This window comes from Phaseolus vulgaris, chromosome 1, assembly GCF_051622355.1.
Source record: "Phaseolus vulgaris cultivar YP4 chromosome 1, ASM5162235v1, whole genome shotgun sequence".
NCBI lineage: Eukaryota > Viridiplantae > Streptophyta > Magnoliopsida > Fabales > Fabaceae > Phaseolus > Phaseolus vulgaris.
The window spans coordinates 47403198-47475286 of record NC_143498.1 but is presented as its reverse complement, the minus strand read 5'-3'; the positions used below and the strand labels follow the sequence as shown (position 1 = coordinate 47475286).

The 72089-nt window shown below is 34.2% G+C and overlaps 2 protein-coding genes, 1 long non-coding RNA gene and 1 other non-coding gene across 4 annotated transcripts; 3 read left to right on the top strand and 1 right to left on the bottom strand.

Moving 5' to 3' along the window:
* Positions 1-27326: 27326 nt before the first annotated feature.
* On the top strand, positions 27327-28677 carry LOC137816205 (uncharacterized). The gene is made up of 2 exons (XR_011081783.2): positions 27327-27681; positions 28313-28677. It is a non-coding gene; the product is annotated as an uncharacterized LOC137816205 (long non-coding RNA).
* A 17529-nt stretch (positions 28678-46206) lies between these two features.
* Positions 46207-46831, top strand: LOC137816073 (auxin-responsive protein SAUR71). Its single transcript, XM_068619170.2, has one exon. The coding sequence runs from the start codon at positions 46327-46329 to the stop codon at positions 46699-46701; it is 375 nt and encodes a 124-aa protein (XP_068475271.1). The 5' UTR covers positions 46207-46326; the 3' UTR covers positions 46702-46831.
* Positions 46832-52678: 5847 nt separating this feature from the next.
* On the bottom strand, positions 52679-55742 carry LOC137814468 (membrane magnesium transporter). The gene is made up of 4 exons (XM_068617237.1): positions 55504-55742; positions 55354-55406; positions 55180-55280; positions 52679-52994 (listed from the first exon to the last, which is right to left on the bottom strand). Exons 1-4 carry the CDS (start codon positions 55574-55576, stop codon positions 52901-52903), a joined length of 321 nt encoding a protein of 106 aa, XP_068473338.1. The 5' UTR covers positions 55577-55742; the 3' UTR covers positions 52679-52900.
* A 4518-nt stretch (positions 55743-60260) lies between these two features.
* TRNAI-AAU (transfer RNA isoleucine (anticodon AAU)) lies at positions 60261-60334 on the top strand. Its single transcript has one exon. It is a non-coding gene; the product is annotated as a tRNA-Ile (tRNA).
* Positions 60335-72089: the final 11755 nt, after the last annotated feature.

Sequence of the window (72089 nt, the reverse complement as noted above, 5' to 3'; positions counted from 1 at the left end):
ACAAGAAGAGATGTAAATATATGAAAATAGAAAATAAATAATTCAAGAAAAATATATAAGAAATTATACCGAATATTTAATTGTTTGAGAGTATAGAATTAAATAAGGATAAAATACTTTAAAATCATGTAATTTTATAAAATTAATAGAACATTGTTTAGAGATAGATATATAAATAAAAGTAGATAGAAATATAGCCTACCATTGTTTTATTTTTTTTCTTTATCAATTATTTTCCGCTCTACATTTATTTACCACTATAATCAAAACTTTTTATCATCTTGTAATGGAAAATGTTTTTTAAATAATTGTTTAAGATTTTAATAGTGTAATCGCCTCAATACTTCGTTAAAAGATCATATAGTTTTAGATTGACTTTTATGATAATTTTAGAAGTCAAATCCTAAACTATTCAATTAAGATAAAATCATAACCATAAGCAAAATATTAAGATTTGTTCCATATATACTAGCTGATCCTGCCTGTTGACCGGAGCGCTGGAGAATGCCTCGTCAGAGGATCGACGTGCGCGCCGCTTCTCACTTCCGTTCCTCCTCTGGATCTATCTCAAGAACCTGCAAAGAAACGATACGGCGCCGCTGCGGCCGATCGCACTCCGACGCTCAAGTCAGTGACGGTATCACCAAATACTAAGAACTGGAACCGTGCAAATCTCTCTCACAAACAGCTCTGTCACTCGCAAGCGTAAAGTATGAACTGAACGTGCGTACCTTAGGAAATCTGTTAGGAACTCTTATATACCTGGTGATTTTCTCTCTCCTGGCAGTTACTGACTTGGACACGTGGCTCGTATCCAACCGTACACGTGCCATCATCTGGAGGCTCCCTGACTTGGCGCTACTTCTACTCTTATTTTGGCTAAGTTACCTATGCATGGTGCTGCCCAGTGCATAGCTAACTCAGGAGTGCGATCTCTACTGAAACTGGCGAGGTAGGGCCTTCATACACCTTCCCTGTGGTCTCGCCGGCCGCCTTCATAATCTGCTTCTCTTTTGACTTCGGCGATGTGCTTGTTCTGGCGATCTCCGACTGCCTGGTCACCTGAGTCTGCATCTGGCGACTTCGTCCTCAACCTGGCGATCGCCTATTCTAGTAAGCTGGAGATCGGAACACGCCAACTTAACTATCGGCGACTACACGTGCCTCCCGACTTCCTTCCCAACTGTCAACCTGGCGCCTTGTCAACACGCCTACACTGTAACAGGATGCCACGTCATCGCATCCGACCATCAGGGCGGTACACAAGCCCCCCAGTCTTAAGCGAAGACTTGTCTAGCGAAAAGACTGAAAAAGCCTTCGTTAACACCGGTCTACGTGGCATGGGCGCAGAATTCCAAGCGGTAGTACTTTCTGCTGCTCTGACGCTCCACCAAACTCTTCGCGCATCGTTCGACACGCGGCTCTCATCAACGGCTCTCTCCGTCTGTCGTTAGCGCTTCCAAACTTATTTCGAAAACCCTTAAACCCCTTACGCTCCTGCTGTTCCATCACCTTTCTCACACTTGCGTACGCTCTTATTTCCTTCTGCGAAAACTCTCGACATTCCTCGACGCTCCAGATCACCACCTCCTTTCAACGTTCTCCTGATCATCGAAAGGTAACTACTTTCTTTCATCTGCTGGGTTTTCTTGCATTTTCACCGATTCGCATCATCCTGTAACTGTCTGGTGCATACGCTGTGGGCTGTTTTTCCATTTCTCCTTCTGCGTGACTTAGGGCTTTGCCGATTGTCGCAATGAACTCGCATTCGTTCGTCTTTCACCTTCCTTTCATGATCGAGTCAGCCTTTGTAACCCTCCTGATTATTTTTCCTTCCTCCTTCGTTTGCAGTTGCTACCATGACTCGCACGAAGATCACCCCAAACCCCCCTCCATCAGCGCGAAACCCTCCTACACAAGCACACGACCCCACGCAAGTTCGTGGCGTTCCCTCTTCGCAGGCTGTGAGACCTGCGCCTTCTCAAACCGCTCTGGCCCAGGCGACTCCACCAAACGCTGGAGGAGCCCCCATCCCTCTGCCAGACTTCAAGGTTTTATACTCATGGGCTAGCTCAACCCTCTTAAAGGAAACGTCGTCGGTGAACACCGCGGGAGCGGTTCTGCGATTGACCAATGGGGACGAGGTCCACCAATCATTCCACAAGGAGCACGATGAGAGAATGATGGTGCTTCCTTGCCCCGCCACTCTGCCAGTGTGCGCCGATGATAAAGTGAGCGCCGACGGGCCCTTCTGCTTCGTCTACACCACTTTCTTCAAGAAGGTCAAACTCAGGTTCCCTCTCACTCGATTTGAGAGGGAACTCTTAACCGAGCTCAATATCGCCGCCGCCCAGCTTCACCCCAACAGCTGGGCGTTTGTCCGAGCCTTCGAGATAACATGTGCCCACCTGGGGCTGCCTGCGTCAGTGGACGTATTTTTATTTCTGTTTGAGGCCAAACACCCAGGAGATCGCCTGTGGGTCAGCCTGAACGCCATTGCTGGGAGATCCATCTTCACCATCTTCCAGCAGTCGTACAAGGATTGGAAGGGGAAATTCATCCAGGTTCGCGCAAACGACAAAGACCCTTCCCTTCTCGACGGTTTCCCCTTGTACTGGGTGGACAAGGGGAAAAAGGAGTCCAAGAGCTGCTTCAGGAGGCCCAGAAGTCCTGATAGCATGGGAGCTTTGGACAGAGACCTTTGTCTCTTCTGGAAGAGGGTGGCAGATGCCCACATAACATTCTTGACCCCCACCCTGATTTCCTTCGAGTTCTTTGAGGACCAGTTGGAATTTCAAATAGGTTGGGACGCAACATCTTTGTCTTAACATTGCTTCTGATATTGTTTCTGTGCGTCTTGTGCGATACACACAAGACTTTGGTTTTATCTTTTCTGCATATGCCTGCTTTTGCTGCTTCATTGCCTTGTACACTTACTCCATTCTCCTTTGAGCTAACTTATGCACTTTCATTTTACGCAGACACCATGTTGGGTAAGAATATGCTCGCCGATTTAAAGGCGCTCGCCCGCAACCACGGGTTGGCGAGCGGTTCCCAAACCGTTCCCAACTCAGCGGTCGAGAAGGCCATCATCCAGGGGCGATCACCGCCTAAGGCGCCTACCCAACGAAAGAAACTGGTCCTTAAGAGGCCAAAGCGGAAGGCCCCCCAAGTTGTCCAAGAGGATGAGGAAGAGGACGACGAGGTCACCGAGGATGGCCTCGTTACAAAGAGGACAAGGGTGGCACCACCTTCTCCACCTGCCCCACCCCCTCTTCCAGCTTCAACACCACCGTCAACACCTGCCCCTCCTCCCTCATCGCCAACGCCACGAGCTCCTTCACCACCAGTCCAAGCGGTTCCATTGGCCACTGCGCCACCTGCAACTGAGGCCTCGGAGCCAAACTTCTTAGAGGACCCCCCAAGCGCCTCTACACCACATATATCAGCAGGAGGGGGTCCTCCTTCCAACACTTCAGCTGCAGGAATCACTCCAATCGGGGATGAGGTCGCTCACACCTCTCCAATCCTAATCACCGAGTCCCCGATTGCGTCGCCGCGCCAAGAAGCAACCACCGAAAATATTGTGAAGGAAGGCGGTGACGAGGACCCTCAACAAGCCCCCCTGGCGCCTCTCCAAGCTGCAAATCTTTCCCTCGAGGTCACGAGGATGTGGGAACCTCTGACTGCTAAACTCAAAACCATTGCAGAGGATATCCCATCAATCATAACAAGAGCTGTGGAGAGCTCCACCAGGCGGCTACAGGATGACATCTACAACCTCAAGACTGAGAACAGCACAATGAAGGTCGAGGTGGAGAAGGTGTCATTCAGCCTAACGCTCGCGGAAATGGAACATTCTCGAGTGGAGGATGCCTTAAACACCGAGCTTAGGCTTGCGCGCAAGGAAGCTGTTGACCTTCGCCGCAAAGTTCATGAACTTGCCCAAGAAAAAGTTGAACTTGAAAGCAGAATCGTGCCTCTACGTACCAAGGCGAGCGACCTAGAGGCTCAAATTCAAGCCAATGCTGACAAGGTACAGAGGCTGGAGCAAAGGTCGATCGACCGCGAGAAACTACTTGGGCAAGTAGAGAAAGCAAGAGACGACGCCATAGCTGATCTCTCTGAGGCAAACAAAGAGAAGGTGAAGATGGCCACCGAGCTGGCCCAAGCTCAAACAGAATCCAAGAAGGTGGCTGACGACCTTCTTCAAGCTCAAGAGACCAACAAACAACTCCGAAAACAGGTCGAAGAGCTGGAGCAGCAGAACAAGGAGCTTAAGCAGCAGGTTGAAGGATTTCAAAAGCAAATTGAAGAACTTAAGCTAAGCTCTGCTCAGATTCTGGTTGCCGGGTTTGATGCCGCTCGAGAACAGTTCGCATGCCTATTCCCTGATCTCGACCTTAGCATGGTGTCATTAAACAATGAAGTAGTAGATGGAAAGGTCGTTCCCGCCGAAGGCTCAACCAATTCTACCCCATCTGCTTCTTTATGAATTCACCTATATTTGCCTTGTAAAAAACTCTTGCACACGTATTTTGAACAGCTTCTTATTTCAATAGCGAAACTCGGACATTTCTTCTGACTCCTTTTGAGCGCTTTACTTTCTTTGTATGTTTAATTCTGCTGCGTTTAACTTAGCGATTTTGCAAACATGACGTTTGACGTAACTGCTCCGAGCCGATTCAAACTTGAGCAATAATCGCTTTAAACAACTTGTACCTCTGAGGCACTAACCTGGTCGTAAGAAAAGTTCCAAGCAACGAATTGTGATCCAAACATCGGTTCAAACAACGTCCCACTCGACCCGCTTTATCAAACAAGTCTCTCAACCTTCTCGCCGTGTTTGCACTTTTCGCGATCGCCTAGACCTCTTGGTAACACCAGCTTTCCTTAGCCTCAGGCTTTGGCAGCCATTTCTTTATCTGAGGCAGAAATGCCCTTCGGGATCTTCCTTTACCTCCCTGAACCCCAGAGCTAGTGACTGGCTGGCTAGGCGTTCTCTTCGAACCTACCTTAGCCAGCCTTCCAAGCTTCTTCCACCCTCTTCGTCGTACCTGAACTCGTTCAAGACGAGAAGGATTTTATCTTGCCTATACTCGCGCACAAGCGAGAAGGTCTTTTAACTCGCCTGAACTCGCTCATCGGCGAGAAGGACTTTACTCGCCTGAACTCGCTCGACGGCGAGAAGGACTTTAAACGGCCTTAACTCGCTCGACGGCGAGAAGGACTTTGTCAGGTGCCTCAACTTGCCCAGGGTGTACATCTCCTCCCCCCTGGATGCACTGAGGACCTTTTCTTTCTCACGCCCGCACTCGCTCGACGGCGAGGAGGTCTTTGATGGGCCTTAGTTCGCACAACGGCGATAAGGACTTTATCCGGTGCCTCAACTTGCCCAGGGCGTACATCTCCTCCCCCCTGGATGCACTGAGGACCTTTCTCGCCTGCGCCCGCACAACGGCGAGGAGGTCTTTAACTTGCCTCTACGTTGTCCCGGGAGTTACATCTTCTCGCTCCCAGAAACACGGAGGACTTTTTCTCTTTCTCGCCTGCACTCGCTCAACGGCGAGGAGGTCTTTTAACTTGCCTCAAAACGCGCGAGGGCGTTGAGGTCTTCCATCTGGTGCCTCCGATCGCCGAAAAACGATGAGGACTTTAAAAACTTAACTGGTGCCTCAAATCGCCGAAAAACGATGAGGACTTTAAAACTTTAGAAAACACGCGGCATATCTTTTCGTGCCTTAAATCATGTACGAATGACAAGGTCTTTCTTCGAAACTTTTGGAAATAACACATATGCAATCTGAGAACACCTTATACTTCGAAAACTCTTCTTTTATTGGGTGGCCTCATTAAAAACCCTCCTTAGAGAAAAAAGAGTGCCCCCTTAAAACTGTTTTAACAGAGACATTGCGATGTAATATTTGTGTTTGTCTTTACTTACAAAGCTCTTAGCTATAGTACAACTTCAGGTGTGTGGCGTTCCAGGTACGAGGGATCGCCCCCCCTTCCAACGTCTCCAAGCGATAGGCTCCGTTTCCGAGTGTCTCGGTTATTCTGAACGGTCCAGTCCACTTGGGTGATAGCTTATTCTCCATCTCGTACTGGTGGGCCTTTCTCATCACCAGATTGCCTTCTCTAAACTGCCTTGGCATCACCTTTGAGTTGTACCTTCGCTCGACCCTTCTCTTCACCGCCTCAGCCTTCAGCCTTGCCTCCTCCCTGACTTCGTCCAGCAGATCCAGGTTCAGTCTTCTCTTTTCATTCGAGTCTTCCTCTACAAAGTTCTGGAATCTCGGCGAGCTCTCCTGAATCTCGACTGGAATCATGGCATCACACCCATAGACCAAGCTAAACGGGGTCTCATGGGTTCCTGACTTCTCGGTGGTGTGGTACGCCCAAACTATTCGGGGTACCTCCTCAGCCCAACTTCCCTTGGCTTTCTCAAGCCTTCTCTTCAAACCTCTCAGCAACACCCGGTTAGCTGATTCCACCTGGCCATTAGTCTGAGGGTGCTCGACGGATGCAAACACTTGCTGAATTCCGACCCCTTCGCAAAGCTTCTTCAACAGGTGGCTCGCAAACTGAGTCCCATTATCTGATACCAGGCGCTTAGGCACTCCAAACCGGCACACAATATTCTTCCATACAAAGCCTTCGATCTTGTGCGCGGTGATCTGGGCCACTGGTTCTGCTTCAATCCACTTGGTGAAATACTCAATCGCCACCACCAAGTATTTCATCTGCCTGATCGCCAGTGGAAAAGGTCCCAGGATGTCGATTCCCCAAGTATGAAACGGCCAAGGGCTATAGATCGACTTCAACTCCTCGGGAGGTGCCTTGTGCCAATCGGCGTGCTGCTGGCATTGTTTGCAGCACTGGGCGTACTTCTTGCAATCTTCTCTCATGGATGGCCAATAGTAGCCTGCACGGAGAGTCCTCGCGGCCAGAGCTCGACCCCCGACGTGACTTCCACATATTCCCTCGTGGAGCTCTGCCATGATCCTCGTGCACTTCTCGCCGTGTATACATTCCAGGAGTGGGTGAGTGAATCCAAACCTGTACAGCTCGCCATCAATCAATGTATACTTGCTGGAATTTTTCTTTACCTTCCTAGCTTCTGTTGGATCTAGCGGGAGGAGGCCATCCGCCAGGCACCGTTTGTACTGTGTTATCCAAGTGTCTGGCTCGTGGGTGGCACAGACATGCATCACGTCCACTTTCTCTCCTCGACATGCTCTAATTCTCGGCGATCTCAGAGTTTCTTGCGTCAAAGACTTATGGCTTCTCGCTGCTCTCTCTGTCGACCTGCTTATCTGAAGGACCAGGTGATCTGCCACAAATGCCCTCGGCGTCTTCAAAGTTTCTTGAATCACTGTCCTCTGCCTACCCCCCTTGCCTGAGCTGGCGAGCTTAGCAAGCAAGTCAGCTCGGGCATTCTGTTCTCGGGGCACATGCACCACTTCAAAAGAGGCAAAGGAACTCTTCAATTCCTGCACATACGCCAAGTAAGCCGCCATTTGTGGATCCTTAGCCTGGAACTCGCCTGTTACTTGCCCTGTGACTAGCAGCGAGTCACTCTTAGCCATCAGCACTCTGGCTCCCATTTCCTTAGCCAGCAGAATCCCGGCGATCAGCGCCTCATACTCTGCTTGATTGTTGCTGGCTTTGAAGGCGAATCTCAACGATTGTTCGATCAGCACGCCGTTGGGTCCTTCCAATATGACCCCAGCACCGCTACCCTGCTGGTTTGACGATCCATCCACCGAGAGAACCCAACGGAAATCATCTCCTTCAACCCGCGTCGCCTCTGAAGAGAGCTCGACTACAAAATCTGCGAAGATTTGCCCTTTGATCGGGCCTCGAGGCTTATATTTAATGTCAAACTCTGACAACTCCACTGCCCACTTCACCATTCTTCCTGCAACGTCAGGCTTCTTCAAGACCTTCTGGATGGGCAGGTCAGTCATCACCAGTATTGTGAAGCTGTGGAAGTAGTGGCGCAACCTCCTCGCCGAAAACACCACAGCCAAAGCAGCCTTCTCCAGGGCCTGATACCTCGTTTCTGGGCCCTGCAACACCTTACTCACGAAATAAATAGGCTTCTGAGCTTGATCCTGGTCCTGGGCGAGCACCGCACTCACCGCCCTCTCAGTCACAGCGAAATACAACCTGAGAGGGATTCCCGCCAGTGGTTTGCACAGAACCGGCGGGCTCGCCAAATATTCCTTCAGCTTGACGAAGGCTTCCTCGCACTCTTTCGTCCAAGCGAACTTGTTATTGCGCCGCAGACACTGGAAATAGGGATGTCCCTTTTCTCCGCTCGCTGACACGAAGCGGGATAGGGCCGCCATCCGACCCGTCAGCTGCTGCACCTCTTTCACTGTAGTCGGGCTTCTCATCGCCAAGATGGCGGCACACTTGTCCGGGTTGGCCTCTATTCCTCTTTCAGTCAAGAGAAAACCCAAAAATTTTCCAGCCTCCACGCCGAAAATGCATTTCTCCGGGTTGAGCTTCAACTTGAACTTGGCGATCGTCATGAACAATTCTTCCAAGTCTGCCACGTGCTTGCTTTTCTCCTGCGAGGTCACGACCATGTCATCGACGTAAGCTTGCACGTTCCTTCCCAGCATTGGTGCAAGTACTCGGTCCATCAGCCTCTGGTACGTGGCCCCCGCATTCTTCAGCCCAAACGGCATCACCTTATAGCAGTAGCACGACCTCTCCGTCATGAAGGCTGTTTTTTCTTCATCCATGGGATGCATCTTGATCTGATTATAGCCCGAGAAGGCGTCCAGGAAACTCAGCAGCTTGCACCCTGCAGCACTATCAACCAGGGCATCAATGCTTGGTAAAGGATATGAATCCTTTGGGCAAGCCTTATTCAGGTCGGTGAAATCGACGCACATGCGCCATTTCCCGTTGCTCTTCTTCACCAGCACGACATTCGCCAACCACTCAGGGTACTGGACTTCCCTGATGTGGCCTGCAGCGAGGAGTTTCTGGGTTTCGTCCCTAATCGCCTGCCTCCTCTCTTCGTTAAATTTCCTCCTTCTTTGCCGCACCGGTCTCACCATGTTGTCCATCGCCAGATGATGGCACAAGAAGTCGGGATCGATCCCGGGCATGTCCGAAGCGGACCAGGCAAACGCGTCCAGATGCCGTTCAATCACCTTGGCGATCTGGTCCTGGAGATCGACCTCCAGAGATCTTCCGAGCTTAAAAACTTTCCCCCCGATCTCCTTCTCGAGCCACTGCTCGACGGGCTTGGGCCTTGATTCTCTGGCGATCACCGCCTTGGCGATTCCGAGTTCCCTTGCTCCCTCCGGGCGATTCCGCGCCTCTTCCTCCTCCAGGGTAGCATTCCTCTCCCCCAGCTCAGCATCTACCATCTCTACGTCCCTTCCGGCAGCCTCCTCCATCATCGGCGGTCTGGGCTTCACACCGGGTGGTGGGGTGGTTGTGACATAGCTCACTGATCTTTTATTTTTCAGGCTATTCTCATAGCACTTTTTCGCTTCCTTCTGATCAGACTTTATCGTGATTACCACCCCTTCCATGGACGGCAGCTTCACCTTCATGTGCCGAGTCGATGGAATTGCGCCTATCCTGTTAAGGGTGGACCTTCCCAGCAGGATGTTGTATGCTGAAGGGGCGTTTACGATGAGGTACTTGATTTTCTCCGTCCTCGACCCAGCCTCATCGGTAAACGTGGTTCTCAGCTCAATGTACCCCCTGACTTCCACCTGGTCGCCAGCGAACCCATACAAGCACCCTCCATAGGGCCTTAGCTGGTCAAGGGGCAATTCTAGCTGCGTGAAAGTCGGCCAGAACATCACGTCTGCCGAACTTCCTTGGTCCACCAGAACTCGGTGAACCTTCCTCCCCGCCGTGATCAACGAAATAACAATGGGATCGTTGTCGTGAGGCACAACGTCCCGAAGATCCTGCTTGGTGAACGTAATGTCCACTTCGGGCGAGTGATCTTCAAACATGTCCACCGACATCACCGATCGCGCGTACTTTTTCCTCTGCGATGCGGTGCATCCACCACCTGAGAAACCCCCTGCAATGGTGTGGATCTCCCCATGGATAGGCATCTCGTGTTGCTGGGCTTCTCCCCCCGCCGGCTGGGAACTCGACGCTCCTCCGGTCCTTCTGTCCAGCAGATAGTCGTTTAGGAACCCGCTCTTAACCAGATCGTCGAGCTGGTACCCTAAAGACAAACACGAGTCCAGGTTGTGGCCAAAGCACTGGTGGAACTCGCACCAGACGTCCGGCTTCGACCCCAGCACCTTGTCGCCCACCTTCTCGGGCGCCTTCAATCTAGCAGATATGTTAGGGATAGCGATCAGGTCCGCTAGTCCCATGACGAATTTGTGCTTAGGCGGGCGATTGTATTCCCGGCGTGCTGGTTGTTGGCGTGCCGGCGGTTGGCGCGCTTGGCTTCTTCCCTTGTTTCTCCTATCGTAAGGATAGCGAGTCCTTTGATCCTTTCTGGCCGCCGCTGCCGCTTCCAGCACCCTCTGTGGCTGGATCCTGGTCTGGGCGCGTGGCCTGACGGGAACCACACTGCCTCTCTTCTCGGCGACCTCACTCTCGTCGGCGATGTGAGCCATCGCAAGTCGCCTGACCTCAGCGAACGTCGCTGGATGAGCCCTGATCAAGGCTTCGCAGAATGGCCCTGGCTGCACGCCCTTCTTGAAGGCATAAACCAGCATTTCTTCATCCTTGGCCGGCGATCTGACCATCTGTGCTCCGAAGCGATTGAGGTAGTCTCTGAGGGACTCCCCATGGTACTGCCTTATATCAAACAGATCATAGGACACTCTGGGCGGTGCCTTGTTCACAATATACTGCTCGACAAAGATTTTCGAGAACTGCTGAAAATTAGTTATGTGGCCATTAGGCAGGCTCACAAACCACTCCATCGCCGTTCCCTGGAGCGTGCTCACGAACATCTTACAATAGACAGCATCCGACCCCCCTGACAGCATCATCTGTGTGTGGAACGTGGTCAGATGAGCCTCTGGATCTTCCACGCCAGTAAAAACAGCTTTAACCGGGACCACGCTCGTGGGAATTGGCGTGTCGGTAATCGCCTGAATGAAAGGCATTGGGAAAACACGAGGCGGCGTCGACGGTGCCACCTCTTCAGCGGAAGAACGAACCTACTGCTCCTGAAGAGCTCGACGTAGCTCCTCAGCTACCTTGCTGAGCTCCTCGTTTCTGGCGCGAGAGGCGACCAGGTCTTCATGTATCCTTGCCTGCTCGACGCGCGAGGCTTCTACGGTGGCCTGCAATGAGCGCATCATTTCTGCCATCTGCGCCATGGTCATGGCGGCGTCGCCTTCAGCTGCGACGGGAGCCACGGGACTGCAATGATTGCTCCTCATCTTTCTCATCAACTTCAGCGAACCACAGAAATACAGCAAATGACACTCCAACCACGAACGAACCAGCTACAAATCGGGGAAAACTCAAGAAACTGCGCAAGAAACCAAAAACACCGCAAACCTTCGCAGAAAACCACCAAAGAACTCGAACCTCCACCAGACAGATTGCGCGCAAGCAACAAAAGACCTCACTCCATCACTCCACCGATTGAAAGACAAACAAACGGCACAAACACAAACTCACCGAACGAAACTCAAAGAAACTGCCAACGACGGTTGCACCGGCACACAACCGCGCAGAAAACCTCGAAAAACTCCACGAACTCACGCTGCGAATGGGAGCACGTTTTACACGGCCCCACGGTGGGCGCCTGATGATCCTGCCTGTTGACCGGAGCGCTGGAGAATGCCTCGTCAGAGGATCGACGTGCGCGCCGCTTCTCACTTCCGTTCCTCCTCTGGATCTATCTCAAGAACCTGCAAAGAAACGATACGGCGCCGCTGCGGCCGATCGCACTCCGACGCTCAAGTCAGTGACGGTATCACCAAATACTAAGAACTGGAACCGTGCAAATCTCTCTCACAAACAGCTCTGTCACTCGCAAGCGTAAAGTATGAACTGAACGTGCGTACCTTAGGAAATCTGTTAGGAACTCTTATATACCTGGTGATTTTCTCTCTCCTGGCAGTTACTGACTTGGACACGTGGCTCGTATCCAACCGTACACGTGCCATCATCTGGAGGCTCCCTGACTTGGCGCTACTTCTACTCTTATTTTGGCTAAGTTACCTATGCATGGTGCTGCCCAGTGCATAGCTAACTCAGGAGTGCGATCTCTACTGAAACTGGCGAGGTAGGGCCTTCATACACCTTCCCTGTGGTCTCGCCGGCCGCCTTCATAATCTGCTTCTCTTTTGACTTCGGCGATGTGCTTGTTCTGGCGATCTCCGACTGCCTGGTCACCTGAGTCTGCATCTGGCGACTTCGTCCTCAACCTGGCGATCGCCTATTCTAGTAAGCTGGAGATCGGAACACGCCAACTTAACTATCGGCGACTACACGTGCCTCCCGACTTCCTTCCCAACTGTCAACCTGGCGCCTTGTCAACACGCCTACACTGTAACAGGATGCCACGTCATCGCATCCGACCATCAGGGCGGTACACAAGCTAATACCTTACAGAAAGGGCCATTTAATACATACTAGTAAATGGTATGAATGAGAGGGACAAGACGAGCAACGACGGAAGAAGAGGCAAATGGGGCCCCAAATGTGTTGGGAAAAACGGGTAATTTTCCCACTAAAACAAAACCCTAACAGAGCTATCCGACAAATAATATTGAATAAATAAAGCAAAATAATAAAAGAGATAAAGAGGAAATAACACACCCGAAAATTGTTAACGGAGTTCGGCCTGTTTAGCCTAATCTCCGAGCACAGCAAAAACAACTCCCTTTTATTATTATGAGAAAAGATATTACAAATTGGGATATATAACAGTGAAGGAGGGGATGTTAATATATAACCCTCAAACCTCCCTCCCAAACAATGAACCCACCGATGTGGGACTTGGGATTAAGCCAAAATCAACAAATCTCCACCTTGGCTTAATTTCAAGTCCCACCTAAAACAAATCTTCTCAAAACATAACAAAAACAAAACTTTACAGTGCTTCAAATTTGCGCCTCTGGGCGCCAACTTCAAATGTGCAAAATATTAACCAAGTCTAAACAATGTTCAAACTTGGCCCTTGTAACCACCTTGGTGAGCATATCTGCAGGATTCTCCGTAGTGTGAATCTTCTGGAGAACAATCTCCTCTTCTTCGAGAATCTCACGCACAAAGTGATAACGAACATCAATGTGCTTCGTCCGTGCATGAAAGACTTGATTCTTTGCTAAATGAATAGCACTCTGACTGTCAGAATATAACTCAAGTTGTTTCTGACCAACTCCCAAGTCTTTAAGCAACCCATGAAGCCAAATTGCTTCTTTCACAGCCTCTGTAATCGCCATATACTCTGCCTCTGTCATAGACAAAGCCACCGTAGACTGCAAGGTAGACTTCCAACTAACTGGCGCTTTTGCTAAAGTGAACAAATAGCCAGTTGTAGACCGTCGCTTATCCAAATCACCTGCATAATCAGAATCACAATATCCAACTATGCATTGACCAAGTGATTCATCTTGCTCAAATGCCAATCCAACATCTAAGGTATTTTGGAGGTACCGTAGAATCCATCTCACAGCTTGCCAATGACCCTTGCCCGGATCATGCATGTACCTGCTAACAACACTCACAGCCTGTGAAATATCTGGTCTTGTACACACCATTGCATACATCAAGCTTCCAACTGCATTTGCATATGGGACTTTCGCCATGTATTCTCGTTCTTCATCAGTCGTCGGAGATAAACGACTACTCAATTTCAAATGAGGAGCAAGTGGGGTACTTACAGGTTTTGTATCTTCGTGTATACCAAAACGTTGTAGTACCTTCTGCAAATACTGCTTCTGTGACAGCCAAAGTTTTCCCCTCTCTCTGTCCCTGTTTATCTCCATGCCGAGAATCTTCTTGGCTTCCCCCAAATCCTTCATCTCGAACTCTTTACTCAACTGAGCCTTTAACCTATCAATCTCAACTTAGCTCTTTGTTGCAATCAGCATATCATCAACATATAAGAGTAAGTAAATGTAGGAACCATCTTCAAGTCTGCGCAAATACACACATTGATCATATTTGCTTCTCTTGTACTTCTGATCCTTCATGAACTTATCAAATCGTTTGTACCACTGTCTCGGAGATTGTTTCAGTCCGTACAACGATTTGCTAAGTTTACAAACCCAATCTTCTTTACCATCAACCTTGTATCCTTCTAGTTGAGTCATATAGATTTCCTCATTCAAATCACCGTGTAGGAATGCGGTCTTTACATCAAGTTGAGCAAGCTCCAAATTCAACTGTGCTACCAAGGCCAACAAAATTCGAATGGAGGAATGTTTAACAACTGGAGAAAATACCTCATTATAATCAATTCCCTCCCTCTGAGCAAAGCCTTTAGCAACCAACCTTGCCTTGTAGCGAACATCTTCTTTATTAGGAAATCCTTCTTTCTTTGCAAATACCCATTTGCACCCAATTGCCTTCTTACCTTTCGGTAATTGTGCCAGCTTCCACGTCTTGTTCTTCTTCAAAGACTGCATCTCCTCTTCCATCGCACCTGCCCAATTACCACTCTCTGAACTCAGAATGGCTTCTGGGTAAGTGGATGGAATGTCATCAACAACTGGAAGTGCATAAGCAACCATATCCATGAAACGAGTAGGCTTCTGAATGTCTTGTCTCTGTCTTCTAACTGCAATTGACGCTGATTGTTGTTGAGATTCTTGGGTAGGAACCTCTTCCTCATCTGACTCTTCTTCTGCCATAGGAGAGTGACTTGTGGTATTTCGTGTTGGGATCACCACTGTCGGCTCAAACTCCACCTGCTTCCGGGCACACTCCACCTGTTGTGGAGTACTATCAGCTCCTTCTGGATTTACCTTCTTTAACATGGCAGATTCATCAAAGGTAACATCCCTGCTAATAATCGTCTTCTTTGCCTCTAGACACCACAAACGGTATCCCTTCACTCCAGGACTAAAGCCCATGAAAAGAGCTTTCTTTGCCCGTGGATCCAACTTTGATTCAATCACATGATAATATGCAATAGAACCAAAATATGCAAAGAATCATAATCAGTTGCAGGTTTTCCAGACCATACCTCTAACGGGGTTTTGCCATCTATAGCAGATGATGGCAAACGATTGACGAGATGTTGAACGTATGTCACAGCCTCAGCCCAAAACTCTCTGCCTAACTCAGCATTAGACAACATACAACGAACTTTCTCCACAAGTGTCTTGTTCATACGCTCCGAAACCCCATTCTGCTGTGGTGTTTTTCTAACAGTGAAGTGCCGAACTATGCCACAATCTTGGCATACCTTCAGGAACGGATCACTCTTGTATTCTCCTCCATTATCTGTTCGGAGAACCTTAATCTTCCTTCCTGTATGGTTTTCAACTTGAGCTTTCCACTTAAGGAAAATTCCAAGCACATCATTTTTGTTCTTCATAGTAAACACCCAAACTCTCCTGGAAAAATCATCAACAAAAGTGACAAAATAATGCCTACCTCCGATTGATGGAGTCTTGGCAGGTCCCCACACATCTGAATGCACATAATCCAGAATACCCTTGGTATTGTGAATTGCAGTGCCAAACTTCACTCTTCGTTGCTTTCCCAGAACACAATGCTCACAAAATTCAAGTTTGCAAGCCTTCGTACCTTTCAACAATCCCTGCTTGGTAAGAATTTGCAAGGATTTCTCTCCAGCATGTCCCAACCTCATATTCCACAACTTCGTTGCCTCAGCATCCTTCTTAGAGCTAGAAGTTGCTGCCGCTACTGTCCCCACCACTGTACTACCTTGATAGTAATACAAATTGTTCTTCATCACGCCTTTCAACATCACCAGTGCTCCTGAAGTTGCTTTAAGAATTCCATCTCGCATCGTCACGACTAGGCCTTTAGATTCTAAAGCCCCCAATGAGATGAGATTCTTCTTCAACTTTGGCACGTAGCGTAGATCCCGCAAAATTCTAGTGGATCCATCATGATTCCGCAACTTGATTGAACCTATCCCGACTGTCTTACATGGATTATCATTACCCATGTAAACAACCCCGCCATCGAGTTCTTGAAAATCAAAGAACCATTCCCGAATGGGACACATATGATAGGTACAACCTGAATCCAATATCCACTCATCTGGATACGATGATGCTGAAAGCGAGACAATTAAAGAGATATCTGATTCCACATCACTTTTGCATTCTGCAACATTTGCATCTTGCGGAACCTTCTCTTTCTTCTGCAGTTTTGGACAGTCTTTCTTCCAGTGTCCTTTCTCATGACAGAAAGCACACTCATCTTTGGCAACGGCTCGACCTTTAGACTTAGACATCCCTCTTCTCTCCTTTGTTTGGCTTTGCTGACGACCTCTTGCCACCAATGCTTCTTCTGATGTCGTTGATTTGGTTTTCATCTTATCCTGCTTTCTCAATTCATGACTATATAAAGCAGAACAAACAGCATCTAACGACACATTCTTCTTCCCGTGAAGGAGCGTAGTCTCCAAATGTTCAAATTCATCAGGAAGAGATGATAACAACATCAAAGCCAAATCCTCATCCTCAAACTTCATATCTAAATTCAACAGGTCTGCTACTAATTGATTAAACATAGTGATGTGTGCATTCATAGTAGTACCTTGTTGGTAGTCAAATCGGAACAACCTTTTCTTCATCAGGAGCTTGTTCTGACCACTCTTCTTCAGAAACTTGTCCTCCAATGCCTTCCACAGTTTGTGTGCAGAAGTCTCGTTTTTTACAGCGTACTTCTGCTCTCTGGACAGGCAGGATCGAATAGTTCCGCATGCAACCGGTTGATGATGCTCCAATCTTTCTCCTCTACCCCTTTTGGTTTCACTCCTTCAATAGCAATATCAAGACCCTGCTGAAAAAGAGAGTCCAAGACCTCTCCTTGCCACATGCCAAAATGTCCAGTGCCATCAAATATTTCCACCGCCAATTTCAAGGTGGACACTGGGAACCTCGACCATGATGAAGAGGAGCCCGACACTCTGGATACATCCTTGGCTTCTTCTTCTTGATTTGCCATTACAAACTCAAAATATAATATTCAATATTACAAATAATTTCAAACAACCCAAGGCGAACCTTCGGCTCTGATACCACTTGTTGGGAAAAACGGGTAATTTTTCCACTAAAACAAAACCCTAACAGAGCTACCCGACAAATAATATTGAATAAATAAAGCAAAATAATAAAAGAGATAAAGAGGAAATAACACACCCGAAAATTGTTAACGGAGTTCGACCTGTTTAACCTAATCTCCGAGCACAGCAAAAACAACTCCCTTTTATTATTATGAGAGAAGATATTACAAATTGGGATATATAACAGTGAAGGAGGGGATGTTAATATATAACCCTCAAACCTCCTTCCCAAACAATGAACCCATCGATGTGGGACTTGGGATTAAGCCAAAATCAACAAAATGGAGGATCCCTACCGGATACAACACGTATGTTGATGAAGATGATGGAGGCAATGAGGATACATAACGATGAACGTGTTGAGGATTTCAGAAGAGCACAGGAGGAAACAAGGCTAAGGATGAAAGAAGCATTAAGAGGATAGGAGCAACTCCAAAGGTGAAATGAGGAGCTTTAGAGGCAGGTGGATGGTCGGATGTCAGGTACAGGTGATGGAGGAGGTGAAGCCATATTAGCAACCTTAAACCCTAAACCCTAAAAATCAAACATGACTTTAGATCCATACACCATTGAGCATAGGTAAAAGATGCTAACCTTTCTTTACACGTGATCCCCGACCACGCCTTTAGTTGAGCCATAGTAAAAATCTCAGAGCTATCAACTCTATCATTCTTAAAAATGATGAGATTCATTTGCTTTCAGATTTCCCCAACCACAACAATCCACACACTTCCCCGAATAATGTTAATCTAATTTGAAGCCCATCACAGTTTAAACTGCAAGAAATGGGATCTGGCATCCCGATGGTATACCATAACCTCCCCGATCCACTTACTACACATGCACAACCCTCCAAGTTACTTTACAATTGAAGAAAATATGACTTCCAGATTCCTTAACCTCCCCACACATAACACACAAGGTGTTTTCCAAAATTACTCTTTTTTCTCCAAGTTAACACAAGTCGGTAGCCTATCTCCCAAAACTTTCCATGCAGTTGTCATTGATGAGGTTAACACCTTAATGCTCCAAAATGCCTCATACAATGATCTAAATACTCCCCCTTTTGTCTTCTTAAGACAAATATAGACCGAGCTCACCGTGTAAACTAACCCTTCATCCGCCTTCCACAACCATTGATCCGTTGACCCCGTTGAAGGGACTTTGTTAACCAACCAAGACAACAAATGATTTTCTTCTTCCTCCTCCCAAGCAAACAAACCATGCCTCCAATACACTCTCTAATGCCAAATGTCATTAATCCAAGATCTCATTTGTGATAAATTTGTATTTGTATTGTTATCAATGGTAATAGAAAAAAGTCTCGTAAACTTTATTTCTGTAGCCTCACTGTGAAGCCACTTATCTTCCCAAAACTTTATTCGCTTCCCATCGCCTAGCCTCCAGGTGACATTATCCTCAAAGTTAAATCTCCATTCCTCCGACCTCCAAACTTTCTTTAAATCCTTCCACCAAAAAGACTCCTTAGGATTACTTTCCTCACTTCTTAGGTTTCTCACCATACTTTGATTCAAGAATCTCTTTCCACAATTCATCCTCCATAGGTTGAAGACGTCAAATCCACTTTCCAAGTAATGCTACATTAAATAACCTAATATATTTTATTCCTAGCTCACATTCATCTCTAGAATCACATACTTTTTCCCACGCCACCCAAACCGTTTGCATGAATTTGTTTGTTATATTGTGTAGGTGGTTCTATTGTTGTGGTAAATTGCTGCTCTTATCATGATAAGATTGATGATATCATGATAAGATTGATGATAGTGGTGACTATGCATGTTAAAAATATGTGGGAGTTTATTTTATTATATGTGTATAATTAATTTGTGTTAAAGAATTGATTTTAATAGATTAATTGTTTATTTAAATTTAAATTTAAATTTAAAAATTGATTTTAATCCTACTAGTGACCCCAATCGTATTAGTAACCTCAAACTAGTAATCCTAATATTACATAAATTTATTTAACATTTTTTCTTTAACAATATTATTAATATAAATAAATAATAATAATAAAAAATAAAATTATAACATAACAATAACATAATTATTCATAATAAAAAATTATATAATAATAATTATAAAAAAATTATTTAAATTTAATACAAAAGTAGTTTTTATTTATATATATTTTTTAAATTATAAATATTTAAATTATATATTTTTATCTAACAATTTCCAATTTTATATATATTGATAAATTTTCATCTAAATATTTTTATAATTATAAATATTATAATTTTATTTTAAATTGAAACACAACTATTTTCTCACAAAAATTCACATAATTTGTTTTTTTTTTTTTTAAATTAATTCCTACACAGAATAGAAAATAATATTTTAATTATAAATAACTAAAATACATAAATAAAGAAATCATATTTTTCTAAAATTATTTTAAATATAAGAGTAAATTTGTATACATTTAAATAATATTATTTTTATTACAACTTTCTATATTCCAATTTTTTAAGTAATTCATATTTTTTTTCAAAATAATTATTACTAAAAATAATTTACAAAATATTAATTAACTAAAATCTAAAAAAGATAACTCATATTATTTAAAAGATTTTAAAGATAAAAATAAATTTATAAACTTACAATTTATCTATTTTAAAAAATTAAAGATTTTACCATAACAATAAAATTTTTCACCAATTTCAATAAATGTACTCAAGAAACCTTAATCCACACAAACTTTTAGTCAAACATAAACATTAGTTAATTTACACTTTTCTTAAAATTTGAAAATCATAATTTTTTTTCTATAAATTGATTTCTGCGTGAATGAGCTCAGCCCATCTATTTTTATCTTACAATACCTCAATTTACTTTTATAGTTTGATTTTATTTTTCATTTTGAATCCAAACTCCTGAATTATTAAAAAAGGTAGATTCAAACTTGATGTAAGAAAAAAATCAATTTTGATGAGTTTCTAAGTTTTGTTATGGATTGTGTTTTGCAGAGCTTAACACAACTGGTGCATTGCGTACTGGTTTAGTTGTTAAGGAGAAGAAGTAGAGAACAGCATCCATAAAGCCAAAACACGCACTTGACATTGCAAAGTAGCCACCACCATCCACTTACGACGACGTTCGAAAGAATGAGAGTGGTTGTATTAACCATTATTTCTAACCTAGACATGTTTGAAGGCCAAGGTAGGTTTTTGTCCATTTCTCTGATCACAATTGGAAGGTTCCACGAAGCTTCATCTTGTCACCACCACCATGCCACCACGGCCTTTCTCCCCAACCGTACACCACTTCAGCTTTCACGTTTTCAAATTAAAATAAATTAAATTACAATTCACGCCGTCCAATTCCACCTACGGTGAGTCATGCCATTCAACAACCAACGAAACGGCTGGTTCCTTTTTTTAGTGGAAAAATCATCTAAGAGATTAAGACTACGAGTTGATTAATTATATTATTAATTATGTTTATGACCACAATTAAGCCACATAGGAGTCTCTGCTGGATACTGTTTCTTCATGACCTAATCAATTAGGTGAATATAATTAATTGCACATAAAACATTTTATGGTGACCACAAGCCAACAATATTATTTCCATTCTGTAACATCACTACTCACAACTGCCATTTTCGCTATCCATCTCTCATCTACCTAATTTCAATTCATTTGTACTTTTTTTTAATTCATAATTCAATTGTATTTTATAGATTCCAGTTATTAATTTTGTTTCCTCTTAGTTATTTTTAAAGAAATGAACCTTAAAGAAAGTTCATAATGCATGCATGAATCTCAGTGATATTCAAGTTTAATGATACGATTGTTGAAGCAGAAGTTATTTGTTGTTTTCTTAAATGACGCTAGATAAAACAAATAATTGATCACCAAACATAAGACAAATTACAGTTTATTTTATTTTAAGTTATACTTTTAGGAAGTTATATTTTAAAAATCACACACACAAATGCGAACTCCCCAAATAAATATTCATCTTATGATGTCAACTTTTTAAAATCTTGTAATTAACTTTGTCGGTCGATGATGACATATTTGAAAAAAACAATATATATAAAAGATGGAAAACAATGAAATATTTTGAGAATGTAACAGCTTCAGTCCAGAAGATTTTCATCTAATATGCTTCTAGATGTGTTTCCAAAGAGGACTATAACAATTTAAATATCAGAAAATAATGTAATTATGATTGGCCATAATTAAGGAAAAAGAAAAGAAAACGTAGATACAAGTATTTTTCTTATGTATGCATACGTAAGTAGATACGAATATTATCGCATATTATTTTTCAACGATATTGTATTTTAATGGCTCGTGGTGTCTTTTAGTTAATAATTTTTTTTATCCGCATCCATCTAAGAATAAATTACTTTATCTTACCCCAAAAGGGTAATAATAATAGCCTTTCCTTTGCCGGTTTTATATAATAATGTATGAGAACTATAATAACATTACAAAGGTTAATATGTTTATAGTATAAAATGTTGGGTATGTGCAAATTTCTGATGACATTTTTTCTGAATTTTCTGAATGATTATTGTTTTGTAATATTGCATCAGGAATATCCTTGTAAAGTGAATTGGCTCAGTATTATTTGTTTGATTGATTTAGATTGAAAAAGAAAGGATGGTGAATTAGGTGATGAAGACACATCATGGACATTAAGGTTGTTCTTGAAAGGGTGACACGTGGATTTGTACATAGTGTCTGATTTTGAGGAGGAACTAGTTTACAATAAGTGAAGACAACGTTAGTTACTGTTAAAGAAGATTTTGGCAACAGCGTTTTGGTGAAATAAAAGATACGAAATGTTGTGGTGTTGTTGAAACTGAGAATGAAGAGGAAGGTGAGTCATGAGTGAGGTCCTAATTATGACTCACCCTTCATTGTGACACCAAGGACAATGTCGGTTTCTTCAACATTATTCATGGCCCATCATTTTTTTCTCTGCATCATCAAATGTTAACACATACATCATGGATCATGGATCATGGATCATGTGTCATTGGAATGATAATAATAATAGTCTTAGGTTTGGAATGTTGTGGATGAAGAGGTCAAGGAGTTTAGAAGTAGAAGGTGGAGTGAATATTTTACTTAATTTATTATTTAAATATTTATCTTAATTTAGTTGAATCGAGTTAAGCCTAGCAATCATGGGACAAGATTTGATTTGGTGGGTCCAATCCAAGTCATCGACACGTGGCGCAGTGTTGGCGTTTGAGTTCGCACGCGATAGTGGGGCTCTGCTCTGTTACATGTCTCTTATTCAATGTCTCTCTTGTTTTCCAAATGAATAATTAAACTTAATGCGTGGGTTTTCAAGAATTTGGCTAAAACTATGTTAAAACTATGATGGTTAGTTCAAAATTTAATAATGGAGATTGTGTGAATATTTTTCCAAGGTAACACGTTTTTCCATAACAACCCAAAAGTCTGAATTCTTAAAATGTACTTTCATTGATTGATCTTAAAATTATTTCATCTAACTTTGGTTGCAATTTGATCTTACACTAAAATTTGCCCAACTTGGTTTGACTTGTCCTAATCTTTGAGTTGAAAAAGAAAAACTTGTGAGTTGAAAAAGGACAATGGATTGTTTCAATTCTTGACTTTTAGAGGCAGATAAGAATATGAATTAAAATCCCTAATTTTGTGTCTGAATTTTCAACTATTTTGACGACGCAAGTGTTGTAGGTACAAACTGGGTTGTGTTCGATATGAAGATGTCAATTACGTAGACGAAGGGGGAAGAGGAAAACCTTATAAGTTCCACAAATATGAGAAATGAATATAAAATGCCTTTTAAATAGATTAAAAATAAAATAAAATAAAATAAAATAATCTCTGTCTTAATGTGCAGCATCATTCATACAGTGTCTTTCCATGCAGTCTTGTATCGTATCCAACGTACAGAAAACTCATTATGCCACATTACACAATAATGGTAAAAAGTACTTCCCATTCCGAATAACACATTTTAAAAAACATTTCGGGTAAGGTATCACAGAAAACAAAAGTGTTATTATGATAATATTTTCACCATTTTAAATATATTAAATTACAGAAAAGAGATAAATTCGGATAACAAAGAAGTGGGTAAGGGGTATTTTTGAATAATATAAAACATATTTTAGATTAAGCATTTTGAAAGAGTAAAATATCTTTCAAAACAACCATTCGAAATAATGATAAAAAATTTCCTGAAAACATGAAAAATTATGTAAAATGAACACTATTTACCTAATTTTAGACACGACATTCCCGAAAAAGAAATCCAGATATGTAAACTGAATCCTAGACACTTTAAAAAGGAGAAGGGGAAATGAAAATTTGAAAAAATATGAATGTGCAGGAAGTAAAGTGTGTGTGGAGAAAGAAGAAGCCTTTTTTTTTTTATTAAGCTCTTTATTATGCTATTTCACCTTTACACTACTGGGCCACAAATTGGTTTTGTTGAGTATTTGCACCATGTCAAGACTGTTTCTTCCTGCACCTCCATATCTTCTTCTGCCACCTCCATACACAACTTGAAAATACATTTTTATCCTTCTTGTGTCACTCCCATAGATTAGTTTTCGGATTATGTAATCCGGAAACTTATTTGAAAAAAGACTTCCGGATTACATAATCCGGAAATTAAATAAGACTTCCAGATTATGTAATCCAAAGAGTAATCATTGATCTGAAAAATGACTTCCGGATTATGTAATCCGCAAACTAATTACACATTTGAAAAATGACTTCCAGATTACGTAATCCAGAATATTTTAAAAGGGTATTTTTGGAAATTTAAAAACTTATGGAGGTGAGAGAAGAAGGTATGGAGGTGCAGGAAGAAAGAGTCCCATGTCAATAATGGTGTATAAGATATGGGGAATTACTTTCTGCACCTCCATATTTAACCTGTACCTTACAATTAGGTGAAATGACCAAATTATTCCTTCTGCTCCTCCCTATTGCACTTGTCATTGCTTTCACCACTGCCGTCATCATCAGAGGAGCTCACACTTAAGGAGAAAAAATAAAATAAAATTAGAAATAAACTTTTCAGAATATATATGAAATGTATTATGGAAAGCTCTCTTAGAACACATAAGTGTGTTATGGAAAACTTATTCCAGAAAAAAGAATTCTAGAAAGTATTATATATGTCATAAAATTTATTTTAAAAATATTTTTTGTATTTTCAAGAATGTATTTCATGAATTTCGGAAAATTTTTAAAAGCAGAGATAATCGGAAGTTACTTTAAATAAGGGCAAAATAGTCTTTTCGAAATCTGTGGGGGTGCAGGTTCAAATTGAGGGGGTATAGCTAGCAATCCCCTAAGATAACTTATGATACAAATACAACACTTGAAAGCCCAATGCAAGTTCGGGAGGAGACTGTTTCTTCCTGCACCTCCATATCTTCTTCTGGCACCTCCATACACAACATGAAAATACATTTTTATCTTTCTTGTGCCACTCCCATAGAATAACTTTCGGATTATGTAATCCAGAAACGCATTTGAAAAAAGACTTCCGGATTATGTAATCCAGAATATTACAGAAGGACATTTTTGGAAATACGAGAATCTATAGAGGTGAGAGAAGAAGGTATGGAGGTACAGGAAGAAGCAGCCTCGGGAGGATGAGTTTGCTTAAATGTCTTCCTGCACCCCATCATATTTGAAGAAAATTGTTTTACCCATTTTAAAAATAAGTTTTGGATTGCTCTTTCCAAAATATTTCCATAACATATTTTCCAAACACATTTTATTAATTCTGGAAGTACTATTTTTGAAATAAAAAAAATGTATTCTAGAAGAATATTTTGGAATGATTTTTTATCTTACCGATTTTGGAATGATTTTGTATTCTAAAAACATCTTTTCTTACGGAATTTCTATTCTTAAATCACTTTTTTTCTTATGAAATTTCTATTCTAGAATTAAATAAAACTGTGAAAAAGAATAATTTCGATATTTCAAAGAATATAGGGATGCAGGAAGAAAAAGGAAAAAAAATGTAGGGTGCAAGAAAAAACTTCTTATTTTCATTTTGTCAGTAATCAAGAAAGCAACTACACAGAATTGTGTTAGCCTGGTTCCAGAGCACGTTCATGCGATTGAGTAAAATTTTACAGCATAAAATATATTTTCCCAAAGTATCTTGAAATTTGGTTTTAATTTTCTAAAAATTATATGTTATCTAATAAAAATCCATGCGTTTAAGTTAAGCGAGGATTTAAAATCACAATAATTTTAATAAATATTAAAACTAAATTTGTATTAAATTTTTACAAGGACTACACTTGAATCTGAAAATATTTTAGAGCAAAAATATATTTTATCCTAATTTGGATTGACATGTGAGTTATAAACAAATAAATGATAAACTAATTAAAAGTTAAAATTTGAAGTCTAGTTTAAGGTGCATAAGTAGAGGTTAACTAGTTGAACTGAGTCAATAATTAGAAATTTAGATTTAATTTGTGTAAAAAAAAATAGGTGGCTAAAGTTTGAGTCATTTAATTAAACAATCATAAAAGAACTTAGGTTTCACTTATTAAAAAAAAAGTAAAGCTTGAAACTTTACTTGTTGAGCTTGTTTATAATTTAAATTTTTATTTTAAAAAAGTTATAATACTAGATAATAATAATTTTCAAATAGAAATGTATGCTAATTATACATTTGTGGAATGATGTTGTGAATTACATATGGACACAGGAAGAATATATATATTAGAAGTAATTTTAAAAAAAAAACTCATTTCTATTATTGATTTTCTTTTAATTTAACAATTCTACCATTAAAAGAACTAGATTTTAATAGCTTCCAACAATTCCTTACAACAAATAGGTATTTAAAATTTGGCGTCTGAATACAAAGTATATATACGTGTAATAGTTTTTAAGACTATTCAAAGTGAGTATTAAATATTTTATTCTTTCTAACACCATTCCAACAATCATGAAAATCTTTATTTTAGAAAAAGTGCAAATTATATATGATAATCAAAAGTGAAGGGTCACTATATAATCTCTGCTTATGAGTACTTGATCCACTTAACATCGATGAAAATTTTGACCATAGCTTAAAATTTGAGCATGAATTAAATATGAATCATTTTAATCAGATTTGGACTTAGTTTACAAAAGCTTGTACAAAACTAGGGTTAAACTACTTTTAACAGGTTGAATTAAATGAGTTTTCTTGTTCTAACCTGTTAGTAACATCAGGCTTACATTTGTCTTAAATATTTTTTTTTTAATTTTAATCACAATTTATGTTTGAAGTTTTTTAACCTAATTTCATTATAACCCATAGACCCATATAGTCTTAGCGATAAAAAAAACAATACTCACCTGTATAGGCTTTTTTTTCTGGAGTCTCATTTTAAAAGTTAAAATGTACTCTTTTTTTTTTATTCAAATTCATTATATAACTTGCTATTTACATTAAGCTCATGTATACTTGATGAAACATATACAGAGTTAGTATTTTAAATTGTTAGTAATAAAATCTATTCCATTCACTTATGGCCAATCCTAGCTTGCAAAAACCTGAAAAAAGATGTAACATATTTATGTGACTGTGCTCTCAATACAAGATATTAATGGAAAAAACGCACGCGTAGCAACACACATAATCACGAATCAACTGTTAAAAATAAACAATACAGAATTTAATGTGGTTCGGTTGCCAACTGCAAGACTGCTGTAAGTTTTCGATGAGATTCTTAATTTGAATAATGTCTTAAAAAAATGAATAATTTATCAGAAAACTAAAATTTGAATACAGTGTGAATTCTCGATTTTAATATTGAAATTTTTCGATATTTAGTAAAAAATAGGAACCTTTCATCATTTACGTTTTTTGACATCCACGACAACTATTAGGTTTTATTTCTGTCCAGTTGCACATCAATTACAAATATAATGATATCTTTAAATATAAATTATAAAAAAACACAATGATTAAACTTACTAGATATGATATCTAGTGAGTCCAACACCATTGTTCGTAACATTCTGTAACATTCTTACAAATAAAAGGTAAAAAAATTGGAAAGACAAAGGCATTATTTTCAAAAAGAAACTTGGAATGGAGGGTAAGAAAGACGTCAAGAAGATAATTTTTTCATTTGCTTAAACTTCCAACTATTTGCTCTAACTTCCAACCACTAGTACAGTAGGTTTGACATTGGCTGCAACTCTGCAGTTGAATTCAACAAAATGAATTACATTATCTGAAATCAAATTATGCAAAACCAATGAACTATGTTGGTGGTGTGGGCAGATTCTCCCATTTCCATAATCATAACACTCCTTCTCCTCTTCTTCCTCTTACGCTTTGCTCTCCTTTTCCTGTTTCTCCTCCTCCTCTTCCTTCTCTGTGCCAACCTCGTTCACCTCATCTTCCATTGATTCTCGTTCTAAACGGTAAGCTCCACTTTCTCAATCCACTTCTCATTTATTTATTATTTTGGTTCTTGCATAATATGCTACGCTGTTTGGGGCACCTGTGCGTACCCCTTGTACGTAGCTTCTTTTGATTTGTCCTCAAACCTTAATTACTCCCGCATAATGATTCATACCAAACACTAACAAAATATTTTTGCCCCGTCATGTACGGCTACACATGTACCTGAGACCGTGTTACGCCACGTGCCCTGTCCACTTCTATTTATACATACCCATACAATTTCCAAGTCGCCCACCCTTCTCGATGCGGGACTCCAAAATAACTTAATTTGTTACCTCTTCCTCTGCAATTATTGATTTTCCTGTTCTGTGTTCGGGTGGGGGTGGTAGGTTAAGGTTACTATCACGCAGGTGTTAGTTAAGAAACAAAATTAATTATCACGCACGTTCCATCACTTCTTCTATGAAAGGTTATTTTTAATTGTCTCTCTTTCCTGTCTCCTTGAATTTGGGGTAAAATTAATTTCAGGAGTTAAGTTCTGAGCTTAATGGATACCATCTTTCTGGATTGATCGGATTCCTGTTTTGCTGTCTGTTATTTTAAAAAACTGTTTCTAATTAGAGTACAGGAATTTCTTATACTTTGCAGGAGGCACTGCTTCATATTTCACACTTCACATTACTACTGATGATGATGGGGAACTTCACGGGTGTTCTTTTTATGGACAGTAGAGGGTTGAAGTTTTAAACCACATGGCCTTTCCAAAACATGCTTTTGTACAAGTTAAAAGTGTTTTTTACAACTTCTTTAGAATTACTTTTAACTTTGTATCCAAACAGATTAAATACTAGATTTGGTTAGAACTATTTGTTGTGCTTGCTTACAGTTACAAGTGTCTTTTATAAGTAGGTTCAGGATGGTGTTGATAAAGTTTGGAGCAACCTATTGAATTTCGGGTTGAAAAGGAACAAGTAATCTATGTATAAAGGAATTTAACTCTTCAAAGGTTTCATGTTGTTACTTGTTGGGTCCTTCAAGTATAATAAGAAAGAAAATGTTAATTTTACAATTGCATCATAAAACACATCACTATGATGTAGTAGCACAATGTAATTTCAGAATCTCTCCAAGTTGTATAATATATCAGCACTCAACTAAGAAAGAGTTGTATATTGTCTGCATGGGTGTTTGTAACGATAACTTTACTGCACTCTGAAATTATCCTTCCACTGCTCCTATACCCAAAGAGCCATATGCAACTTGGTAGAACATACCTGCTGTGATACATGTGCATGTTGCCTTATGCAAAGGATAATACCTCAGATCATTGATGCATAAGAAAGTGCCTGAGTAAAAAAGATGAAATCATATCTATTTAAAAAACCACATTTTTCTGGTCTTACTTTAGCATCTACTGACCTTGTATGTTCAATAGGAGAAAAGAATAAAAAAAAGGTTAAATTAACCATTTTACAAGTTAAAAATTAGTTTATCTACCATTTAATTTATAAAAAAAATATTTTATATAATTTATTTAAGTTTAATAATCTTAACTTATATATAAATTAATTTTAATTTATTTTTTCTGCTTATTTTTTCCTTCAAAATTATTATGGAGAATCCAAACTCATCATATGCTATACATTCATATACATCTCAATTTGACATATACTTTTCGTTATATTAATGTATGGAATTGTGGTTTAAGGTTTTGGACAACTATCACTTTATTGTGTTAACAAACTTTTATATAAAAGGGAAGCAACTAGTATTTATTGTAAAACCAGTTTTTTAGTCTTCTCTCCACTTTCGCTACTCCTCCCTTTCATCCAATTTTTGAGAAAATGAATGATTCTAATTTTCTTCTATTGAGGCAACAAGTTGAACTAATGATTAAGGTGCATACACTTTAACTCTTTGTTGCAAACTTGTGATTTTTATCTGGTTTCTCACCGAAGAAAATCATCTAGTAGGAAGCAAAAATCCGGCATATATATTGAAGTTGGGAATCATATCTTTTTGTTGTGGCTTCAATCAAGAAGCTTTATCCAACATCAAGAAATTAATTCTTCCAGTTATAACTATATTTTCAACTCGCAAATTATATTAACATTTCTTACATGAACCCACGTCTATACTCTCGGAACTCATTCCTACACATTCACTTTTATACCCAACAAATAATTGTTCTTCTAACATTATTTTAAGAAAATAAACATAAAAGCAAAAAATAAAAAGAAAACTTGGGGACCAGTCAATTATAGGTAAATGTTCTTAAATAATTTGTGCGTAGTTCGATACCTTCATCTACTGGTCGCTATCATGGTAACCATAATTTTCTACGCTCTTTCCTGTATATCCACTATTGTGTAAGCAGATGTGTCTTATCAATAGTTGAGAACATTCTTGCCCAAGGATAAAGAATAAAAGTAATGGGTATTGCAAGGCAAAAAATTAGCTTTTTTTACTGCATATTACAATTGCTCTCTTCATTTAAACATGCAATGAAAATGTGTTTGCTCACATTTCTTTGTCAATGCCTAGTTTCAAGTATTTGATTGTAATTGCAGCTTTGTGTATATGGTTATGTTGGAGATATTAGAGCCTTTCATTGTATATAAGTGGGTGCAAACCTCAACCCTATGAGCCGGTTTTATGGGGTTGAGTTAGGCTTAAAGCCCACTTCGTAATAGGTTATATAAATGGGTTTTGATGTTTTGACTTAACCCATTGACAGTATCCACCAAAAGATATATATGTATGCACTCTTTTAAAATCAAAGTGTTTGACGTGATTTTTGAACCTTAATTACATGTTTATTGAGCGTGTGTCAAAGATGCACTATCTATCAACAAATTTTTCATTATAAAATAGAAAATAAATAAACAAAAAATAAAAGGAAAAGGTAAAAGATATGAGAATGAATATCTCTTCTATTATTTCTTGGAATCAAAACAAATAGTCTGAATATATACAAGCAATACACTCATTTTAAGTATAAAGAGAGAAAAAATCAATCAATAAATACTCAAATCATAATAGATAAAGACAAAATAAAAGTTATTCACTTTTACAAAGATAAACAACTATAAGAACTATAAAAGACACAATTAATATTAGCATCCTTCTATAACTCTTGTATCCATATCTTTTAATACCCCACAAGCTGGGGAGCAAATATTGATGAGACATAGCTTGGAACAAATACTCTTGAAAGATTGATGACTTAACTATTTCTATGGTGAAAATGAGAAGCAAATGGATGAGACCCTTTTTTAATTTTTCTAACAGCATGACAAACTATTTCTATATGTTTCGTACGCTCTCGTGAAACACTGGATTTACTGCAATGTATCTTGCTAAGTCATTGTCATAGTATAAAAGAGATGGTTGCTCAAAAGGAACTTTGAAATCTTGAAGAACATAAGTTAACCATTGAATTTCACATGTAACAGTGGCCATTGTCCAGCATTCAGCTTCACAAGAACTCTTTGATATTGTTCATTGCTTCTTTGATTTCCAAGATATGAGAGAATTCCCAAGATACACACTAAAACCAGTCACTGATTGTCTTGAATCACTGCATGTGTCCCAATCACTATCACAAAAGGCTTTGAGATGAGCAGAAATGTTGGAAGAGAAAAATAAACCAAGACTTTGAGCTCCTTTAATATCTCTGAGAATTATAATCGCTACAATATAGTGAGAAATTGTAGGCTTAGCAAGAAACTGAGTAAGTTGTTGCACATAAAATGTTATGTCAGGTCGGTTATTAGTGAGATACATAAGCCTTCCAATCAATCTTCTATAGGCTTGAACATCTGTGAAAGGAGGAACACTTCCAGTAGAAGAGAATTTTTCATGATTATCAATAGGAGTGGGTGCAGGTTTGCAGGATAAAAGATTTGCATCTGTTAACAATTCCAATGCATATTTCCTTTGATTCACCATTATTCCTTTTTTACTTCTTGCTACTTCTACACCAAGAAAATATCTTAAAACCCCAAGATCATCAATCTTGAATGTCTAATTCAAGGCTTGTTTAATTCGAGCAATCTCTTCTTTATCATTTCCTTCGGAAGAATGAATGAACAAGGAATGATCATTCATAGATTGAGTATATCCCATAGAAAGCAAAAAGAATGACAGTTTGACAAACCACACTCTGTTGGCTTGCTTAAAGTCATATAAAGCCTTTTTTAGTTTACAAACTTTTACTGGTGGAATAGAAGTCAATCCAAGAAGAGCAACCATGTATAAATATTCTTTCAAATCTCCATGTAAAAAGGCATTGTTTATGTCTAATTGTTTCAATTCCCAATTATAGATAGAAGCTAGAGAAAGAAGCAACCTTATGGTGGTCATCTTTGCTACTAGAGAGAAAGTATCAAGGTAGTCAAATGCCTTCTGTTTATGTGTATCCCTTTGCCACTAACCTTGCTTTATACCTTTCAATTATCCCATCAACCTTATATTTTATTTTGAATACCCATTTGCAACCTATGATAACTTTGTCCTTAGGCAGAAGAACACTCTCCCAAGTTTGATTTGACTCTAAAGCAAATATCTAACATTGTATAGTTTTTCTCCAACAATCATGTTTCACAACTTCAGAATAAGTGTTTGACTCACCATGTGAAGAAAGAGACATAACAAAAGATTTGTAAGAAGGTGATAATTTGTTATAAGACAAAAGAAGAATTCAAATGATATTTAACTCTTGAAGATGTATTGGAAACATTAAGATTACAATGATAATCCTTTAAATACCCAGGTGGTCTTTTTATTCTTGTACTCATTCGGACAGATTGATCTAATTCAAAATTTTGTTATATGTCATGATCTTCATTGAGGTTTTGATCTATATAGGAGCAAACATCTTATGGAACCTCAATGTCTGACTCAGTTATTATCACTGTTATTTTCAGCATTATCACAAGGTGCAAGAATGGCTTGTGATGGCTGACTTAAGACAGGTTGATCTTCAATAAACAAAATTTGATCATAAATGTTAGGACTGTTAGTTTCCTTGCTAGTATCTTGAACCCTTTGATATGGAAAAAACATTTTCATAAAAGACAACATCTCTAGACACAAATTTTTTTCTAGATTGAATACTCAACAAAAGACATCCTCTTGTCCCCCTTTTAGAACCAAGAAAATCACATTTTGATGCCCTTGGATCAAATTTCTTTCTACTGGTTGACAAAGTACTAGCATAACACAAAAATCCAAACACCTTTAATACCTTAACATCAGCCTGCAGTTTTGTAAAACATTTCATGAGGAGAAGAATAATTTAAAACAAGTGTTGGAAGCATGTTTATAATATGCGCAACATGTAAACAAGTTGTATCATGAGAGCTCTTGCTACATTTAATATATAACCATGTTTTCTTTCAAATATGTTATTTTGTTGTGGAGTATTGACACATGATGTTTGATGCACTATTCCTATGTTAACAAATAAATTAGTCAATGAAAAATTCAGTCTCATTATCACTTCTTATTATTTTTATTGCTGTCTCAAATTGTGTTTGAACAAAAACAACAAAAATTTCCAAAATCTTGACAACTTCAAATTTTTGTTTAAAAAAAAAAATCCACGTGTACCTCCAATAATCATCAACTATGGTCAAGTAATATTTTATTTATGACCATGAATTGATGGTATTGAGTATGGTCCTCATACATTTACATGAATCAATTCAAAATATTTTTTAGATTTAGATATACTAATATAAAATGGAAGGAATAACAGAGACTTGACTATAAACATTAAACATTGGTAGGCACTGGATTTGGGCTTGTTGTAAAAGAGCTAACAATGTTTGATACTGCTAAGGAGTAAAACCAATTTGTTGAGACTCCACTTTTGACTTTGAACCTTCATGATTCTGCTCATTATTATTAAAATTTGTATTATGAAAAACTGCATTAGTATGACTTTGATCATGGTTATGATTTTTAAACTTCAAATGAGGTGGAAAGTCATGTTTTTTATAGCATGTATCAATGGTATGCCTTGTCTTTTCACAATGACTACAAACTTTGGAAGTATATCCTCTTCCATAACTTCCTCTTCTGTATCCACCACCTCCGCCATAGATTGTAGCATTGTTTTTATAACCTCCTTTGCTAGTAGCAATCATTGCCTTGGATTGATCACAAAGATCTTATCATCAACTTCACCCATGGAATAAATGTAGCAACCAGAGCTCTGATATCATATTATAAAATAGAGCAAAGATGAACAAAAGAGAACATATATGAACAAAATAGTAAAAGGAAGACAAAGGATATAAAAATAAATATCTCTTCTACTATTCCCTGGAATCAAAACAAATAGTCTGAAAATATACAAAGCAGTACACTCATTTTAAGTCTAGCTAAAGAGAGAAATAATCAATCAATAAATACTACAGACAAAGACAAAATAAAGATTATTCACCTAGAAGAAACAACTAAAAATTAGAAAAGACACAATTAAGATTAGCATCCTTTTATAACTTTTTGTATTCATATCCTTTAATAGTTTTTATATATTGATAAGACTGGAAGTCGTTCTTGTTAGATATAAAGCTGAAATGGATGAATTTTTTTGTTGACACTTTTAAAGGTGATGTTAGCATCCTTCATGTGTTTATTGAGAGGCCCCCTAAACCCTTATTGAATGAAGGCAAATTGAAATGACTGTAGGGTTGTACCTTTTGCCTAGTCTTCCTTGCATATGTTTTTTTTTTCTTCTTTGCATGTAGTGAGTTCAAAGATGATGCATCAAGAATGGAGCTAACTTGGTATCCAAAACGGGGGGGAGCAGTGACATTAATTAACCTTTAACGAAAGCTCACATGCCATTGTCCCCACCCCTATGCAATTATGAACTCCAATTCCATTGTCACCTGACACTTATCTTTTGGCCACACACGCCACTATATATATATATTCCAGCTTTGCATGTAAGAACTTCCAAAAAGCTTGTTCTGGTTATTACTGTTTGTTCCTCTGAGCATGGGTAAAACATGTACAACTTGTTCTTGGGGACTGTGGATGGGAGGGCTCGGAGTACTGGTGCCTGTGATGAGGAAAATACAAACCTCTTTCTCACGTTCAAAAGGGGTGAAGCAGGGCCATTTTGTGGTGATTGCAACTCAAGGGTGGAAGCCAGAGAGATTCTTTATTGAATTGGGGTATTTGGATCACCCTGACTTTGTGAAGTTGTTAAAGCAAGCTGAAGAAGAGTTCGGGTTCTCTCAGGTGGGAGCACTTGCAATTCCATGCGAACCTGATGAACTTAAGAGAATCATTGGAAGGGAAAAGAATAGGAATTGCATGAGACTTGCCTTCTAATTTTCTGTTCCTGTTAGTTACTTTCTTTGTAATAATGTTGTGGCCATATATATATATTTGAAATGCAGTTTGAAGTTTGCTAATGAAAAAACACAATTTCTCATGCACAAAACTCAAACAAATATTTGTCTCATTGAATTAAATATTAGTTATGTTTAACGTAATTTTTATTCATCGGATTACTTTTGTTTTTATCTTCTGTTTTACTGACAGTTTCTCTTCAATTTCTTGTCTGTTTTTAAAATTTGTACAGAAAGACAGTGCAAACATTTGTCAGATTTATGTTTGTTAGTCAAACTTGTGGCACAAGAAGGCCATATTACCATCTGGTTCTCTTATCAGTGTTGTCTCGTTGGGAATGGACATTTTTTTTTTCAATAAAGCAAACTATTTTGACCATGGAGTACCTACTGAATTACACGAATATTTCACAAACGAGTTTTTATATGATATACAAGGAAGGACATCAATCTAGGAAAAAAATAACGTACGCAGATTAGCATGGATATTGCCCCGTTCCTAATAATTTCGTTGTAACATTTTTAAATTTAGCCTTGGCTTTGACTAACTTCTAGTTTTGATTATTTGCATGACTTCACTGAGAATACAGATTAAACTAAAATGATTTCTGTGCAACGATAAGATTACACATATAGCTAATATTGCTTATTAGAGCCTCCAAATTTGCTTGTATTTCCTCTCTTTTATAAGAAATGGTTGTGATTTTTGTGAATACTGAAGGCCTTGCCAATAAGTATATAATTACGAAGTTAGTGCAATGGAGTTACTGCTATGAGAAGGACAAAGAAAAATTGACATGATGGAGACGAGGTTGGTGCTTGGATATCGGAAGATAATGAAGGTGTGCTATCTCCTATTTTCAACTGTTGTTTTCTGATACAAGTTCCTTTGTTCCCTTTTGTCTCTCGAAATCTTTTTCTGGTCTGGATTCTGGCCATCTTAGTGCTTTGAGAAGAGAGTTATGATTTAGTCCAAAACATGGGAGTGATAGATGATCTATGTGACATGGCAAGCCAATTTTTGGGAAACGAGAGAACATCCAAGATCCAAATGAAACGCCTATCATCCTCAATCTCTAGAAGGAAAATGTTGTAATTTTAAAAGATTTTTGTTCCATAAGCCTATGAAACTTTTCCAACAAAATAGCCACCTTAGCACAACACTTAGGGAGCCTGAAGCACAAGTTGATTGATTCCTTCTAAGTTAGTTTTGTTCTTCACATGGAGAGGACTAATAATATTAGTCCATGAAGTTTTTTACTCAATGAGAGTGAAGAAGGGGCAAAAGTGTTGAAAGACAATGAAGATTGATCTTAAGAAGGCGTGCTACTATAGACTAAATTGAGATTTTGTAAGAGAAATCCTCTTAACATTGGCTGCTCTACTATTTTTGCTCATTTTGTTTGGTATTGCATATCCTTGGTGAACATACACATGTTGTGAAATGGAGAGGCTTTAGACAGGGATAAGACAGGGATCCTTTTCCCTGTATATCTTTGTCCTCTATTTGAAAAGATTCACACACCTTATTATAATCCTGTTACTTCCAAAAGCTGTTGGAAATAAATCCAACTCAATAGAGAAGGCCTTACATATTTTCTCTCACTTAAGCTTTGTCGGTGACTTAATTTTGTTTGTTGAAAGCCTCAAAAGACCAGGTTTATGTTATTAAACAAACATCGAAGATCTTCTGTGAAAGTTCTGGATCCAAAATCATCACTGATAAAATAGAGATTTCTTTTTTGAGAAATATGAAGTGACAGATTAGAGATAATCATTTCCACTAACATTTGGAGAAATACCTTTGGACTCCCATCCACCAAAGACTTGATAAGCAGTACCTTGTTTCTATGGCTAGCAGAGTTACTCTCACCAAATATGTACAACCTGCACGATGCAAACTACTACTATTCCACTTCTGTGTGCAATGCTATTGACCGAAAGTGTTAATCCTTTGTTTGGAGAGATAAAGCTGAAGCTCTAGAGACCAAACTTTATAGAATTTGTTGGCGTTGGCTAGGAACAAAAAGAGTTAGATTGCACCTTTGGAAGATGGCTAATAAGAATTTAATCACGAGAGTAGGATGAGCAGAGCTATGTCTCCCTTTGCTCTTTGTCCTATATGCATGAACCTGAATCAATTTTCACACTGCAGGAGAGAGTGTTGTCTTGCTAAACAAGTTTGACAAATCTTAAATGATAATCAATTTTCTCCTTCCTTCAATGTAGATTTTAGTGATTTTTAAGAACCCTTATGCAGATCCACCTGCAACTCATGAAAAAGTTCTTTTAAATATCCACGAACATGTGAATTGTGTAAAGATAAGAACGCCAAAACAAAAATGATTTTCTGCTGAATTTTGAGAGTCTCCCTCAAGTTGGGAATAAATATGGAGTATTCTCAACTTTAACAAAGATTATGAAAAGCAAAAGGAGGAAGAGCTTTTGGTTAAGATGTCAGCTTGTTGAAGATTGGAACATACAAGTAAGACCTGGATGAAGTTTCTCTCACATAATGTGACAATCAATTTTCACATGCTTGATGTGTTATAAAAGACTTAATTTGAAGCAGTTTAAATGGTAGACTGATTATCTGTGGGAGATTTGAAGATCATACATGAGATAAGTGAGCCATTAAACTTCACAAATGGTGGAAGCAAGAGCTTTATTAAGTTTTGAAGAATTTATGAGTTGGCTGCTTATTTGACTTCTAAGATATAGGAGAACCGAGATAGACTATGCATATTGACAAAACGACGAGAATCAGGACATTCAGCCTAATTTGAATCATAGAGGCTTTGAATTGAATTTCACTTTTAGCCGCAAGAAAGATTCCTTATCATGGAGCTAGTTTGAGATACCGAAGAATACGTAGAGAAGCTTGATGAAGACTTGTCAGAGTGGTGGCGGGAAGGTTTATTGTGTTTTTTCTCCCGTCAAACCTTTTTCGAGCAAGGATTGAGGGGAAGGGTCTTGGACCGAGGGGCAAGTATATCTATCGGTCACATTCCACATCAAACACATTATATAGTACTCAAAGAAAATGGATTTTTCTTTTCAGGCCTTTTCGCTTTCAAATCAGTTTTTAATCTTAAACTTGAAAATCCGATATAACTACACTTGACTTGAGTCTTATAGTATATTTACAGGTAATCTCACACTATATGAGAGAGGAGGATGAACCGAGACAAAGGATCGAGTGACTTGAAGATAAAAAACTTAATATGGGATATTCGACTTTGTAAGAAGAAAACATATGAACATATACTAGATAGAAAAAACTGATTAGGTTATGGTTATGAATTGAGTGTGACCTAATAATTAAAATATCTGTGAGTACGATACCTAAGAGCGAGTGTTTCGGGGATAGGTAATGAATGAGTCACATGTTGCATATCCAATTTAAGACAAGAGGACTTGCAAAGTCTATCAATCTTACTATATCTACATCTTTTGTCAATATTTATTTTTATTAATGTTTATTATATTGATCAAAATTTTAAGAATTTTATTAGAATAATAATTTTTAAACCACCTTTAAAATCTGATTTAAAAAGATGAAACACATAAATATGATAGTATAATTGGTCAATCTTCCTTTGCACCAAAAACATATATAGGTGTATCACAATTTTGGACTATTGCATGTCTTTAGTTGCGTATGCAAGTGCATGAGAAATTAGTGTCATATCTTTAACGAAGTGATTGATAAAGTGTAATCACTTGTCATCTATAATTGCAAAAACTTCACCTTCATATGGCATGGAAGGTGGAGAAATAGTCTCTTCATACTTGAACTGCTGCAACACATGCTCAGAAAAATGTTGATGCCTACATGTATCTAAAGTTATATATTTAAAAATTAAGGATATCGACTAGAATAACCTATTGTAGTGATGATTTTAATTCATATGGACCCCATATGACAATAACATGAGTCAGAGTGTCTAATTGGATTTATAGAACGTCAAGGAATGGAAATATGTTTGTCTAGTGCATATTGTCAACATCCAATTTCATTAGGATATTTAAAATTTTGTTGCGAATAAAAATATAAAATAAATAAATAAGATATACCCAAAAAAATTCGCTTCCTTGAAAAAAAAAATCATCAAAAATTCAAAAAAGATTATTTAGTGTTGAAAAAGAATAAACAAAACAAACAAAACATAATAATAATAATAATAATACATTCCCTGTTACTTTTTACACCTGCACTCCTCTTCTCACATCCTTTTTTTTCTCACTTTCGCTGCTCAGCCCACCTTCACTTCTCTCCTTAGGCTGCTTCTTTCTGCACCTCCATTCCTTCTTGTGCCATCCCATATGTTTTTTATATTCCAAAAATACTTTTTTTTAATATTCTGGATTACATAATTTGGAAGTCTTTTTCTAGGTCCAGAATTAGCTTCCGGATTATGTAATCCGAAAGTCTTTTGTGATTAGCTTCCGGATTACATAATCTGGAAGTCTTTTCTATACATAAGATTAGCTTCCGGATTATGTAATCTGAAAGTCTTTTTTTTTTTCAGATGTGTGATTAGTTTCTGGATTACATAATCTAGAAGTCTTTTCTAAATATGAGATTGACTTCTGGATTAATCCGAAATATATCCAGATTACATAATCCATAGGCTTATTTCAAATGCAAAAAAAAGTTCTAAATTTTATAAATCTCAAGAACACTTCCAGATCCAAAAACACCTTCCGAATTATGTATGGAGGTGGCACAAAAAAGGAGAAAACGGTATTTTACATTTAGTATGGGGTGGCAGAAGAAGTTATGGAGGTGTAGGAAGAAAGAGTCATCTCCTTCTCATACCCCTACCTCTTATTCAGTGTACCCCCTCATCCCAGCTTCGCTCCTCACTTTCACATCTTCCTCTCTTACTTCGCGCACCCCTAGCCTATTTCGCTCTTTCCTCTTTACACTCCTTTCTTTCACTTTTCACACCCCTTTCTCAACAACACTCTTTACCTCTCCACTTATATCCCCTTCTCTCTTCTCTCATTATCTCTCCCCCATCCTCTCATGGCAACAGTTTTCATATTCATTCTCTCATCTCTTACTCTTTCCACCTATCAAACACTGACGGTTCTCATTTTCACACACATTCCTCCCTCTCTCCAATACCCAACCCATTCAATGTACCCAACCAGCCGCCGCCACCAGAGCTCACCGTCGATCACCGCGTCACATAGCTGCAGCATCTCCATCTTCCACCATCATCTCCATACCTTCTCTTCCATCACCGCAGCTCACTACCAGCTCCACATCTCCAACGCTAGCGTCTCCGGAACCATCCACCCAACATCTCTTCGCTGCTTGCGTTAACCGTACCAGTTTTGTGTACATGGGGCCCACAGACTCGTGTCTCTTTTCACTTTGATCTTGAGGTTTTAACCATGCATTCACGTGCCAATCCGTTGGTGGGGTTCACTTTCTTGCTCGTTACATTTTATATGTGGTACAAGCGGGACCGCTAAATTGGAATTTGCATGCAAGGGAAGCCCACGGATTTATTTAATGTTTGCATACAAGGCAGTTTCTTCCTGCACCCCTACATTTTTCTTCCTGCACCCCCACAATGTTATGCAAAGACCAAATTATCCCTATGATTCTTTAAAAACCTTAAATTGCACTTGAACTGTATTTATTTTTTGCATTATGGATTATGGAATCCGGAAAAATTTCGGATTGGCACTTCCGATAAAATCCGAAAAAATTTCGGATTGGCACTTCCAATAAAATTTCAGATCCACCAATCCGTAATTCAAAAAATACATCATTAAAAAAACATTCTGGATCCACCAATCCGTAACAGAAATATGCATTCCAGATTCAAAAATCCGTAACTTATAAAAAAGTCATTCTGGATTCATAAATCCGTAATAGAATTAGACTTCCGGATTCAGCAATCCGAAAATCAATAATTTATTCAAAAATTGCTTTCAGAACACCCCCTCATCTAGAAAAAAAAATATTCATTTCCGGATTGCTGAATCCGTAGCACACTCCCAGATTTCTATTTCCGGTAATCACGGTGTCCTTTTTCAAATAAAATATTAAGGCCAATTTCGGGATTTATAAAATTGTGGGGGTGCAGGAAGAAAAATGTAGGGGTGCAGGAAGAAGAAGCCTGCATACAATTTACAATTCAGATTGAGATAAAAAAAATGGGGCCCATGATTATTGTTAGTTTTGTTCCTTCACATTCACATTGGGCCTTTTTCTTTTTGGAACCCCATGTTAATATTTTCACTCCAACACTTTCACTATTTACACTATGCTTCTTATATCTGCACTGCACTGCGTTTTAAAGCCTGGGTCCATTCGGCGGGCCAAAACTTTTGCTATCTTTCACCCCTTTTATTTTACACACCTACCAACTTTTATTCCCTAAAAAATATATAATTTGAAAAATATATTTTTTAAACAAACAGATTTAACTTCTAGAACTAAGTGATCCCTAATCTTCTGTTATGAACATATAGGAACAAGGTTCATTTGTCCCGGTTTCACTTTTTTCAAAAAGCACAACTCACACTAACACAATCATTTCCAAATTGTTTAACCTTCATATGTAAATTCTGAATTTTCATTTTAAATTAAAATATACGTAGGAACAAGGTTTTATCCTTGTTAGGCCCTTAATACAAATTTTTAAAAATATTTTCTTTAATTTTAAACATATTTTTGCAAACCATCTTTATGATTTTTATGTAATTTTTCGCTATAAACTATGGTGTTAACTTCATTCTTTGTTTTTCATCAATAAAATTTATTTTGATTTGGTTTGCCGTCTCGTCGTCGTGATCCTGATTGCGACAAGTATCATATCTCGTAATTTATATATACAATTGTAATATCCTGAATTAAACACAAATATCCCAATTGTAACAAAATAATAATACTAATAGTAATTACAATAATAATGATAATAATATTAATAATATAAATAAAATTAATAATAACTACAATAATATTATTAATAATAATTACAATGTATTAAGTACGGATTTTGACCATCGGTAAAAATTAGTGTTTTTAACAACACCCCTTCAAATTCATTACTATACATAACAAATAATAAAATAAACATAGAACTTAATTTATATATTTAAATAAATCACGCATGAATATAATTCTTATTCCTTATACATAAATTTATTCTTACATTAAACACTTCAGGATCTTAATTTTTTTTGTCCACTATTTTCTTCTTAAATTTTGAAATATGTTGTTATGCTGAATATGCTGTTCTTAAACAAATGAGTAGCTAATAACATATGTACATCATTGAATGGTCATTTATTTCGGCTTGTTCTCTCTCTCTCTCACACACACACACACACACATATATATATATATATATATAATTTCAGTCATAGATTTGATTATTTTTATTGTTCATAATAATTAAATTAGATGCTTTTTTATTAATAAAAAAAATAATAACTTTAAGAATGTTTTAATCCTTGGTAAATGCCAATCATATATGCATATCATTCTTCCCATTCTAAACTTTGTGTATTTTATGCCCAACAGATGCATCTTTAATACTTTTTCTTAAAAATTTAGGGTTTAGGATAATATTTACTTCGTCTCACGCTTCACTCGTAGGACCTTGTTGTTCTCCTTATTTTACTTCACCTGTTACTTACACTTAATTGTAATATGGTACAAATGAAACTGTGGAAAAGAGAATAAAAAGAATGAAGAGAAACAATATTGCTTGGTACGAAAGAAATTGATACACTTTTATAATTTTAATTTACACTTTAACTTGTTATAACTTAAAAATTAATTTAATTTTATAATTAAATATTTTTTATTCTTTAAGACACGAGATCTATCCAAAACTTAGACCTTAAAGATAAAGCTAAGACAATTATCATGTTATCAATATATTTTCTAATGACATTTTTTTATAGTATATATTTTTTAAATCTCTCACCTTCCTTTTTTTAAACGTTTATATGCATGTGTTTCACGTTTTCATTTCTATGTTAATATTGAAATTAATAAAAATGAATAAAAATAATAATAAATATGAATATAAATATTGAAATTAATGAAAGATAAATAATAATAAATTTAATATTAATAAAAAATAAAATAAAATAATATTTAAAAATATTATATTATTTTTCTCCACCAAAAAAATCTGCATTCATTCTATTTATTTTTAATGGAACAATATTTCATCGTATTTCGTACTTATTTTTCTTTAATAAAAAATTAATTTTCATTTTATTTGTCTCCTATTTCTCGTTTTTCTTCTTTGTTAAAAAGAACATTAAAAAAATATTAATAGTAATGAGACTGGGATGCTAATTTAATTAAAAGTAGAATAGTATATTAAAAAATAGAGATTGAGTGGAGGCATATGTCCCCATATGGTTGAATATATATGTGGTTCAACCCATGTATACATAATACATTAAAAATATATTTGTGTAGAATGTAGAAAAAAATGTGCGATTAGAATAAAATGCATGGTCAAAGAGGCATACACACCAAAGTAGTTGAAACCCAAACCCAAGATCTTACTTGATCCAAAAGAGTTTGCATGTCTCTATCAGTCAAAGAGATCAAATAAGCGCATGGCATAAAAAAAAGTCCAAGTTAGTTAGTTTTCTTACACAACAAAAATAAGTTCATTTTTTTAATCACAACATAGATACAATGTATTCTGGTTTGGATTGTGCTGAAAACTTAAATTATTCTTAAAAAAAAAATTCATCACTATATACTACCATAAAATCCTTACTTCTAGTGAAACTAATAACTTCGAATATAAAGTGACATTAATGTGTTTTATTTGGTTTTAGTTTGAATTTTCTGATTCTTTGTTTTGTTAAATTGGAGAATTGGTTAATCTGATTTTTTTTAAAGAAAATTTATTTCTACTTATATATTTGTTTTCTTGTTTAACTGTCCAAGACCAACTTATTAATATTTATTTCAAATCTGATTTTATATATAGGTTATGACACCTAAATAGACTATTTTATTTAATTATTCTTTATTTATAAAAAAATTGTACCTACGTTATACTAGTATATACATGAGTAAAACTATTATAGATAATTAGAAGTTTGATGTGATTGAAGAAAATCCACAATAATGTGAATTTCATTCGAAGAAGTTGTTTGGTAACGGTTAGAAAGGGTAAAATTAAAGTTGATGAAAATAAAATGGATGGAAAGAAATACATGAGAAATAAAGTGAAAATTGAATGTGTTTGATTAAATATATAAAGATAACATAGATGAAAAAAAAAGTAAAGTGAAAAAAATATTCTTGAAAATTCACCTATTTTTAATTTCATCTTTCCTATTTTTTTCTATTAAATATGTCAAATAAAAGCAATCTTTTTTATTTTCTTATCTCCCTCCAACCAAATATACTACAAAGTTTGATGGTAAAACAATTTATGAGAGATGAGATTAACAGAAGGTGTACCTAACCAATGATGATCACCGCTAATTAAGTAATTAAGATTGAGTGAATTAACATATATTAACATACCACTCGTATTAACAAATTATCAGCATGACCACATGATTTTCATAGTGATAAATAATATTGGTAATTAACTGCTTGAATTCACTGCCCTAAAAATAAAGCTCAAACCATAGTCTAGTACACTAGTTATTTAAGTCACAATTTCTTTTAAAAGTCAAAATCACTTTAGAATAACACTTTTTTAATTATTTAATATCTTAATATTGGTTATCTGTAATAATACCTAAGCATTATATATTGGAAAATGCTACTTTTTTGGGGAAGGAAAATGCTACTTATTTACTATTTTTTAAAAAAATAAAAAAATTATGTAGCTTTTTAAAACTTTTATATTATTTTATTTAATAGTTGAAACTTAAGTAATTTATTGACAATAATTTGTTCACACTCAAACAATCACCTCATAACTTATCTTAAAAGTTTTTTTTTAATCAGTAAAAAAAATCAATAAAATGGGAGCACTATGCTACTCTAATCCATTCACACACAAAAATTTAGCTCTTCAAATACAAAGACATGTAGCCATTACTTAAGTGATGCATGCTAATTGAAACTGTGAATATAAAACAAAGCAAATCAGGTTTAATTATTTTTAAGAATAATGTGATAATTAAAAAATAAACTAGTATAAATATAAAAAAATAAAAATAAAAATATTGGATATGAACTGGTTGTATAAATTTATTGATAGTATCATGCCTCTAATTTTAGTTTAACAATTCCAGTCCATGTAGTCCTAATTCCAATCCATCTTCATTCAACTTGCCTTTTCAACCCCAAAACAATTAAATGAAGAAATATTCCCAATGCGTTCCTTTCAAAACAAATCCAAATATGTTAAGAATTGAATTTGAATCAAACAATCTCATTCTACATGATTGGTACAATTAAGAAAATTGTAGCAATTATTTTTAAGTATAGTTGCACTAATGTTTTACTATACTCTTATTATTTTTGTTGAAGTTGACATGCTTTACATAGAAAAGTGTTTAAGTAATATTACTGACAGAATTATGGGCAGAGAGAGAGAGAGAACAGAAAAGAAAGGAAATGGTGGTATTAATGTATGAACACATACGTTGAAAAATCTCATCGCCGACATCTAGAGGACGTAGAAACACCGTCAAGAAAACCTTGATTTGTTTTGTGGCCTCGGATGTTCCCTCAGCAATGTAATCCATGACTTTGGAACTTGACACATTACTTTCATTCCATCCAACTAAAGCAAATTTGGTTTCACACCTTCGTTGAGTACGTTTGTTAGTAGTTACATATTAAAATATATACATTTGTAGTTATAAAGACAGCAAATTAGTCCTAAAAGGATAAAGTACTATGCTGCAACAATATCCTTCTCAATTATGGTACAGTACAGTCATACAAACAGCACATTAGTCCTAAAAAATTGTCTACTTAGTTTTTGGGCTACAAGAAAGTCCCGCGTATAAAATTAGAGAACAAACCGACGCGTCAAACTTGCATTAAATCATATGTACCTAGCTGCAGCACGCGGAAAAATAGACATGGCTCCACATGCAACCCGAGAAACTTCCTCTGTCTTTCCTATGCTAATATTCCCATTACATTATGCTTTATCAAATCCACACACCACACACATATATATATATATATATACAATGGACACTGCCACTGAAAGATCCAAAAGCTAGTTTTTTTCAACACTAACTGAATCTAGCTCACAGTACTACCGTCGTTGTCAATTCATCAAGCAAGAACATTCAAGAGTAAGACATAGAGTGATGGAGCTTGGAAAGAAGAAGATGCTCAAGTCTTTGATCTCTAAGGTGATAAAGAGTCTTCCATTCTTGGCACCCAATGGAGCACGTACGAGAAGGGTTTGTTATGTGAGTGACGTTGATGAGGAAAACGAAAATGCAACAAGGGTGCCAGAAGATGTTAAGGAAGGACATTTTGCGGTTGTTGCAATGCGAGGTGAAGAAACAAAAAGGTTCGTTGTTGGGTTAGATTATTTGACTGATCCTGCTTTCTTGAAGCTGCTGGAGCAAGCTAGTGAAGAGTATGGTTTTGAACAAAAGGGTACACTTGTGGTTCCTTGCAGCCCTCAAGAACTTCAGAAGATTATAGAGAAGAAACGATTCAATGTCACTTCCTGATTCACACTCTGTCTATATATGTTAAGCTGTTACACAACAGATCTATTCATACTTTTCTTTTCCCCTTTTTTATACATTTTGGATAGGTTAGACATCTAATTATAATGGATGGCTTTACCTATTGCCAATACTCTCTTTTTTTTCCCAATGTAGCTTGAACATATGACATTGTTTGTGTTATAACTTTATTGCACAAATATTACAGAAAGGAAAATATACAAACATTTACTTTTGATCAGAGGAGTAGGTATACATGAATTTGTTGCATATTATAGAAAATGAGTTAACATGAAAATGGTAAAGCTCATTTAATGCATAAGTGCATTATTCATGTTACAACGATGTACTAGCTGTCCAGTATATATGGCTCTCATCACTCTTACATGGTCAATCAGAAACAGAATATGAAGAAACCAATTGCAGGTATATTACATATATAGGATAATGTTACTCATTAAATTTACACAAGAAATTTTAAGAAAGAGATATAAAAAATAAAGAGAAAAGTATTGTATGTTAAGAGAAAAAAAGTTTTATACTACAATATACACGCACCATTTGAAGGTTTTTTCACAGTAAGATACAACGATTAGAATATCAATCACAATTTGCAAAAGGAAAAAAAGTGTTAAAATGATATAGTTGGCAAATTACAAAGTTTTACGTAAGATAAAGATGTGCGCATCTCCTCAAACATAATCATAGGAGAAGGAAAATGAGTGATGGGATATTCCTTTTTTAGGAAAAAAAGATGATGATGATGATGATTATAATTAGTGACGCTGTGCATTAATTAGAAATTTGAAATAGGTTTTGTAAATAATATTAGTGAATGATAATATATATGATGAGGGAAAGAAAAAGAGGATAGAATATTGACAGTGACAATTGATTGGCACTGAGTTTTGGTTTGATGGTGAATGGTGGTGGTGGTATCACATGCAACGGTTTCGTTTTACGCGTGAACAAATCAAACTAAGCAAAACTATATGATGTTCCACTTTTTCTCTCATCCGTACGTACCTTTTGTTCTATTGATTTAGTTTAAGCTACAGTGTCATGGTTTTTCCTTCCAACACACGAAACTTCAAAGAATTTTCGAAATTTGGAATGCTTAGAAAATTGTGATAAACAAATTTGGAGAACACCGGCGGAGAATGATTGGGAAATAGTTATGAATCATTGCAAAGTCAATCCACCTCCAGTTGTCATCACACTTTTTACACAAACATCATTCTTTCCCATCACGCATATTTTTCTTTATTTTTTCTTTCAATCATAAAAAATTACATCTTCACGTTATAAATCTCGTTTTTTAATATTATCCCTATCTCTACACCTCATCCACTAATCACTATAAATTTTGTAATGAAAATGCATGTTATAACCTATTAGGTCAAATTTCCATGAAACAATAGAGAAAATTCAAATTTGGATGTGGAAGTATGAATGAAAAAAAGGATAAGAAAAAGAGGGTGGAGAAAAAAAAAAAGGGAAAGGAAGTGATTGTTGTATGTATAGTCCGTACAATGTCCCATGTGAAGAGAAAAGGACTGAACAAATGAGCATTTTGCATTAAATGAGATGTTTCAGTGCCAACAGGCAAAAGACTCCTCCACACCGTCTCTCAACAAATTCATGTTTCTTCTTCTCTTCATCTCAATCTCATGTTATATATATAATATTCACATTAATCATTTTCTTTTCATCACAATTCCCACATTAAAATCATGAAAATTTCAACCTATTCATTTTTTTTATCACAAATTAAAATTATATACATGTTTTTTCAAAACAGCTATTTGGTTCTTTCCGTGTACACGATGGAGCTTGACATTTTACAAGGACTAAAAACAATTAGATTATAGTTGCGGAAGTTCACACAGATACTTTATTGAATTTCTTTATGAAAATTTAGAAAATAAAAAAATAAAATAACTTTTTTATAAGCTAAAATTAGCTTATGTATAAATTAAAGATAATAATTCAAAAAATTAATGAGATAATTGGCACTAATTATTTTTTTTTATTTTTTTTCCGTAAGTGCTTATTAGTTTTCTTTTCAAATATCCTTAAATCATAATTCAAACTAGATCTAAATTAGAGACATGTTATATGTTACTCAAATCTATAATATAAGTCAGCATAAACAAATTATGTATTTAATTATTCGTAACTAAATATAAATAGTTAGGATCAATTAATAGCTCAACTTTAAACCTCACATTTTTTTAATCAATATAGAGTTATTTTGTTCGATTTTAGTAAGAAAAAAGCTGTCAATTGATATATTTTAACTTTTTTTTCAGTTAATAACAGCATGGAGTTATTATATAGAAGATATAATACAGAAACACAAATATGAAAAACTCCATCAGGAGTTATTTTCCCTCAATAAAATATGAAACATTATTAGCCAGAGGTACCATTGGAGAGCAAGTAGGCCATGATGCATTAAGAAGTAATTTGAACAAATTAAAATGCAATTAATCATGTTTAGAGCAAACTAACTTATCACTATCATTAGATTGATGCAATAAATTTTATAATTTAAATCAAATTAATTAAATTATTTCAAATTGATTTAATTAATTGTTTCCTTTACTTCAAACCAAATCTTATTAGTTATAATTAGTTTGGTTATTTGGATTTATTTTTTTAATTCAAACGAACCTGATAATTCTAGTCAATTGTTTTTCAAGTTTAATATTAGTACATTTTAGACTTTGGCACATGCTTTTTCTTCAAAAAAAAATATTAATTTGGTCTTATAAACTTATTTAATATTATAATGTTCTATTTTTTTTTTATTTATCATGGAACTTTTTCTTATCACATTTTAAATAAATAAATAAGTTATTAACTATAGAAATAAATGACATGAAATAAAATAAATATTTAGTCAAATATCTTCTATGATAAATACAATTTCCAAACACAAATTTTTAAATAAAACCTTAATGATATGTTACATTAACAGTTATAAATTTTAATAAAAGTTAATAATATGTTCTACTATACAAAATCGTTAGTCATAATATGATCAATTACAATAATCACACCAAAAAATGATTTTCACTTCTTCCATACCTTTTATTATCCTTCAATGAAGACAGATCAATAAATATGTACATAATTAAATATTTAAAATGAAATTAATATTTATATATATTTAATATATTTGAGTTAATCTTAAATTACATCTTTCTGAATGAGTGTTATATTTACAAATACGATTGTATATATATCTCATTACATAATATTCAAACTCACAGTTAAAACTTCTATGTAAATACTGTAAATATAAATAATATAATATAATATAATTGATTTATTACAATTGAATGATAATAATAAGAATTATTTATATTTAGTGCAGTCCTGCAAACTCTTTCTAACAATTTGTGGAAGCTTCCCACTACCTCAAATGAGTTTCCATAACTCTATATTCAAATTATATTAATTATTAAATATAATGATATTAAGTTATAAAACATAAGAAATACAATGATGCATACATATTATATTTCTAATTGCCAAATTGCTAACCGAGGTTAATAAATTATACAGAATGCCTTAGTTTGTACGAAATGTGCAAATCTTCTAATTAAACTAGGTGTAAAATAATCTGGATCTCATGCATAAGGCAGGGACTTTTACTCTGGCACATGCTATGACAAACTTTAGCTCATTATGCCTACCTAAATAAAAATATAAAATAAATAAAATTTTTAAATTATATAGAATTATAATAAACATAAATCTTAAAATGATTTAATGTCTTAGCGAAGATGTAAAATAAATAAAAAATTTAAACTATTTAAAATCCTAAATAAACACAAATTCTAAATTATTTATTATTGCCACCAATATTACTCTAAATTCTCTTTGTGACTTATTTGTAAGTTTTTGCCACCAATATTACTATGTATTAGTTTTTAAATTCATTAATGACCGATTGTTATTAGGTTCATTATTTTAAATTTTTGCCAATATTACTATGTATTAGTTTTTAAATTCATTAATGACTGATTGTTATTATATTCATTATTATAAATTTATTAATTCAATAATATAATGTACTCTAAAGTAATATTTTTATGTACATATATATTTTGGTAGTTACATTTCTGTAAATATATTTATGTTTGTGCTTTTTTTTAGTTTGTTTCTACATTTTTATGTTTAAATCTTATATACGATTTTATTTCAAATGTGTTATGTGATTAACACTTATAATTTAAGAACTACATTAAAATAGTTTAATTTATATATATATATATATATATATATATATTAATTGTAATTATTATTTTTACATCTGTTCTTGAAAAATAATATTATGTTTCACTGTTATAATATATTTTATTAATTAGTATTGTAATTTATTTATTTTTAAGAAATCCCATCCTGTACACGGCTACAGTGCTAGTTTCTGACAAACTTGGTGAGAAAAATTGATCTAACTCAAAATGAGTAAATCATTTCTTAAAAATGTATTAGGATACTAGATTTATTGACCATAATCATTCCTCAATAATTCCATTTTCTTCTTATTAGATTGAAGCCCGTCAATCAATTAGGTAACCATAAGATAAGCAGTTGGTTAACACTCAAACTTTGATAATTACACATTTTTTTATTATTTTTCATACTTCATTTTATTTGTGAATTTCTTAGGTTTTGTCAATTTATATCTATTAATTCCAATTATCATGATTACATATAATTTTTATTTTCTCTAACTATTTTAATTTCTTATTAAGTACAAGACTTATCACAATCTTTCCTTTATTCACACACTTACATGGAATGAACAGGACATACTTCCTCGGTAGGATAAGATTGAACAAGCAAGGCAGCTCAGGAAGGTTGAAAGGTCTTTGTTGTGTTTTTATAGCAAGAACGATAATATAATGTAAACCTTTATAAGGTATACACAATCACTCTTCACAATTCCTTGTTGAATTCCTATTTGAAAATTCCTATGTTATATTTATATTTAATAATATTTTTGTTGATTAAGATACTATTATTATATTGTTAGAAATTGGTTGTCCACTAAATTATATATTACAAAAAAATTGTAAAAAACATAATTTTCTTTTTAGCAGTTATTTTCATTACATGACAGTTTTAACAAATAAGTAGAGGTGGCAAAAGAATCTATTTATCTATCATCCATCATGTCCATCCTTAGTTAAATTTATTCATTAAAAAACATAAAAAAAAATAGATGATCAAATTCATTCATGAAATTTTATGAAAAGTTAACTATTTATTTGTTATTTCTCAAAATTTAACGAACCCCCCAATCAAAACAAAACAAATCAAAATTCATCCAACCACTTATTTTATAATTAAATTGAACAGAACCATTTATTTGACACTACTTATTTTAAGACCCTTTCCAATTAGGAGAGGTAGTACTGCTGCACTAGATCGAGGATCGGTTGAAAGAGAACCTTTTTCTTCCTTCTTTTAATCTATGGTTGTTTGGAAATGCAAAATCAGTAATTTCACTACTCTGTAAGGGTGGAGCAGACATGTTTTGTAGTTTAATGCGAATGGCAGTGAGTGGAAATGTGGATACTTGTTGATATGGTATTTCGCTAACCAGGGTTGAAATATGCAGTCTCATATGTAAAGATATAACATCATCCCGAATTCCAGACTTCTATAGTTACTATCCATCAATTACATCATAAAAAGGAGTTCAGGGTGATCCCATCATAATAAACAGCCATGCAACACCAAATTTGAATTTGAACAACCTATTTTATCATCCATCAAAATCTAAGCCGGCCAGGTTATATGATCTATCATATTGGACAATCATATAAAATCACCACAAACTCAAGGACTCATTCCCCTAAATGAAGGAGATTATTTGCTGTCATTTTGGACAGTCAAAGGATATAACTCCCGTAGAATGTTTACTCGATGCTTCATTTAGCAAATAATTGTATGGAGATGGTTGAAAATGCAAGCTAACTCCTCATATGTATCATTCAAGTAATAACATCCTGTCAAAATTACAACGTCAAGTGGCCAGTAAATAAAGTACAAGATACAAAAGAAAACTGCCAGACTCATACACCAAACAACGGATATTCAAACACATTCCAAATTTTTAATTTTCCAGAATAAATATTTTTCCTCCTCGTGTGAGCCATAAAGGTACTTGATCCAGCAGTCCTCATTGTCTCAGCTTCACATCCAATTCCACAGGAAAGACCTTGCCTCGGTGATTGAAGGTCATGAAGTCTAGGTTGGCAGGTAAAGAGACAATCCTGCATCCAAGGAGAGAAAATCAGGAGATGGGGGATCCACATAATTCCATATTATGTGATATTTGCCAGTAGTGCCAGAGTATAGGACTACAATAGGAAGGCATATCCCTCAACTAAGAGCACATCACAACCAAAGAAACTACAATGGTTTTCAAGAATAACTGTTCTGATAAGTGCCTTTACATAAATAGTTAAACACCCAGGCCACAATATGTTCAAGAATTTTGAAGTAAGACCCTTTAAATTTAAAATTATAAATGAAATAATTGGGTCCCTATAGAGTTCAAACAGTATGTTTATTCAGGATTCCATTAAAAGAACCTCTAACCTACATGAACATATCTGAATTTTTTAGATGAAGTATAGGAACCTGTGGACCAATGAACTGAATATTAATGATGCATGACCAGCACATATAAGAACACTACTTTTCTTTTGTTTAGCACACATCTCTTAAAACATTGTTCTATGTATCACATAATATATTCTCATAAAATATGACTTACACACTCAGTATTTACGCATTATATCAACAGTAACCACAAAAGATCCAATAATAACAAAATAGGTGTCAAAATGGTGTCCAAAAAGCATTATATAAGCTCTAAACATAGGCGTAAAAATGTTATCAATTGAAGTTGCTTATAAACACAGAATAATATGAATGAACATGTTTAAATGATATTTTATATGAAATTTAATTTAATTTCATTAGTTTTAATTATATTGATACAAATAGATATTGGGTATTTATAATTTAGCTTTTTTAATTAATTTAAACTCTTCAATTTTTTATCTATAGATAATTTATTTTAATTACATTGTTTAGTTTTAATCACTATTTTTTCATATTGTATATTTTATTATTAATCTTATACAACATCTTAAATACTTTCAATTACGTTTAAAATAAAAATAGCACGCTTAAATAAACGACATGTTTTTAATATGTTAATTTGTGTAATGACTAAAATATAATAAAATTTTACAGACCACTTAAAAAAGTTCGTAAGTTAAACACAATTATAAAATCAAACAAGTTATTCAGCTAATAAAAAGAACTAGAGACTAACTAAATGTCATACCAAATATGGTCAGAGTATAAAATTCCGCTTTTTCCTTCTCATTTTTTATGAATGATGTGGATAGTGAGTATATTAGACAAATAAAACCCAGCCAACCATAATCTACCAAAAGAGTATGAATGCAGAACTTGACAGAAGTAACTTAAGTGGCCCCTAATAATGGACACAGGTAATAGAACTGGATTAGAGTATAGATAGAAAAACTATATTGACAAAAAAAATCCCTATTTCTTAGTCTGTATTAACGGAATACAAGATCAGAGGCAAAAATGAAGATACAATGATAGTGCAGATGAAAATAACCCTTTGTGCCAGGTACCCGAGATCTGGTCCTCCTCTAACTAAATATTTCAATCAAAAACCCCAACTGTCCTGAGTCCTCACTTCCCTCTCCCCTTTTACGTTTACAGGCCCCATGTGCCTACTAACTGTCTATTAAGAAGACTTACGTGAGGTCCTGATACCTTGCCAAATCAATGAAGACATATCAACAATTATCGGGTTCATACATCCAGACCATACCTCCTAGAATCTCCACTTCATAAAGCATGATAGAAAACCAAAGATTTGATCGGTATAGATAAGACAGGAAAATCTCAAGAGATTTGAATTAATTAATCATAATCCTATCAAATTATGCCTCTAATGTGAGATCAAAACACGCGAAAGGAATTAAATAAAATTAAATAAGCCCAAAAAAACACCTAATAATGTGAGAAACTTAAGTTAGTACAATATATCCTTAGATAAACTTTTCCAAAGGAAAAGAAAAAATAAAATAAAATTCTCCATAAGCTAAAATTAACCTATACATAAACTAAAAATCAACTTTTAAAAAATCTAATGAGAGAACTTCTAGAAATTAGCTTACTGACAAGCTAATTTTAGCTCACGGATAATCTTATTTCCTTTTTACTCTCCTAACATAAACTTCAATCTTCCAAAACTAATAAATCAAAATTTAATTCTCCTAGAAGACCATTCACCACATCTTATCCAAACAAGAACATAGAAATAAGAGAAGCTATTTCAGAATCAGTTTCATCGCTTCACATTCATCTGGTTACAGTTACATCCATCTTAGCATTACTTTTAGTTACCTGTTCTCCTCAGAGTGAGGGTGTATGGATTGAAACTTCCCAGGCACAGTGAGCGCAGCCCAAAAACAAAGCAGCAGTCCAACAAAGAGCTCAATCACCACCTGCATTTTCCCAAAAAACATTAGATACATTACATGAAATCAAAACCCTAGGTTGCAGAGTTAACAAAATTACGTTAAATGGAGGCCCTGAAAACTCATCCTCCGTAATCTTCAACAGACCCTTGTCTGGAACAAAAATCAGATCCAATTTCAGATCCACGAGCCCTAACGCTCAAACACATAATAAAAAGTAAAACAATCGTAAGAATCAGTTGTAGAATACACTGGATAGTTGAATAAGCGGCGTGAAATAGAACCAGAACACCGAAGACTCCGACGGTTATAGCTAGACCCATTTATATGATCTTCGTCTTCCTCTGCAAGAACTTCACAGGGTTTTCAATCGCCGGCCACAAACGCCAATTTCCAGTTTTACCCAATGCCCGCCTACAATTAATTTATATTTTCAATTCATTTAATTACTATAATATATTTTATAATAAACTATACATAATATTTCATTTGTATCATGTTTTAGAAGGATACACGTTTAATGTTTTTAAAATAACTAAAAATTATTAAGATAGTTTATGAGAAGAGTTAGTGAAATTTTATTAAAATAATTAAAAACATTCTCGTAGTCCCAAAAATAGAAGTATCAAACAAAATTTTAAAAAATATAAATAAAAAAGGCAAATATAATTTAGTCAATATTTTACCTTCTTAACTATGTAGCACATACACTTACACTGATACGAACACGAATACGAAGATACGTAAAATTTCTAAAAATGTAGGACACGGGGACACGGATCTATATATTATATAATTAGAAATTATATAAATTTACAATAAAGATTTATGTGCACAAATATGTTTGAGATTATTTTTTGGAGCAAAAAGATGTTTTTCATGACTGGTTCACAAGAATTTGTTTCTTATTTTTATAATCATAATAACAATTTATACAATAAAGTTTGAATTTTAAGAAAATTAATGTATTTTTCCTTTTTAAAATTGTGTTAGAACCGTACTACAATTGTCAGAAATCTAATAAATACTTTTTTAATTGGACATTTCACGGATACGTTTCCTACAGGTGTCATACGAAGTGTCCGATACCCAACATGTCATTTGAGAGGAGTGTCCGAGTTTCATAGCTTGTTAATCCGTGAACGGTTTGTTTTAAGAATCTTTCATTTTGAAATACAATTATTTATTAAAATTTATTTAGTGATATGAAAATTATATATAATTTTATCTCTCTAAATAATATATTTCATTTTGGTATCCACTTTTTTGTTGGACATTTCTATTCTTCGTTCTTATTAAGTAGTGATAATAACCACTGCTTTTTTACATTTCATTTGTATTTAACTTTTTTTTTCTTATATAAAAGTTGATTTTTTTTTGCATTGAAATAAAATTAATTATTTAAAATAACTTTTCTTTATCAAAATTATAAAAAAACTTATTCTAATTTGTAACAGATTGTAGCAACAATTATTTATAGATATAGTCAATTATTTAAATAATTTAACTTTTGCAGTTATCTCAAACACACCATTTGAGACATAATTTATAACAATCGCATTAAAATGGAAAATGTATCACATAATTTAATTTATTTTCAAACTAAGGGAATGTAATTTAATTTACAATTAGACATGATATATTATGTTTTCAAAAAATAAATTGAAATCGCCTCTAACCAAATATGTTATTTGGAAAATAGTTCCTATTCTTCTGTACATGACAAGTTTTGAATATGATTTAGGTTTCTCCATTAACACAATAACCATTGTTTCAAGTTGCTATTATTATACGGACTTCAACTTCCGTCCTAATTCTAGTAACAATAGTCAATTACTTAAAAGTTTCCCTTATATTTAAATACATATATTTTAATTATTATAATATTTAAATATATAGATATTAAATGTATTTTAATTTTTTATTTTTTAAATGTTTTAAATAAAATTGATATTAATAATAAAAATATAATCACTATAGAGATATAATATAATATATGAATGTAATATAGATATATTATGATATGATTGTTAGATCTTTAATCTAAGATTGGTATCGTGTTGTTATTGTTACTTAGAATTAAGAGTGATTAAAAGATATTAAAGTATTTTGAGAGTTATATACATTGAAGATGTCTTGTATCATCTTAAAAAACTGATTTTTTGGTCCAACATGAATAGTTACAACACAGCAAGAACAATGACGGGCCACTAACAAAAAAGGGGGCCCAAGAGAAACTCTCCCAATAATACAATAAACCAAACAAAAAAAACATCCAAACACAGTTTGCTCTATTGCTCGTGAATCTAATTCAGATGCAAAATCTACGACACAATAAAACAACCTCAACCTATCCGTAACAAAACAAAACCCAAGGACAGGCAAGGATCTAGTCCGTACGTACATCTCGTGGTCGATATCTTTGGGCTTTGTAATAATCCTCGAACATATGTCAGATATCATTTCACTGTTTTCCAGTGGGCTCGTTGGGCTCTTTTACTTCATAATTGACCTTTATTCTAGGCCCGAAAGTAAATCCTTATATATATATATAAAACTCACTCCTAAGTATTTAGTAATTTTTCTTCTACCTTATATTTTACCTAAGTTGCTCTTATTCAAACTTTCCGTTATTTGAAACACTTTTTCTTAGGATATATATATCTTACACGGTTTGTTGATGAAACAATAATAAATACGCGGGCCAAAAAATGATGAAATAATAAAGAAATAGTACAAGCAGAATCTTTAGTAAATTGTAACCTTTTTTTTTTTCTTTATTTGACTATTTGGTCCCTGTTGTCTCTCCCCCGTTATGCACAAACCCGTGCACTTATGATTAAAAGTTTAGGAAAATAGAGATGCAAAAATGTCGTATTAGTGACCCTCACATTCCAAGTGGGTTAGTGGGTGGAATATTTGTTTGAGTCAAATAAACGGGGTCACATGTTAACGATGGGACTTGAACAATGGCCCAAGTCAAGCTTTGCGGGAGAAACAGGGTTCATGTTCCTCTACGCAAAACAACCCACGAGTTTGTAGGCTTAGGGTTGGTGTGGTACAACGAATTCCAAACATGTTTTTTCTTTATTTCCCTTTTTTCCTTTGGGGGTATCTCTATGTCCAATATTACTTTGGGTAGAGACATGATTTGAGTCGAAGATAAATGGCTTTCTGAGGGGCACTCTCATGTGGAAACTCAACTCCTAATCATCACTTTTTCTACCTATCATAACATAATTTGGCCTTCTTTGCATTTCTCTGTCAGGTCACATACTCACTCTTTCATTCTTCAAATCATGCTTCTACATAAAGTTATGTCTAGAATCTACATCTACATAATCTTACGTAAATCATAGAAACGGGTTATTTAAATCAGATTGATTAGAAGTATCGAGTCCAGGAAAATCTTAGTACATATTGACAAAGAGTTAGTAATTTTGTAGTGTCCCAATCCAATGATTATGAGTGCGTCTTCTTCTTACCTACATATAGACACTGAGATCTTTATAACCTTTGTTTAAGTAGGAAAGTTCATAGAAGAGATCTGAGATGAAATGTTAGTGATGATAGAAGTATGAGTCACATAAAAGTACGATTTCAATTATATGGTGAAGCGAAGAGGGAGTGGTTTTTGTGAGTTGGTTGGCAATGATGTAGATAATGCATTAGTGGCACAATAATTGGAAAGAAACACATCAAATCATATGATATATAGCTTGAACTAATAATGGAGATAGCAGCATCATATCATACACGTAGATAACAATTATGCTGCAGAGGAAAGAGGAATGCCTTGTACCCTCCAATTAATTTCCCTTCTTTTATTTACCATTTTCCATTACTTCATTTGCAACATACACATCAAATTATGCCAGATAACACAATAACTTTCCCTTCACACTGCATTTTTCTTTATGTCTCAAACACCAACTGAACACTCTTGTAACTATAGACTAAACAACAAATACACAACTATGCATCTAAAGTGACCACAAAATCTCTGTCTATCTACCCACATAGTGAGTGTCACTAACTCTTAACTATAGAGTTTAACCTAAATATAAATACATATACATTAAAACTTATAATGTTTATTATTCTTTAAGAAATTAGATAAGAAAACAAAATTCAAAATAATATAATGTTAAAATATATTAATTAGTATATTATATAGATTGAGAAATATATATGCTTACTCACAGTTTATGTTAATTTGTACCTGATTGTTTTTATCTGTAGATTTAATTTAATTCAATATCCAAAACATCTTTTCCATTATTGTGGTTCTTAACATAATATAAAGTGATTAAATAAATAAAATGATGTGAATATAACAATTAGTTTATGGACTTTTATTCTTAATATATTCAATTTACTTAAATATTTATAAAATTATTTTTTTTGCATGTATAGTAATTCATATTTTTAATTATTACCTTAAAACATTATTTAAACTTAACTAAAAAAACTGTAGTATTTACTGCGAATATTATTTATAAAATGTATTTTAAAGTGATCAAATTAAAAAGAACTCTAATATATAATAATAATTTTATCATTAATATTATTAATCTTTCATTTTAAAAAATTATTATTAATTATTTCTAATGGTGGGTTCATAGTTATAAAATAATTACTTCTATTTACAATTATTCATGAAACATATTTTGAAGTCGATTCTTTTAAAACATGGGGTGTGAGTATATTAATATAACATTTAACATTATTATAGTATTTACATAGAACTATAAATAAGCATATTCTTATATAATATAAATATTGTAATTAATGTATATAATATATTTTTAATATTACTATATAAAATTATTAAATATTTTATTTGATTAAATGATATATTTTTTATTATTCTATTAATATTATACTTATTTTTAAAAATTATGAAATTTCCTTGAAGCAACTAAACTTTTTTAGCTAAACATGTATATTTGTATTTGTGTATAAAATAACGTTGTAATAAAACTAATTGTAAATACTAATATACAAGGCCTATTAGCTCAGCTGGTTAGAGCGTCGTGCTAATAACGCGAAGGTCGCAGGTTCGAAACCTGCATGGGCCATTTCACTTTTAATAAGTGAAATATATCCCTTAATTTTTAAGTAATAATAGTTTGCCACTGAATTTAACATATAGTTATCAAATTAATTATATTATTATGATTTATTTTCATTTAAAAGAATTTGTAAAATTACTTTTTATTTATTGCTATTTGTAAGTTATACTGTAAAGTAACCGAAAAAAAATTAACACATTTTAAAATCATTTAAAATACTATGTAAAAAATTAATTTAATCTAATAATTATTTTTACATACGATCTTTCTCATGTTACGCATATAAAATAGTTGACTGAATATATATCATGAATTTTTCAAATTAAAGGGTGTTTTATATTAAATAAATATTTTATATGAATTAAATAAAATAGTAAGATTATTTTTTATCTTAATGTATTATTTTTAAAAATTATGATTAATGTAAAATTCAATTGTAATATACAAAAATTGTTTTCCAATTTGACATGGAGAATACCAAACTAAATTTAACTAGTAATTTTGTGAAATATACTTTATATTTAATTAAGTTGTAGTATGTTTTTTCTTTTTTTTTAAAAAGAGGTACATATGTTTTTTCTTTTAATTTTTATGTTTTTTATCTCTTACTTTTTTTTGGAATATGTTACTTATTTTTATTCACAATCATATAATCATGAAACAACATAATGTTATCAGCAATCCACTATAAAGTCAAATTATCTTGCAAAAAGATGTTATTGCTGTGTCAATGGCATACCCAATATCACAAGCAACATTAACATCAATGTCTAGCAGAAGAAAAAAATATCTACATTAGAAATATGCACAAATAAGACTGACCTACAAAGATAACCATTTTTCAAATTCAGGTTAAGTTACTTCATAAATATAAAAATGTGTTTTTTTAAATATAAATTTAACTATGTCAACTTAATAATAATTTATAAACAACATAAATTCGGCTGTAGGTGGTAAGTGAATATTTTTTCTCTCCTATTGTTTTAAAAGTTTTTCCTTAATTCTTATACATCTTAAAATTTGATTTTACTCCTCATAAAATTGCATTTCACAAACAATTAAATTAAAGGATCCTAACATCAAATGTCTGAGATAATTATTTCTATTTTTTCCTCTACCCAATGATATTATATAAACAAATATTATATGAGACAATCAGGGTAATTATTCCCAGGAACACAAAGCAAAACCTCTATAACTATTTCTTTGGACTAAATGAGGTTCTTCACGTGTATAGTGCGCAAAATTTGACTAACGTTAACATAGAAAATACATACCCTTTTATTTTAATAATTTATAAAAATAAGGAATATTAAAAAACAGATATGAGAATAAATTATTATCGTTATTATATGAATAACTATTAACATGATTAGCCAATTATATATATAAATATATATTCAAATTGAAAAACAATACGGTTGGATTATATTACAGGTATGCTTCAAAGAAAAAATGGATAAACACTTCTAAGTAGAGGTGTAACTAATTTGCGTTTAATCGAGTTTAATCTAATAAGCTTTGTTGAATTAAATTTATTTTGAGTGGGATTATTTTTTTAAGCAATCCAATCCAATTCAATGAAATTATAATTGGATTGGTCATAAGTAATATTTTGAATATTTTAGAATATTTATAATAAGATAAAAAGAATAGTTATAAGATATAGATAATTGGTGGAAATGTTGCAGAAAGAAAGGATCGAAAGAGAAGGATGGAAGAAGTGGAGAAGAAGATGGAATGGAGAATTATGGTGCACTGACAAGTGGTTGGAGAAGATAACCTAAAAATAGGTATGATTAAAGAAAAGCATTGAATGATGGGAGTGACGTGGAAGAGAGTGGTAGTGTGCAGTAGTTTTATGAACAGGCACACGTGCGTTTCCACGTGGGAAGTTGTGAGTGGGGTGGTACAGAAAAACACAGGAGATGATGGGCACTCACATTTCATTTGGTTTTGGGTAACACAAAACACATCACACATCACACATCACAATAACACTTCACTCACATTTCAACCTTGTCAGGACTGCACGTGTTTGCCTCTAGGTCCCCCTTCCCTCCTTCTTCATACTTCAACTATCACTGCAAACCAAAAACTCCTATGAGAAATACCAATACTACTGACACGACACGGATATAGATACGAAGATACATATAATTTTTAAAATATAAGATATGTGGACACGAATCTATATATTAAATAAATATTGATGTGCAAAAGTATGTTTCAGATTCTTTTGCGAGAAAAAAATATTTTTCATGACTGGTTCAAAAGAATTTTTTTATTATTTTTATAATCATAATAAAAATTTATACAATAAATTTGAGTTTTTAAAAAATTATTGTATTTATACCTTTTAAAATTGTGCTAGAACCGTGTTAGAATTTTCAGAAATCCATAAAATATTTTTTGAATTGAACACTTCATCGATAAGTGTCATACGAATGTTGTACAAGTATTGACACTGATATGTGTGTCTGACACGGATACGCCATTTAAAAGAAGTGTCTGAGCCTCGTAGCTCCCCAGTACTCACTTCATGCATGCAATTCAATTCTTTCACATTTCTTTCTTCTATTTTCTATAAAATATCAAATTCTCTTAGATCTCACACGTCAGAAATCAAATTTTATTTTATAAAATTGAATTAAAGAATGTACAATTTTTATTTAAATAATAATTTTTTAAAACTAATGTACAATTTTTAAAGGAATTTAATAAGGTTTTAGCACTAGGTTAATTAAGGATGAGTTAAGATGTGTTCATTCCCTTTGTCAATTGGGAACTCCAGTTTCTCACGTAGACAAATTTCTTGAAAAGTGATTTTGAGCCTTCGAAATTGTGAAAACTGACAAAACAAAGGAAACAAACAAACACTAAACAAATTTATTCCATTCATACACAGTGGGATACAGTGATAGCTTTCACACCATGCAAAAAGAGACTTTGGTCAGTTAGAACCATAATTTTTAAAATCAATGGTTACCCTTTTTTTATATTTTATTTATTGTTTTTTTTTTCATTATCTCCTCTATATCCCTCTCTCCCCTCTTTTTGACATTGTGATGAGATATTTGACATTATTATTCCTTTATGTTCTTGTTCAAATCATTGATATTATTAATTTTTTTTTGCAAATACTGTATTTCTTAATAATACACAGAAGCCGCTCAAAACTTTAATTATAATAACTTACAGTTATCATTTGAAATTTAAAAATTAAAATAAAATGTATTATAAGAGTAGCATGATATATATATATATATAGTAATATAATATAATATAAAGTCAATCAACAGATCTATAACCAAATCCGAACATATGATTTCTTTACTTTTAGATGTCATCTCATTTCCAGAAAAAAACTTCAATTTAAACATTTCTGAACACTAAATACTGTTTTAAATGTTATGAAAATTCTCATCCCACGTAAAAGAGCTTGAATACATTAAACGTATCATTCCTTGTTATCTCTATGCATAAGGAACCTAGCTCTAGGTTAGAAGTATCTTTCAAATGTTACTTTTTTTTATTAACAAAAAAATTAATTGTGTCATATTTTCACTTTATAATAGTTTTTTTTTAATTTTTATTTTACACCCGTTACAATAAAATCATTAATAAAAATTAATTTCAAATATTACAAATAATTAGTCACTATATTAACTAAATTACTAAATTAAATATAATTTTAAAAATTAAACAACTATCCATATTTAAAATAGTTTCTATTATTAATAAAATATTTAAATTAGTTTATAAATTGGTAGCTAGAACTTGGTAGCTATTTATCAACTTAAATATTAATTTACAAAATTTATTAATAATAAAAATTATCTTTAAATATTAATAATTTTTATAATTTTTATAATATTATATAATTTAGTTAATATAGTAATTAATTATTTTTTTCTTTGAAATTAATTTATATTTAATGATTTTTTTACTAACTATTTTATTTTATAGAATAACTTGGTTTGCTGATAAAGTAAAAAGAAATTATTAAAGTTATTTCTGTTAAGGTTCAACTGAAACAATGTTCAATCAATAAGACCACTAAAAAAAAATACTTCGTAACCATGACCAAATATGGATACTAACTAATTAATTAATGATATTGGATATAATTTTAAAAACCAATACTAATTAGAAATGAGTATGACCGTTATTAATAATTTAATTTATTTTTAACAAATTTAATTAAGATTTGAATACTTTCTAAAATAAGAATATTTTTAATTGATTTGCTATTAAAAAAAATTACATTCAGTATTTAAAATTAAAAAAAAGTCATCACAACAAACTTAATCAATTTAACCCAACGACTCTTAATAAAAAAAAAATCATCCTTATTAGAGAAATGAAAATTAATAAAAATTTGTCAAACCCAACTCCAAATATGCAAAGCATTAGGACAGTAAAAAAAATAAATGCTGATATTCCTCATGTTTTTCACAAAGCCTACACTTAGAACATATATGCAAACCTTTATTATGAATATGTTGATATGTAAGAAGCCGCCTATGATAAACTTTTCATATTATGTTGATACGTTGATATGGAAGATGGAATAGATGAAGACCAAATGAATTTACCCTAACCACATGGAACTCCTAGTTCCAAGAAAAAAGTCGTAGTCGATTTAAGAGATAAACGACCAGACTCATCTAGAATCTAATTAGGAATATCGTGTTCCTTCCTAACCATGATATGATTATAAAAAGGAGGCATCTGCTGTAAAAATAAAAGAATATTCCAATCACAACCTGTCCAAAACTGAGAGATTGTATCCGGAATGTTAGCACCATCATAACCTTACAATATTTGCTAAAGAAGTAGTAGAACATCATTTATCATTCCAAAAATTAATAAAAGTATCTGTACCAACAGTCCAAGAAGTATAATCAAGTATAGTATAATAAAACTACTTAATTCCATACCAAAGAGATGGGGATTTATATTTATAAACCATTCTAAACTCGTATTTTGATTTAAGAACCCTACCTTTCATGAGAAAAGACCAATGCCTGTAGCTATAAGCAAAGTTCCAAGCAAGCTTAAAAAGATATGCATTATTTTCATGACGAAGATTAATAATCTTCAAACCTCCATTCTCAAGAGAAGAACAAATCGTACCCAATTCACGGTGACTATGCCTTTTTTTATAATATCACCAGTCCAAATAAAATTTTGACACCACTACTCAACTTGGTTAAGAAGTGAAATAGGTCATTTATATATATTAAAGCTATAAGCTAGAAATCCAGTAATCACCGTATTGATCAACTGAATCCAACCCATCATGCTAAGAGATTTACTTTTCCAAGATGCTAGCTTCAATTTGATTTTACCAGCCAAAGGTTGAAGAAATTGACACTTTGGAGCACCAACAAAGATTGACACTCCTATAATTGAAAGGCAAACAACCATCACTACAAGAAATAATACGTTGAATTTTGGTGATAAATATTGTAGAATTATCCATGGTACTGACCAGTTCATAGTTCTCGGTAGTATTTTCGTATGCTTGGTTCTTTTGCACCACGAGAGACTTGCTTAGTTCTTTTTGCACCGAGAGAAACCTGCTCGGTGTTTGGGCCTAGGTAAACCTGTGCCAATGGTCTTAGTCAAGTTGGCCCAGAGTGCGTGATGGGTACACAAAGTAATTTCATTGATGCACTCGTTTAAAGGATATATTTGTGTGGTAGATATAATTTTGTTATTATTGTTTGTATGTGGCAATATTTTCTTCGTTACGTATCTGTTGCATGTTTCTGTTGCATATATGTTACACATGACTAGTTGTTATTAACCCTAGTAAGATAGGGAGATGCTTGGGTAAGAGAAAATGGGCCTGCGAATAACATCTGAAGATCATCAGTGCCCGTGATAGGTGGTTTTCTGTTACATATAAAAGTTTAGTATAATTATTTTCAGTTAAGATTCACCGATCTCCAAGGAGAATGGTGGCCTATTGCATGAGCGATGATAAAAGGAGAATAGGTCTTCAGGTAAAGGTACGCTATTTTTGCACACTTGACTAAATTGCTACTTTTGGTGAGCCCTAGCTGACTTGATCGTTGGAATGTAATCAACAGACAGGGTGATAACTGTTGTTTTGCTGTCAAATTAATATGATTCTAGCGTAGACTTGTCTAACACTAGAGAGATGATAGTATAATTGTGGTCAGATGACCCCAAGTCGTCTCCCAACGAATCCAATAATGATTCAGTTAACCGAATTCAAAATCTATCTATAAGCAATGAAAAGTTAGTAATAACAAAAATAATAAAAAGGGGGTTAAGATAGTTATGCAGAAAATATATAAAAAAAAGATTAAAATAACAAATAAAAAAAATGGTTGATCCCAAGTTCTTCCACCATTGAATTCTTCACAGGTTCTCCAAAGATTAATCCTTTCTCAATCCTCCAACAAAGCTAAACCAGATTGAACATGCGTCGATCTGATTCAACTGAAACTCACTAGTAAAACATGCGTCTACTAGTTTAATCAATACCGACTTTGTTCCATGCGTATACTCCATGGGAATGCTTATCTCCTCTCTCTTGAATCATGAGTTCAAAAAATTAATTAAAACAATGCGAATTAACTAAGAAACCAAATTTTAAGATAAGGAAGACTCTCAATCATGCGTTCAAGTACAACCTCTTACAAAAACTAGTTTTCCAGAAGATTAGACGATAAAAACAACTGCTATAAAGAATTGAAAAATGAAACTTTTATTAAACAAAACCTCAAAACTTAATGGGGAATTACAAAAGAATCAACCAAAAAGGTTTAGCCTTCCTGCAGAGGCAAAACAAAAGAATTATAAAGAAGAAAAGAAACTGAGAAAACCCTATGAAACTCCCCCTTTTCTCCTTGATGCTTGTGTCCTTTTATAGGCTTTTCTGTTCCAAGGATCTTGGGTAAATATTGTAGTTTATATTTTGCTAACAGTTTCCAAGTTTCTATCTTTCCAGAATTCTTGTATTTTGCAAAAGATTTGCTTCCAATTCTGTTTCTGAGATCTTGTAGATTTTATTTTCTCTTTCTTCTCCTCTGAATTTGTTTATGTTTTGGTTCAAGAAGTAACTTGGACTTTTGCATATTTGGCCCATTCACAAAGGTAGATGCTTCCTCTGGATAATTTACTCTAAAACCACAAACTTAATAATAATAATAATAGTTAAGGCCCAAATAAACCCAATTATAAGAATATTAATTAAAACAATAGGTTTATTTATTATTATAGTCCAATAATCTATGAATAAGGCTAGTGAGTGTGAATAAATATATGCTCATCACAGGGCACCCTCTGTCTCAACGGAGCTTTATTCTAGCACAACAAGGAGACGTGATTCTAATTCCAGAGGAGACAGATCTAAGAGGCAGCATTCAACCTAAGATCAACCGGCGAGAACAGTGAAAAAAACTACTTTTTAAAGTTATTAACATATTGACAGAAAAATCACCATATGTTTTAAGAGAAATACTCAAATTTCTAAGAGACTTAATATCCCCCTACAAGAAACAAATATGACATCAACATATAAAATATGAGAGGGAGTGAGATAGCCTTGCAGACTAGTCCTATGTAAAATTTTCGTATCATTCACAAGCTTAGAGATACTTTTACTAAGAACTTCCTCTGGAAGACAGAAAAGTAAAGGAGACAAAGGATCATCTTGTCTGACACCTCTACTGCAAGGAAAAAAACTCACCAAACTGACATTTATTCTGATAGAAAGCATAGCTGAACGGAGAATTGTACTAATCCAACCGATAAACGAGGGGTAAAAACCAAAGCGTGTCAAAACTAATAATAAGAACTTCCAACTCAGAGTGTCAAAGGCTTTATGAATATCAACTTTGTAAGCCACATTACCTCCTCTAACCTTTTTAGAAAGCAGTTAATAGCTTCATAGGCAATACCAATGCAATCCTGAATCTGTCTACTCTGCACAAACTCATATTGATTAGGAGGAATGATTCTAGTAGCCACAAGTGCAAGTCTATCCGCTAGTATCTTGGAAATAATCTTAAATTTGAAATTAGCAACGACAATTGGCCTATAATCTTTAATGGAGTCAACACCCTGAATCTTAGAAATAAGAGATACCACATTATTGTTCATTCCACGGAGAACCCAGTTTTATTTAAAAAACTGTGGAACAACATTACAAACATTTTTCCCAATGATGTCCCAGCAAGAATGATAGAAAACACCTCCAAAATCATCAGGACCAAGAGCACTATTACCATTAAGATTAAAAAAATAGTCTTATTTCAAAAAAATCAGGACATTTAATCAACATCATATTCTCTTGAGAGGAAACTAGCTTAGGAATATAAGAACCAATAAAATTCTTCATATTACTATTGTATCCGGAACAATAGAAATAGACTCAGCATAAAGATTTTTATAAATAGTTTAGGATCCTCAGTAACCTCATTATCAATCTATAGACGATGAATCTCACTAGAATTATTTCTCTTTTTGACCACAACATGGAAAAACTAGTATATGTTTGCAAATATTTAAAAAGTAGAAAAAACTATATTTACTTCCCTGGACCTTATGTAATATATATATATATATATATATATATATATATAATTCACATTTCAAAATAAATTTTCTTACAAATTTGTAATAAAATGATAATTAGATTTTTTCTAATTTTTAAAAAACACATTCATCCCTGATGTGTTTAAATAGAATGATATTTATTTCCTTTATTTTATTTAAAAATAACATGTTAATTAAAACTTCAAATAAAAAAGTATGGAAATTTAAAATTATTTAAAAAATAAAAATGAAATAACTTCTTATATATAAAAATTGAACGAATTTTTATAAATAAAGATTTCATTTAAATATAAAATGTTTTTATAAATTTTTCAGTTTTTTAACAAAAAAATCCTTACTTTTTATATTTTAAAACTTATGTTCATATTTTTTATTTAAATTTTAGTGAATACATCTTTTAAATAAATTAAGGGAGTTAAATACATATGTCTTTTAAAATTCTAATACTTTATTTTTTTTAAAAAAAATAGTGGGAAGAGTGTTTATTTTAAAGTTAGAGAATGTCGCCATCCTTTAATATAATCTCTTATGTAAGTGTAATTAATAAATTCAGAAATCCTATTATTTTAATAATATAAACTAAAATAAATTTTGAAGATTACAACTGGGGAAACTAATAATTTATGTAACTAACATCGTAGTTTTATATGTAAGGATAAAAAATAATATTTTAAATGACATCTGAATATTTTATTATTAAAATGAAAAGAACATATAAATAGAAAATTCATTTATTCAGGATTCATTTTAAAAGAACAATCATGTCTCTAAAATGTTCATTTTTCCTTTCCTCTTCATTCTCTCTAAGATTCTGACTTTCTCGCTCATCAATTTGACGATCGAAGTACACCATTAGACTCCTGGCAGCAAAGACTACAAGACTGTCCGATCAGAATCACTGATAGAGTAAGTTCAACTTTGCTCTTCTCTTTGAGTCAAATTTTGAACTCGTAGGTTTGTCTCAATCTAGATTTTTTTGCATGTGACTCTTTTAGCTTTAGGACTAATATCTGTTAGCTCAGAGTCTTAGTGATATAGTTAGATTGTTGATTAGAACTCTGTGTTGCAGGTTAAGCTACTCTTAAGCTTTTGGTAGAATTGGAGCTCTTAGTGAGCATTTGCTCAAGTAAAGGTAAGGGAAGCTAGTTTAAATTACCAATAGAATCCTAGGCTAGAAGATCTGAATGTGGGGGTGACGTGGTCACCAGTCTCAAGTTTTCTTGCAAGATTTCTTGTTTTTTTAGTAGATTGAGATTTGTTTGAGATTGAAATGTGAGAGTGTAGATATAATAGATGATGTAGAATGTATGTGTTTGGAATTGAATGAGTTATTGAATGTATCTGAATAGTTTGTTGAATTAATTCAAAATAAATGTTTGATAAGAATTGGTTGTTTGATTTTAAAAGATTTTGGTTTATAAATCATATATATTTATAGATTGACATAATAGCTAATTGACTCAATGAGAGTGTTTGTATAATGTTGAGCAAGAACTGACAATGTAATGTGTAGTTTTATAAAATTATGAGTTAAATGAAATTTTAAGCTTTGGAATAATTTAATTGTGTGATATTGGATATTGTGAGATGTGGAATATGAATTTTAATAAGACATAGTATTTTCAGGAAAGAAAATACCGTGTTACGATTGTTTAGGATGTGCATTGACTAGGGATTCGTCTAAAAGGAGATATCCTGACTCTCATGAGATAATGGAATCATATAGATGAAGTTATTCATGTGGTAAGAGTCGAAGGAGGTTCATATGAAGGGGTAAGCAAGTGTTGAACCTCCGTCAAAGCAAAACAACATATGAATGGGTAAGTTGTTTGAAAGATAATTAAATGAGTTAACCCTGTCATACTAGAATAAATGATATTGAGATTATTTATGCACATAGTTGTGTGGATTTCACAATGAGATAGTATAACTAATTTGATCTGTTAAATGAGTTAACCTTGTCATACTAGAATAAATGATATTGAGATTATTTATGCACATAGTTGTGTGGATTTCACAATGAGATAGTATGACAAATGCATATTTCTGAGTCTAAGTCAACGCACGAGTCTTTCGGAAGTAGAGTCAAGTGTTTGAGTATGTTGGTTAGTAGAATTATGACATGAGAAACATGAATGATAATTTATGATAGACACTTGATGGTTTGAGAAATTTTATGAGACTTGATGAATTATGTTTGTTAAATTGATATTAAAATGTTATAGAATTTTATAGCTAACTTACTCTATTGTTTGTTGTGTTTTGTTTTCTTTACATGTGATGATCATGTTTTTACACGGAAGCCGATGATATGAGGAGATTGTAAGTAATAGAACTCCTTAGTGTGGAAATGAAGGATGAGATGACGACTTTATTTTGAATGCTATGTTTTAAACTATTGTGTATATATTAAAATATCTATCAAGAGAGATATCTTTTTGAAATACATTTATGAGATAGTTGTATATATTCATATGTTAATTAGTTACTACTTATTTTTTATTTTATTAAATATAGGTAAAATTACATTATCAATACAAAAGTGTTTAATAAATACTTAAAAGTAACTTATTCTAAGATTTTATAACTATAAGTTATTTTATCTATCTATCTTATAGTTTTTAGCTTATATCTTATTTAATATTTTAATATATATTTTATTTATATATTAAGTATTTTTTTCATTTTTTTTAAAATTTAAATTAAAAAAGATTTAAGTATTCAACTAACAAATATTTATTACTTGATATTCTGTGAAAATTACACATAATTAAAATTATAATATTAAATAATTTAAATTAAGAAACACAAAAACAAATAAAAAATTGATTAATAGCCGGAAAAGCTAACAATAAATACAACTTGTTAAAAACATATAAAAAGTACTAACTAGTCAAGTTTGATAAAAAGTTAATTATTTAAAAATATGCAATTGTCTTTAGAAACACAAATTTCACTTATATAATTTTATTATTATATATCATTTTACATTTAACAACTAATTTATTTATTAACTACTAGGTAGTTCAACAAACTAGTTTTACCAAACATAACTAAATTTAAATATATTTTGCTTATCTTTGTGTTTTTAATAGGCTATATATTTGTGTGAGGTATATAAATGGGATAAAAAGATTCCTTTAATTTTATCTTAAAAACTTTC

What these genes read in the sequence shown, in the direction of transcription:
- LOC137816073 (XM_068619170.2), top strand. Translation starts at nt 46,327, where the DNA reads ATGGAGCTTGGAAAGAAGAAGATGCTCAAGTCTTTGATCTCTAAGGTG.
- LOC137814468 (XM_068617237.1), bottom strand. Translation starts at nt 55,576, where the DNA reads ATGGGTCTAGCTATAACCGTCGGAGTCTTCGGTGTTCTGGTTCTATTT. An exon ending in CGCTTATTCAACTATCCAGT is followed by an intron (nt 55,407 to 55,503) that starts GTATTCTACAAC and finishes TTTTTGTTCCAG; the next exon opens with ACAAGGGTCTGTTGAAGATT. An exon ending in TTTCAGGGCCTCCATTTAAC is followed by an intron (nt 55,281 to 55,353) that starts GTAATTTTGTTA and finishes GGGAAAATGCAG; the next exon opens with GTGGTGATTGAGCTCTTTGT.